Consider the following 72,089-nt stretch of genomic DNA (forward strand, 5'->3'; position numbering starts at 1 on the left):
GCTTCCATACCTCCTAGATCCAATTGTGGAGAGCGGTCAGCCGCTGCCAAAAACCATTGCACTGGCAGATTAAGGCACTTTCGGAAAACTTCAAAGCCTCATCAAGTGAGGCATGGACCACGTGGACAGTGGGAGTTGGGGCTTCACTCACTATATGGGCAAGAGCTTGCCCTCCAGAAGCGGGCGGAACTGAGCTAGCAGCTATTTTCGCGAAGCTGAGAGCCATATTTGCCCGTAAAACCCAGTGGCAGAGAAATAAGGCAGAAAATTAGATCCATATCTAGCAGCAGAGATTATGTCAAGCCGCAAAGATTATATCGAGCATCATTTTGACTATAAAAAAGGAATTTTTCCACTTTAGAGTTTAATCACTTGCCCATTTTACTAATTCTGCCATTTAATATAAGCATATGCACTTACATATCATATTACAATCTATAATTATGTTGAAAATTGTGCTTTTACCATCCTACATTTCTCAATGTGTGCGTTAGAGTTCGATGACTCAAATAGAGGGTTTTGTTTTTCTAATTACCGAAAAATCTCAGTATACCCATTTCCTACTCGTATCTGTTTCTAGATCTGCGTAAGCATGCGTTTTTAAGTAGATGGTTTGTGTGACTGAAAAATCTTAGTATACACCACGATTTTTATGCATATCACTATTTCCAGCATCTGACAAACGCTCCATACATCAAAACACGAAGGAAATTTTTTCATGCATATCACTATTTCCAGCATCTAACAAAAACACCATACATCAAAACACGAAGGAAAAAATCATGTCTTGAACATATATTAAAAAATAAAAATAAAAAAATTGACTATCCAGTCACAGCTTCAGCTAAGGCATGGGTATACTATATTATCCAAAATTTTAATGTTTGGCAGGATAAATAATCTCACTTCTTCCTCAGTGAAACACAAACTTCACAAACGTAGTTAAGGAGCTTCCTCAAACTCATTTACTTGGTTTATTTGTGCGCCCTCCAGTACTCGCTTTAATCATTGATTCGACCCCATCTTCGACCACAACCTCGTAAATCTGCAACATTGCTTGAATTTCCGAGATGCCTGCTCAACCTGCTTCGCAATTAGATTTACACAGCAGCTCAACAAATTTATGGAATTTCGTCTCAACTGACTACGACCTCTACAACAGCAGCTCAACAAATTTATTGAATTTCAACAGCAGCTCAACAAATTTATTGAATTTCCTCTCAACTGACTACGACCTTCATCCACGCTGCTCATGAAGCGTCTCATAAAATGAAGCGTCTCATAAAATTAAGTGTTATCGAATTTAAATGCACAACGGTCTTCCAATTCAAACGCACGTGTTGCGCATCTTAACACACGGTGGCTCTTCCACTTCAATTTCCGACAGGCTTATAAATTAAAAAATATTTATTACAGATCGTAACGCATAAAAGGAGAAGGCGCAACTGTCGATATTAGTCACAGAGGAAGCGTATTCCCAGCAAATTAAATCCTCACCATTGATTTAAAAAGTCGCAGCAAATTAAATCCTCGCCATTGATTTAAAAAGTCAACGATGGCTCATCCTCCCTGAAGTTGATATATAGATGTCTAACCTCACATTCAAACATCTCAGATTACAATAATACAAAACAAGCATAAAAACATTTCAGATTACAATAATATAAAAACATCTCAGATTACAATAATACAAAACAAGTATAGGATAATATCTTCATCACAAAGCTCATCATCCCAATATTTATAGAAAAAAATAAATTATCTCCGACACAAAATTCCCCTTACACCACTTAAACTAACTAGAACTGTGACACATCATCATCCAAAGTTCAATCCTACCTATCACAACCGAGTACAGATCATTTACACTTTATTATTTATTTCGAAGGTAAAAAAGGAGTGGAGCGACTACTTATTATAGGTCGATATAATTGTGAAGATCGTTTGCACCACGGTGAGGACCACTATGAGAATTGCGGCCGTCAATGCTAAAGCTGTCCATGGCAATGAAAAACGATCCTGCACGAGCTTTCCAATCTGGACCTTCATTTCGTTATTGTAGTGCGCATGAACCTTTTCTGCCAGTTTGTCGAAGACGTCTTCGCTTACGGGCACAGTGACTTCCTTACCTAGACCGTTGAAAAGGTCGGCAATCTCCTTGTCACTCCCGAGCCAGTTTGACATGACGCCCATTCTTCTCATCAATGCCACGTCTTGTTCCGTGTCGATCAAGTCGTTCATGAGAGCCACGTACGCAGTCACCCAATTGATTTCAACTGGCTTGCACATCTCATACGCAATCAAGTTACGGAATACTCTCTCTGTCCGATCGGTGATAGAGATAGGAGGAAGGAAAATCGTGGCGCTGTTCTTGTCAAAGTTAATCTGCTTGATGCAGCCTCCCTGAAGTGGTGAAAATTTGATCCCAGCATTTCTTAATTCTATTGCGTGAGGGATTCTTTCGGCGTCATACGGTGCTTTTCTTTTGCAGTGGAGCATGCTAATGCACTGGCTACTGCAACAACAGCCAATGGAGATGATACGCTCACCTTGATCTACACGCTCACCCTGACTGGAACTTGGGCGAGATGTAATGATGGTGTGCAAGAAACCCAAAAGATGATGATGACGACGACAGGACCATTGCTCTCTATCCAAATGCATATTGTCGAAAGGGATGGGCAAACGCGATATACCTTCCACCAGCAGATCGAAAAGCTCCTCCTCGACATGAACGGCCGAGTTGAGCTCCAATTGTAATAGCTTTAGGAGAACGACGAAAGGAATTTGATTTTCTAGCATGAAAATGTCGTGCACTATATCGCATGCAGCATGTTCGAGCTTACCGTTCCCAAAAATAGGGTCATAGCAGTTCTCCGGATTGGCTATGGAGTCTTCGTCCCCACCCAGAGCTCTTAATACTTTTAGAAGGAAGCAACCGTCCAAACATAGCATCCGAGCGAGGGTATCTCCATCGCAATCGATGTTTTCTTCATAGCTGTCCCTGATTTCATTCTCTAGCTGTAGTATCTAGGCCCTTGCACGATCAGCAAAATCCATATTGTTTGAACAATCGGGAGGTTCCTATTAGCATGGAAGCTGGTCATCATTTTAAGGAGGGCTCTTCCTATTAGCATGGAAGCTGGTCATCATTTTACGGAGGGCTCTTACTTTGTGATGGCCCATTGGAGAAAGCTCTCAACTTTCGCAATGATATGGACCCAAGGAAACTCTTTGAGGTACATATGCTTCCTTTTTTGTGTCTTTCAGGAACTTGGGAACTCTGAATATTGACACAACAGACGGCTCCCTGTTACGAAGATGGGGACGACGGGGATCCTCTTGAAAATAATCATTCCATTCCCTTTCACTGACCATCTTCTCAATTCTGTACAGTAAGGAAATTGTATCAATTGGCTCTGCTGCGACAACCCTCTATCATCACTCTTGGAATCACGTTCGGCATCTGGCTCGGCATAGTAGTGCGCTGCAGATCTAAAGTATATTAGCGAATAAAATTCACTATATAAATAAAATAAAAACATTATATTTTTTAAATATCGCTTCTGAGACCAATCCAACTTCCGCAACTCAACAAATTATATGATTATTTCAATTTGATGATATGTAATTTATTATTATATTATTATTGCAATTTGATCGTATGTAATTTATTATTTTTATAATAAAATATGCTTACGAGGAGGTTCACTGATTTTTGTTTTTGAAAAAATATATTTTTTAAAAATAGAAATAGGAAAACCAAAAAAAAATCTCTTTCTTGCATAGCAGTTTATTTGATTTTTTAACACAAAATAAGTTTAGTTATAGATCAGGAAAAAATAATAACGTGTTACTAGAAAAGAAAAATTAAATAGATCAAAGGAAAAGGTTGCTGATAAAGTATTATTAAAGAATTTTAAGCTTCTTTTGAGAGTAGATTTGTTAGAACATTATGCTTCATGTAACATTGAAGGGTCCAAAAATCATCAAATTGTTGTTTTAATTGTAGGATCTTCCTTTTCCACGATCCCAATTGAAGGATTCTAAGTTCCACATTTCCATTAAACCAATCCATTATTATTTTGGAATCACCAATCAATTTAAAAACCTAAGTTCCACATTTCCATTAAACTAGTGCACTATTATTTTGGAATCGCCAATCAATTTAAAAACCTTCACTTGCTTCCATAAAGTTAATGTTAAAGCACAACACAGAGCAATAACCTCAGCAACAAAGTTGGTACCATTTCCAATGCTCAACTTACATTTTAGAACCACATCATGAGGGAATAGAATGACAACACCAGCCCCACAATTCCCCCTTTGACAAACATCATCAAAGAAACCACATACATTTCCTTTAGATAGCACCAACTCCCTTATAATTCTTGTCTTCTTCAATTTCAAGGGCTTAACCTATTCCAGAAAAGCAACTATGGCATTATGTGCAATTACAATTGAGCATACAACATCATTTTGAAAAAGAACTTTGTTTCTCCCTAATCAAATGCCCCACATCACAAACCCTAGGAAAAATTTAAAAGAGGACAAACTAAATCTATAAAACCAAAGCCAAAGACTTTCTTCAATAGAGTTGCCAAACCACCAACTTCTGATTTTTAGGACTGGCAAAACCTCTTTCAAAGAGTCTTCACAAAAAGGAAAGAAACAAATAAAGGGTCACAAAAAGGAAAGAAACAAATAAATGGTCAATAGATTCTTTGTTCAACAACACAGAATCTAAGATCTTCCTATCTTTTTTTGCTAAAACATCCCAAGTGAGAATTTTCCTTTCAATGAGAAGTCATAACAAAAACAACATTTCAGGTGTCCTTGACCCTTCCAAACTAAATTAAACCATTATTTTGATTCACAGCTTCTATTTTGCTAGATCAAAGCTTTGTATCCCTAGTGTGGTGAAGTAACTTCACATTGCTTATATTTAGACCAAGAAAGGTTATCCTCTTCATCCCTACTTAAAAAGAAAAGCCTCCTTTTCCCAAACTCATAAAAAAAAAGAGTCCATTCACCTATAAAAGTTGGCAAGATTTGTAAATATTGAGCAGAAATCCAACACTTTCTACCCATATTTAGAATATAATAAACACCATGAAAATTTAGAAATTCAACCAAATATGCAGAAAACTTGTACCTACTATCACACTCAATCCACCAATCTCATCCTATTATCACTCAGGTTGTCCTTAAAGCTCCTTAAAGGATACGGCCGAGGTAACCACAAACCAATCTTTGGACTGCAGGTCCTAGCCTACCTGCAATCAGAGAGGGCTCTCTCTTTAGGATTTAGCTTTGTTTTGGGTTGATTTTAGGCTAGTTATGATTTTCTTGGGTTTTGTTTTTTGATTTTGGTGGGATGGAGGATTCTTTCAAACAGAGTTGGGATGCATAGTGTGAGAAGTTCAAACCATTGGGCATGGAGTCGTGGATTAGGCTTGCTGTTGCGTTTTCTTGGTCACAAGAGGAATACAGAGCATGATAGCTACACATAGAACAATATAAAGCTGGAATAAGGATGGAATGAAGGTCAGCGAATGAAAGGCAACTAAGTAGCTCTCATTATGCTAATAGAGGGAAGGTGAATGAACATTATATAGGAGCAATCAAGGATTCCTAAACAACATTCATATATGAAGGAACTAGTGTAAATATGAGCAAATCAGTATTCATATTTAGGACTAATTCAGAGGAAAACATAGATAAATCACAGAAATTGAGAACAGAATACAACTAAGTGAGCTCTGAACTATTATTTCTTTCTGCTATTTAGATAGTGAAACAATGATGGCATAAACAAATATAAACTGTAAACAGAGATAAGAAACACTTATTGGGCTATGTAGAAGCGTTAGGATTCCATAGTCACTCTTCAGACATTAAAACACAACAGTCAGTTCATCTCCCAAACATTCCAGCGATCTTTGATTATAGAGACTCTCAGAAAATACAATGCAAGTCTAGAGGAGGAAGTTATCGACCAACCAACCCTTCACATAAATACAGAGGGTTGTTTAAATAGAAAATATTTACAAACATCCCTTGAACAGGTGTCAAGGGAGAAAATATCTCAAAATATCTATCAAAACAGAGCCAAAAGAGATCTATGCAATAACTGCTTCTAATGCTAAGTTGTGCTGGAAATAAATGCACTAAAATATCTAAAACAGCTGCACATAAGGCAGCAGCCTCATCAAAATGGCTCTTTAGGGCTGCACAGGGTCCTGCAGCTTCAAAAATGGACTGAAAGAGTGCCTTGAGCCACGCGCTGTCCTCTGTGTGATAACTGCGCAATTAAGGAAGCAGCGCTGCTCCAAAAATATCACTGGGAACAATGTCTCTGCAATAACTCTGCCTTGAAAACCTTCATCTATGCCTTTAGGTGGCTTTAAGGCAACAAAAGAAGTGTTGGTGAACCTTAATGGCTGAATGATGCTTTGTTGACTTTGCTAGGCTTGCTTTGCTTTCATCTGCTTTGAAAAACTGGACTAATACTCTTTGCCGCATCCTGATACACTTTGGCACTGAATTTGGGCCTTTCCTCACCGATGATACTCTTTAAACTGTCCCATCGCCTCCTTCTGCCTTTTAATGCAAAAATAACTGCTGCTAATATCCTCCGTGGCCATTGGAATGCTATCGGCGCTCTCGCCGATCAAAACTAGCTTTAAACTTTAAAAAATGGTGCAAACAGGAGGAAAAAGTGTTGTCGACTTTGCCGAGGCCGAAACTGGCTATCTGAAGCAAAACTGGGCCTTGGAGCGATCTCAGAAAGCTTAGGGATGCATGAATTCCCTTATCGGGAGCCGGGCGCGGGCATATGTGAAAATATGAACAAATGCCGCCTTTTCTTTTACACAGAAAAAGACTAATTTCTATGTAAAATTCGTGAAAAACATAGGCGGGAGCGGCACTGTAGCGGAGATTAAATCCTGGCCGTTGGATCGCGCGAATGCAGATCCAATGGCTGGCGCTAACTCGCATCGGGGTGGACCATTGGTCCCAACACATAAAACCTCTGAAATGCCGCGGACCCGAAATGCTTATATGCCCTTTCTTTATGGAGATCAGGTCCGGCCCATCGACGATTTCATATCGGCGGATTTTAACAAAATCAATATGCGGACCCGAAATCCTTTAAAACTGCCCTTTAACATTTTTCGGCTCCGGGATATAGGAGCACACAGTGCGGACCCTTTCGGACCCGATATGCCTTTATGCCGCGCTTTATTACTTTTCGGCTCCGCTGGTCGGAGCCATATAGGAGTGATGTGATTAAATATGGGCCGTTGATCTCTGGGCCTGAATGGGCGGCTGAGATTAACTCGGCAATTCGCTATCGGCGGTGATCCAGGTGGATGTTGGTGGCCACCCACCTATCCCATTTGGACCCCCACAACTGTCTCTTTCAGTCTTTTCAGTTTTCTAAATTGTAGCACAGTTTACTATTTTTAGTAGTTTTTCGGGTCCAGAACTTCCGGAGCTGTTTTGAGGCCCTAAACGACGTTTTTTTGGGAATCTGGGGCAACATGGACCCATGTTGTCTCCCAAAGTGGTAGTACTCGGATAGATCTTTCTAACGAGCTATCGTACGCGTCAAACGGAGATCGTATGCCAAAGTTACAACCCCGGGAAATTGATGTACCAATTTACCCAAACGGGGCCCACAATTTGGCATTTCATCTTCTAGGGTTAGGTTTCGGGATGTGAAGGGTTTTCCATTGTTTCTCAACAATAAATAGGCCTTCGAGCCTCATTGTAACACAGTTCGGAAGAGTTCAGAGGCATGTAGCGACCACATCTCTTCTCAGAGATAAGCTACCATCGCCCTAGCTGCTTTATTACCATTTCTGGTTGTAAGCATATTTCAGTATTTTCCATTAATGAAATGAAGTATTATTTCCGCTGCATCTTTGTGTATATGGTTATCTCTGTAATTTATTGCGTTCCTGTCTAAATCAGGATCAGTGGTATCAGAGCGGTCTGCTTTTTCTCTGTTTTTCTTTGCATGTCCCCAACGAGGTCGGGATATAAGGATTTAGGGCTTGAACTGGTCGAACCTTTGCAAGACCAGCCTCGCAAATCCCGAAGGCCTCCCATGGCGGATGAAAAGAAATATGAGGGAGCAGGAGATCCTATCAAAATCTTGCTCAAAGAAGCCCTCGAGCGGCAAAGGAACGCGATGATGGACAGCTTTGCGCAGATCCTTCAGCGGCTACCCAGAGGCGACGCATCGACTTCCAACAGCTACTCTGGAAACGCCACACCGTTTAAGGTACAAGTTAATTTTGAAATCCCCATCTTCGAAGGTCAAATAGACGCAAATGCCGTAGATAAATGGTTAAATCTGCTAGATGGGTATTTTTCTGTTCACGAATTTTCAAATCGGGAAAAAATTGTTTTCGCTCTTCTCAAAGCAGCCCCCCACGTCAAGGACTAGTGGGAAACCTACTGCGAGCAGAAGGATGAAGGTACAGGCTCACTATTTTCAGCCGCACCCACTTGGAACGACTTTCGGGATGCCATCAAGGAGCAGTACTACACTGTCGGAAGCTATGAGGACAAATACATCAAATGGACCACACTGCGGCAGGGACGAGACCAAGATGTGCCGGAGTTCACAAACATTTTTCATACCCTTCGCACACAGTTGGGTATCAAAGATTCTGAGCTGCATCTGGTACTCAAATACCGTGGCTGCCTGCACAAGTACATCCAGGAAGAGATGGTGTTTTTGAATATCCCCTCACTCGGCACAGCATACCGATACGCTGTCAAAATCGAGCAAAAGTTCAAAGAGAAGAAGCGAGACTTTGGATCTGCAAATCCGAAGCCCAAAGGACAAAGCCAAGGCGGGGTGACCCAAGACAACCCGTCGAAGCCGCAAGAAAAGAACAATACCACGAAGCCGAAGAAGGACACAGGAAAGTGGTGTGAGTTCCACAAGAGTCCCACTCATAACACAAGTGAGTGTCGGACCAAGCAGTCGCTGGTGGCCGAGTTGAAGGCTTCCGAATCAGATGCATGTTCTGACCCTGAGCCAGAACCTGACAAGGGGAATGGTAAAGGGAAGCAGATCATTGATGCGGATCCCAGCGCCACTGTTGCCACTGCCAAGATCCAGAAGAATGAACCTGCAGATCCAGAAGAGGGGGAGCGTCTTTTCCACTCACAGATGTGGGTGAAGGGTTCGCCGCTACAATTCATTGTCGACAGTGGCAGCCAAAAGAACCTCATTTCAGCAGAGGTTGTGAAGTGGTTGGGCCTACCGATTACACCGCACCCGCAGCCCTACAGTATCGGGTGGCTTCACGAAGGACGAGATCTGAAAGTTCGCCAGTAGTGCCGCCTTCCATACAGCATCAAGCCCTTCACAGATGAGGTATTGTGTGATGTTACACCTCTGGATGTTTGTGATGTATTATTAGGCCAACCATACTTGTGGAGGCGACATGCTGTGTATGAGTCAAGGTCTCGTGCTGTCATTATTTCTTTAAATAATTCATTATACAGGATACCGGAGGTAGCCCCACCTACCGCCACCTCTTTGATCACTGCTAAGAAAGGCAGCAAGCTCATATCACAGACTAGGAAATTCATCTGTCTGGTTCACTCCCAAAGTAAGGTGAAGATAGTTGCTACATCCATGACCCCTGCAAAGGGTTCCTCCATGCAGCAGCAGCAACAAAGGGATATGGTCATGACAAAACACAGGAACGACTTCTCCTCACCCACATGGGTACCACACAAGTTTCAGGTGGGCAACAAAGTCTAGTTGCATCGACAGAAAGAACGCCTTACCAAAACCCATCAGAAGCTCATACCACTCCAACATGGTCCTTACAGCAGTACCAAGGCTATGGGGAACAATGCTTTGGAGCACGTCATTCCTCCATTCCTTCGCCTGCACCAAATGTTCAATGTGGACTATCGTCGACCATGCTTCCCACCATTTCTGGTCACACCAAAGATTGCAGGACAGCTCACCAGAGACCCAGCTCAGCAGAAGCTTCCTCATCTCAAGGAGGAACTCAACGCAATGGGGACCATTGCTTCCTAAGGGGGGAGGAATGATCCAGGTGGATGTTGGTGGCCACCCACCTATTCCATTTGGACCCCCACAACTGTCTCTTTCAGTCTTTTCAGTTTCCTAAATTGTAGCACAATTTATTATTTTTAGTAGTTTTTCGGGTCCAGAACTTCCGGAGTTGTTTTGAGGCCCTAAACGATGTTTTTTTGGGAATCTGGGACAACATGGGTCCATGGACCCATGTTGCCTCCCAAAGTGGTAGTACTCGGATAGATCTTTCTAACGAGCTATCGTACGCGTCAAACGGAGATCGTATGCCAAAGTTACGACCCCGGGAAATTGATGTACCAATTTACCCAAACGGGGCCCACAATTTGGTGTTTCATCTTCTAGGGTTAGGTTTCGGGATGTGAAGGGTTTTCCATTGTTTCTCAACAATAAATAGGCTTTCGAGCCTCATTGTAACACAGTTCGGAAGAGTTCAGAGGCATGTAGCGACCACATCTCTTCTCAGAGATAAGCTACCATCGCCCTAGCTGCTTTATTTCCATTTCTGGTTGTAAGCATATTTCAGTATTTTCCATTAATGTAATGAAGCATTATTTCCGCTGCATCTTTGTGTATATGGTTATCTCTGTAATTTATTGCGTTCCTGTCTAAATCCGGATCAGGCGGGGTCATGGGGTTGCCACATAGAAACACCGAAACCCATCGGACCCGATAAGTTATACAAGCCCTCTTCATTTTATTTCGGGTCCGACCCATCGGCAGGACCCAAATCGGCGGTTTTAACAGTGGAATGGGTCCGCGGACCCGATCTCCCTTAACACTGCATTTGATAACTCATCGGCTCCGCCAAATCGGAGCAGTATATGGGGCGATGCGAAGTGCGGGGCCGCGCGACAAGATCTGGACCATCAGATCTGGGGCCCAAAAATGGATGGCTGCAATTATATCGGGACTTCGGCAATCGGCGGGGCAGAAAGTTGACATATATGTGATCGCCGAACTGTGCGGACCCGATATACTATTACCGGTCCACTTTATGTGTTTTCGGGTCCGGCCCATCGGCGCTATGCCCCATGCCCTGAGACTTAGCCATTTTCGCTTATATATGCCACTGCCCCCTCCCGATAGCGATATCGCATTGGAGGGGGATCAAACAGAGCTTTATCTCATCGGAGCACGCTTTTTATGAAAAGGCAAGGCAAATGAATTCGGAGGGGTTATATATGATATTTTAAACATATGATTGCCCCCTTCTGATAGCGATATCGCATCGGAGGGGGTCCAAATGAAACTTTATTATATCGGACCCATGTTTTTGTGAACTGCTAAGCCTTTTGGGAAATCAGAAGGGTTCCTTTATAGTTTGGCATGGATTCTAAGGCATCGGAAGGGGTCCGATAGCCAAAAAAAGGGAGGATTTTATCCTTTTTTGAAGGTTTTTCATGGTTTTTGCATGGTTTTTGTATTCTTATGCCTTGGAAGGAGTCCAAAGGCACTTAGGGGGAAAGTGATGTGGTTTTGAGAGGGGTTTAGTGGCCAAAGAGGGTTTCATGCCTTATAAAGGCAAACCAAGGCCAAAGAGATGATTTTTATACATATGAAGGGAAACTATGCAAAGGAATGAGTCCTTATGCATTAGGAAGAAGGTTAGAGGGGTCAATGAGGGTTCTTGCTGAGTTTCAGATAAACTTAGCAATTCCCAAGGATGTATATGGTTATTTTTCAACCAAGGGGAGGGGATAAGTATATAGGGGAGTTATAGAGATAGTTTTAGTAGGGGAAGGGAAAAGAGATAGGGAGTTACATAATAAAGTTAGTAGTTAATATGATAATGATGAGAAAAAGCGCTAAGAATGAAGTCTTAGGCTATCAATGGGGGAAAACGACTGATAGAATAAGTGTGAACGTTCCTTTAGTAAAGCAGATCTTCACCAAGGCAGATGATATGGAGAATGATGAATCTAAGAGGTATCAAGCAGATCTTGACCTCTTTAGGGGAAGTTAGTGAGTGACTTGGGGACAGAGGAGGAAGGGGAAGTTAGACATGCCTCGCTTGAAGTCCTTCAAATGGAAAACTGCCTCAAACTTGTGATATGAATAGATATGACACTTGAAAATTTGACATGGATCACAAGTCATGATTCTGCAACCACAAAGCTACCTACACGGCCTATTCACCTAGCATTTTCTCTTCTTTTTGGTTTGGGTGCACTTGAACTAGCATACCCAGCTTTTTGTTCTTTTCTTCTTGCTGTCCTCCTATCTACAACTACACTTATTGCATCCAGGGGCTCAGATTAAGCTGTTGAGCACCCTTGTTTCTCTACCTATTTACAGATCTGCCAAGATTAATCTGTTTGGACAGATATTTATTCTCTATATTCTACAACAGGAAATTGAAACCTAGGGATGCCAAGATTAAGCTGTTTGGACCTCCCTTAGCCGAAAACTCATCAAAATGGATCAACTCATCAAAAATGGAACACATCAGTGGCATTTAGACTAGCACACTCTCATGGATACTTCTCTGGCCATCTGTAGCAAATATGGAGCATTGCAGCAAGCAAAGTATGACATATTTGGCATGTAAAAATGTTGATCATGAAATATGATTAACCTGCTGTAGCAGGAGGCTAACAGTGGCTCCACTTGGGGATGACTTTTCCTTGTGACAAGCCAAGAACAGCAGGTCAGAATGCCTTGATCCTCTGTAGTTGCTGTTAATTGAAAATTTCTTCTGTGCTAACTGCTGAATGACTAGAACTTTAACTTATGAATGCAGCACTCCTCCTTATCTGAAACACTATGAAAAATAAAGCATCGCCTGCTTTCTTCTGCGTGCTTGATATTGCATACACTTTTGCTTGAGAACTGCCTTGTGAAATAAACACAAAAAGGGAATAAAACTGGAGCTCTTTTTTTCTTGTCTTTGAAAGGGTGCTGAAGTAAACTGAAAATCCTCCTTTCTTTTTGATACTGTTGACTTGAAGACTACAAGCTGCAAACAGCTTCTCTTTAACATAAATCACTGTGATATGACAGCGCTGCTCTTGCTGTTTTGCTGAGATTACTGCAGAGACAGAGCTTAAAAATAGAGGACTTGCATTGGCTGTGTCTTCACAAACTTTGTTGCTGCTCCTCTAACAATTGGACTGTTCATGCAAAATAAAAACAAAAGTGCTGATATATACACATATCAATGTACAAAGAGATATTTACAAAGCTGCGTTATGTTCAACAAAAGGGATCATGATAATGCTTCAGCATACGGCCATTTACAGGGCCTTCTTCAGCAGTGTTGCCCTCTACAGATTTGAGGAAATATGTGTTATTTCCCTGAACAACAGAAATAACAAATGGCCCTCTCCACAGGAAATCAAATTTTGCGTGTTTTCCCTTGTCTTCTCTTCGTGAGTCCCACCTTAGAACTTTGTTTCCAACACAGAAATTCTCAGCCTTAGTCCTCTTATCAAACATCCTTTTGAGCTTCTCTTGCATAATTTCAGCTCTGTCATAGATTTGCTCTCTTGTCTGCTGCAAATGAATTGTTTGGTTTATCCTCCTTTGTATATCATTCGGCTCAGCTTGAATCTCTTGCAGCAGCTTGATAATAGGAATGCCCAGTGATGAAGGAAATCTGGCCTCCATGCCATATACTAGCTCATAAGGGCTCATCCCAATGGATTTCTTGGTTGACAATCTGTCTGCCCATAGGGCATTTGTGAGATTTTTATGCCAGTTCTTCTTGCTTTCTTCCAAGGTCTTCTTAATGATACTGATCAGGCTCTTATTAGATGACTCGGCTAAGCCATTACCTTAAGGGTAATAGGCTGTGGAATGGCCTAAAGTGATATGGAATTTATGGCAAAAATTGATCATCCTTTTGGATTTGAAAGCAGCGGCATTGTCAGTGATGATCTTCTCAGGGCAGCCAAATCTAGACAGGATATTGCACTCAAGGAATTGGATAATGGTGGTGTCATTGGCCTGCCTGCATGGAATGGCTTCAATCCACTTGGTGAAATAGTCGGTGTCAGTTCGAATCCACTTCTGCTGGCCTGAGGAAGAGGGATGGATTTCTCCAATGAAGTCAAGACCCCATTGTTGAAAAGGCTTTTCGGTTGAGATGGGCTTAAGAGGCAAGGGCAACAGCTTTCTTTTGCCCTCAAAGATTTGGCATTTGTGACATGAGATAGCGAACTTCTTTACATCTGCAAACAAAGAGGGCCAATAGAAACCAACCCTTAAAATTTTATCAGCATTGGACTTCCAATATAGATGTCCTCCACAGTCCCCTGCATGGAATTCTTTCATGACATTATTAGTTTCATTCATGGTCAAACAATTAAGCAATATGCCTTCATGATTCTTCCAAAATAAAGCACTATCTAAGACACAAAATTTCAAAGCCTTCATTTTTAAAAATCTTTTCTTAGTTCTGGACAATCCTGGGGGAGCAAACAGGTTTAACAATACAAAGCATATATCAGCATACCATGGGGATTGCAGAAAGGTGTCACTGATATGTGGAGTCGCCAGCTCCTATTCATTGTCCAGTTGGTTGATGTCTAAGGCTTGAAAGTTTGTTTCGGACATCAGTTTGGCTAAACCTTGCCCCTTTATTAGCTTGGTTGGTTTTATTTCTATGTCATACTCAAGAATGTTAGCAATCCACTTGCCTCTTTTGCCTTCTAACCCTTCTTGGGTTAATATGTCTTTTACAACAGCATTTGGGACATAGGCAATCATGTGTGAATATAAAATGTAAATTCTGAAGTCTTTGATTGCTTTAACAAGGGCATAGGCCTGCTTCTCCATGATTTGGTACTTCAGGGGTGCATCTCTTAAGGCTCAGCTGAAAAAAGCAATTGGCTTTTCATTTCCTTGGTCATCCTTTTGCAATAGGACAACAACTATGGTATTATCAGATGCAAATGAAAATATGATAAAGTCCCTATCAAATTGAGGACTTTTGAGGACTGGGGCTTGAGTTAAGGCAACTTTGATACTCTCAAATGCTTGCTTGGTTTCAAGAGACCATTTTACCTTGGCATCCTTCTTTAACATGTTGCTCAACAGTCTTGTCAGCTCGGCTAGATTTGGGATAAATCTCCTTAGGAAATTGATCTTTCCTAGGAATGCTTGCAGTTCTTTTATGTTTCTTGGATATGGGATTTGGAGAATGGCTTGGATCCTTTCCGGATCAATTCTAATCCCGTCTTTTGAAATGATATGTCCAAGTAGTTTGCCTTCTTCAAGGCCAAATAAAGACTTCTTGGGGTTCAAGGAAATGCCATATTTCCTACATGTTAGGAACACTTGTCTCAAATGTCTTAGGTGCTCTTGATCAGATTTGGAGAAAGGGGTAACATCATCAAGGTAGACAACTAGGAAATCATGGATTTCTTTGGCGAATGTAATGTCCATGGCCCTTTGAAAGGTGGCACCTGCGTTTTTTAGGCCGAAAGGCATTTTCACATATTTAAATGTTCCCCACGGTGTTGTAAAGGCTGTCTTGTCTTGATCATCTGGGTGAACCAGTATCTGATTAAAACCTGAAAAGCCATCTAGCAAAGAGATTCTAGTTGACCCCACTACTTTTTGTAGGATGTGGTCCATTTTGAGCAATGGGTAGTGGTCTTTAAGGGAGACTTGGTTTAAGTTTCTCAAATCTACACAAAGCCTAATCTCACCTGTTTTCTTTCTTGTGGGAACAAGATTGGATACCCATTCAGAAAATCTAATGGGTGCTATGATACCTACTTCAAACATTCTTTGCACTTCTGTCTCAATCAAAGGGAGAAGCACAGGATTGATTCTCCTCAGTTTCTGTTTGAAGGGCTTTTGATTTGGCTTTAAGGGAATGGTATGTTGAATAATTGAGGTGTCATAGGACTTCAAGTCCTCATAACTCCAAGCAAATACATCTTGGAATTCTTTGAACAGATCAACGTATTTGGGCTTATGATCGGGTGGCAAAGATTGAGATATTTTGATCATTTTGGGCTTCTCTGCTGTCCCAATGTTGTGTTCTTCTATGGCAGTGTTTATAGGCTGCATTTTTGGCTTTTTGGGCACATCATTTGCATCAAACATGTCTTCTAGTGGAGTGAGGCCAACCGGGAGAAAATTGTCCTTTAGATCAATGATTTTGGCCTCTGTTTTGGCTATTTCCTCCAAATGCATCTGTTTCAGCTCTTCTATGTTTTCTTCATCAAAGATGGTTGGCTGTAGCAATTTTCTAGCTGTTTCAGCTGTTACAGTTTGCTGGATTTGGTTTATTGCTTGCAGGGGATCATCCATGGCATCCATATCAATGTTTAGGCCTGAAAACTCATGCTGTAAGGTAAGAAAATTGTTGATTTGAGCATCATCCTCAAACACTTGCCAATCTTTAATGTTATTTGGGACAGCAGGCCTATGTTTTATTTCAGCAGTGAAATGGTGATTTGGCTCAAAGGGAAGCTTGCATGTACTAGCGAAAGTGGCTAGGCTGTGAGCATGAATGTTATGATTTCTTGAAATCTTGGCAAGCTTGGATTCAGTGAATGTATCAAGTATTGCAGTGGCAACAGTCCTATAAGCTCTTAGCCTTCTATCATTGGTAACAAAGTTGCCTTTCATTTGTTGGATTACTAGGTCTGAGTCATCTAGAATGGAAACTTTGGCAGCTCCTAAAGCTTTGAGCAGCTTAAGGCCTAAGAGGAGTGCCTCATACTCAGCCATGTTGTTGGTGCATTTGAAATTTAGCCTATAAGCATGACCCTCTGCATGGTTGTTATGTCTATTGTGAATCCATATTCCTGCCCCTGCTCCTAACTTGTTAACAGAGCCATCAAACTCTAAATACCATGTGATTTCTTGCTTGTGGTTAGTATTAAGAGTTTCAGTCATTCTAGGATTGGGCAGACCTAGGTTTTGTGCTTCATGTGGTTCTTATTGTATGCTGTTTGCACTGATTGTTTTCACAGTTTCCTGCGTATGGGCAACTGATTCTTGATTGATGTATGTTTCTTGTTCTAAAGGCAAAGGTCTCTCATTAGTTGGAGAACTTGTTTCATCATTAAACAAAATAAAAGAATCCATATCAGAATGGATTGAATAGATAGGGAAATTCTGGGGTTTTTCCTCACTACTTACCACATACTTCATTAGTGTTTCTCTATACAGTCTCTTTGGTTGCCCAAAGACTGAAATAGTGGCATATGAGAGGTCTAATTGGAGAGATCCTTGGAGTTTTCCCCCCCAAGATCTTGACAACAGCATGCCATACTTTGGTGGAATTTCAGCAACCACCACATCCATGAGGATTGTCTTGTTTGGGTATTGGACTAAGGAGAGACATAAGTATTTGATGAGGCCTAAACATTTGACTTGACTTGAGTCAAAGGAGAATAGATCTTTGTAGGGTCTTGTTACATCAAGGTTTAGCTTCTCCATTACAGCTTTGGGCATAAGGTTGTGTGAGGCACCTGAGTCAAACATTGCATTGTGTAAAACTTTATCATGTATGTGCAGACTGATATAAAAGGGGAGAACAACTCCATGTGCTGATTTGCCATCAACTTCTGGACCAAAAAGCAATTCAGGTGTATCATCTAAAATATTCACATCATCCCTATTCTTTGGCATTTGCAGTGATCTTTGGATTTGTTGCCTATACACATCATGCTTTGCAAGTTCAGATAAGGGGATGGAAATCTTAAGTTTGCTTATTTCTGCTTCTAAGTTGAATGGTTTCTCCAATGGAGTCTTTGTGTTGGCAATAGCAGATTTCCCCTTTTCAAGTGTATTTTCTGTGTTTTCCTCTTGATTATCAGTGTTATGGTGAGTGATTCCTTGCGGTATTTCTGTTTTGGGAAGGCTTTTAGGAGTGCTGTTCAAGTTCTCTTTCGAGGAAGAAGGTGGCAGAGGCTAATCAATAGAAAACTGTATGTTTGTTATGTCCTCTACAGTCACTTGGTGCGGGTTTGGGACAGTTATATCAGCTGTTTCTGTTATAATAGCCTTGCCTCTAATCTGGTTGGGCTGTTTTGTTTCCTTCTGTTTAATGGGCTCGGTTACATCAATTGTTCTAGTTCTCAGTTTATATTGTTTGTGTACTTGATAAACAACTGAATCATAACCTTGTTTGAAGTCAAAAGACTCACCTGACTGGGTCTGAAATTGATTAAAGTCATGCTCATCTTGGTCTTGTTGAGTTAGGAAAATTTGTTGCTCACCCTTCAAATCCACCAAGTTCATGTGAGTGTGTGTCCTCTATGGCATCACTAGATGTGGATGCTTTTGTATAATTTTCTTGGAAAGGAGGCCTTATATCACGGTCTGGGCTAGATCTACCAGCGTTTGAGTTCTGAGTGTTCCTGAAATTTGGGTTCCTTATGGTATTGGGCTGTTGCCCTTCCCATGATGATTTCCTCTCAACACTCTCTACTATGTCTCCCAGCCTGTGCATGCCATTGATAATAGCATCTAGCTTTTGATCTAAGGCTGAGGGCTCTTCCTTGAAGGTGGTTCTTCTCTCAGTTCTAGCTCTATTTCTTTTGGCAATTAAATTTGCCTCCACAGTGACAACCACATTTTGCATGTTCGCAAGGTTGTTAGGAGCTCTTTCTTTTAATTGGTAGGCCATATTTGGGTCGAATCCATCAGGTAATTTATATAAGGCAAGGTCAGGTGGGGGCCTTAAGTTTTGTGGGATAAAACGCTATTGAACCTTGCACAATAGTCCAAGGCTGTTTCTTGTGGACCTCTTTTGATTGTATCGTATTCAGCTAGTATGTGCAAGGGATCTTTCTTTTTCTCCCATCTGTTGATAAATGACTGGTATAAGGCTTCTGGGTCTGCTATGGAATTGGCTGGAAGTGCTCTAAACCAAGTCCTGACATCACCTGACAAGCTTTGGAAAAAAATCTTCATTCTCACACCATCATCGTCAATCTCATAGATTTCAAAGTAATCCTGCATTTTCTTTGTATGCTGAAGGGTTGTGCACGCACTTGTGCCATCAAAATATGTGATTTTAGTTTGGTAATCCTGAGGCATAGCCCCGGGATTTGCAGGTAATTGCAAAGGTGCATATCTGTTAGCCATATTCACAGAGATAAGAGGGACAATAGGAACAACTGGGATAATAGGAGTAGTAGTGGTAGTATGTGCAGTGAATGGAGGTGTGGAAGGAGTGCTTTGACAGGTGGATGAAGAACAAGGGGAACTAGGGGTTGAACGAAATAAAACTTTGACAGGGGTTGGGCCACAGTGTGGGTGAACTGCTTCAAGACTATTATTAGCAAAATCCTCTCTTCGCTCTAGCTTCCTGAGGTTCCTTGGGATTATATTGGGATTTTCAAAAGCTGCTCGGGGATGTGGGTCAGGATTTGACCTTGTATAACGTGAATTCTTTTTGGGAGCCAGCTTCTAGCTTGTTTTTCAGGGATTTTTCTAAGAATATAAGGGTTAGAAAGAAACTTTTGAAGGTCTGGTTCCTTCCCAGTGGAGCTTTCCACCTTGATTTGTGAAATTATCTAAGGATGGTCCCCAGCGGAGTCGCCATTATGTTATCACTCAGGCTGTCCTTAAAGCTCCTTAAAGGATACGGCCGAGGTAACCACAAACCAATCTTTGGACTACAGGTCCTAGCCTACCTGCAATCAGAGAGGGCTCTCTCTTTAGGATTTAGCTTTGTTTTGGGTTGATTTTAGGCTAGTTATGATTTTCTTGGGTTTTTATTTTTTATTTTGGTGGGATGGAGGATTCTTTCAAACAGAGTTGGGATGCTTAGTGTGAGAAGTTCAAACCATTGGGCATGGAGTCGTGGATTAGGCTTGCTGTTGCGTTTTCTTGGTCACAAGAGGAATATAGAGCAGGATAGCTACACATAGAACAATATAAAGCTGGAATAAGGATGGAATGAAGGTCAGTGAATGAAAGGCAACTAAGTAGCTCTCATTATGCTAACAGAGGGAAGGTGAATGAACATTATATAGGAGCAATCAAGGATTCCTAAACAACATTCATATATGAAGGAACTAGTGTAAATATGAGCAAATCAGTATTCATATTTAGGACTAATTCAGAGGAAAACATAGATAAATCACAGAAATTGAGAACATAATACAACTAAGTGAGCTCTGAACTATTCTTTCTTTCTGCTATTTAGATAGTGAAACAATGATGGCATAAACACATATAAACTGTAAACAGAGATAAGAAACACTTATTGGGCTATGTAGAAGCGTTAGGATTCCATAGTCACTCTTCAGACATTAAAACACAACAGTCAGTTCATCTCCCAAACATTCCAGCGATCTTTGATTATAGAGACTCTCAGAAAATACAATGCAAGTCTAGAGGAGGAAGTTATCGACCAACCAACCCTTTACATAAATACAGAGGGTTGTTTAAATAGAAAATATTTACAAACATCCCTTGAACAGGTGTCAAGGGAGAAAATATCTCAAAATATCTATCAAAACAGAGCCAAAAGAGATCTGTGCAATAACTGCTTCTAATGCTAAGTTGTGCTGGAAGTAAATGCAATAAAATATCTAAAACAGCTACACATAAGGCAGCAGCCTCATCAAAATTGCTCTTTAGGGCTGCACAGGGTCCTGTAGCTTCAAAAATGGACTGAAAGAGTGCCTTGAGCCACGCGCTGTCCTCTGTGTGATAACTGCGCAATTAAGGATTCAAGCAGCGCTGCTCCAAAAATATGACTCGGAACAATGTCTCTGCAATAACTCTGCCTTGAAAGCTTTCATATATGCCTTTAGGTGGCTTTAAGGCAACAAAAGAAGTGTTGGTGAGCCTTAATGGCTGAATGATGCTTTTTTGACTTTGCTGGGCTTGCTTTGATTTCATCTTCTTTGAAAAACTGGACTGATACTCTTTGCCGCATCCTGATACACTTTGGCACTAAATCTGGGCCTTTCCTCACCGATGATACTCTTTAAACTGTCCCATCGCCTCCTTCTGCCTTTTAATGCAAAAATAACTACTGATAATGTCCTCCGTGGCCATTGGAATGCTATCGGTGCTCTGGCTGATCAAAACTAGCTTTAAACTTTAAAAAATGGTGCAAACAGGAGGAAAAAGTGTTGCCGACTGTGCCGAGGCCGAAACTGGCTATCTGAAGCAAAACTGGGCCTTGGAGCGATCTCAGAAAGCTTAGGGATGCATGAATTCCCTTATCGGGAGCCGGGCGCGGGCATATATGTGAAAATATGAACAAATGCCGCCTTTTCTTTTACACAGAAAAAGACCAATTTCTATGTAAAATTCGTGAAAAACATAGGCGGGAGCGGCACTGTAGCGGAGATTAAATCCTAGCCGTTGGATCGCGCGAAGGCAGATCCAACGGCTGGCGCTAACTCGCATCGGGGTGGACCATTGGTCCCAACACATAAAACCTCTGAAATGCCGCGGACCCGAAATGCTTATATGCCCTTTCTTTATGGAGATCGGGTCCGGCCCATCGGCGATTTCATATTGGCGGATTTTAACAAAATCAATATGCGGACCTGAAATCCTTTAAAACTGCCCTTTAATATTTTTCGGGTCCGGGATATAGGAGCACACAGTGCGGATCCTTTCGGACCCGATATGCTTTTATGCCGCGCTTTATTACTTTTCGGCTCCGCTGGTCGGAGCCATATAGGAGTGATGTGATTAAATATGGGCCGTTGATCTCTGGGCCTGAATGGGCGGCTGAGATTAACTCGGCAATTCGCTATCGGCGGGGTCATGGGGTTGCCACATAGAAACGCCGAAACCCATCGGACTCGATAAGTTATACAGGCCCTCTTTATTTTATTTAGGGTCCGACCCATCGGCGGGACCCAAATCGACGGTTTTAACAGTGGAATGGGTCCGCGAACTCGATCTCCCTTAACACTGCATTTGATAACTCATCGGCTCCGCCAAATCGGAGCAGTATATGGGTCGATGTGAAGTGGGAGGCCGCGCGGCAAGATTTGGACCGTCAGATCTGGGGCCCAAAAATGGATGGCTGCGATTATATCGGGACTTTGGCAATCGGCGGGGCAGAGGGTTGACATATATGTGATCGCCGAACTACGCGGACCCGATATACTATTACCGGTCCACTTTATATGTTTTCGGGTCCGGCCCATCGGCGCTATGCCCCATGCCCTGAGACTTAGCCATTTTTGCTTATATATGCCACTGCCCCCTCCCGATAGCGATATCGCATCGGAAGGGGATCAAACAGATCTTTATCTCATCGGAGCACGCTTTTTATGAAAAGGCAAGGCAAATGAATTCGGAGGGGTTATATATGATGTTTTAAACATATGATTGCCCCCTCCCGATAGCGATATCGCATCAGAGGGGGTCCAAATGAAACTTTATTATATCGGACCCATGTTTTTGTGAACTGCCAAGCCTTTTGGGAAATCGGAAGGGTTCCTTTATAATTTGGCATAGATTCTAAGGCATCGGAAGGGGTCCGATAGCCAAAAAAGGGAGGATTTTATCCTTTTTTGAAGGTTTTTCATGGTTTTTGTATTCTTATGCCTTAGAAGGAGTCCAAAGGCACTTAGGGGGAAAGTGATGTGGTTTTGAGAGGGGTTTAGTGGCCAAAGAGGGTTTCATGCCTTATAAAGGCAAACCAAGGCCAAAGAGATGATTTTTATACATATGAAGGGAAACTATGCAAAGGAATGAGTCCTTATGCATTAGGAAGATGGTCAGAGGGGTCAATGAGGGTTCTTGCTGAGTTTCAGATAAACTTAGCAATTCCCAGGGATGTATATGGTTATTTTTCAACCAAGGGGAGGGGATAAGTATATAGGGGAGTTATAGAGATAGTTTTAGTAGGGGAAGGGAAAAGAGATAGGGAGTTACATAATAAAGTTAGTAGTTAATATGATAATGATGAGAAAAAGCGCTAAGAATGAAGTCTTAGGCTATCAATGGGGGAAAATGACTGATAGAAGAAGTGTGAACATTCCTTTAGTAAAGCAGATCTTCACCAAGGTAGATGATATGGAGAATGATGAATCTAAGAGGTATCAAGCAGATCTTGACCTCTTTAGGGGAAGTTAGTGAGTGACTTGGGGACAGAGGAGGAAGGGGAAGTTAGACATGCCTCGCTTGAAGTCCTTCAAATGGAAAACTGCCTCAAACTTGTGATATGAATAGATATGACACTTGAAAATCTGAAATGGATCACAAGTCATGATTCTGCAACCACAAAGCTACCTACCCGGCCTATTCACCTAGCATTTTCTCTTCTTTTTGGTTTGGGTGCACTTGAACTAGCATACCCAGCTTTTTGTTTTTTTCTTCTTACTATCCTCCTATCTACAACTACACTTATTGCATCCAGGGGCTCAAATTAAGCTGTTGAGCACCCTTGTTTCTCTACCTATTTCCAGATCTACCAAGATTAAGCTGTTTGGACAGATATTTATTCTCTATATTCTACAACAGAAAATTGAAACCTAGGGAGGCCAAGATTAAGCTGTTTGGACCTCCCTTAGCCGAAAACTCATCAAAATGGATCAACTCATAAAAAATGGAACACAGCAGTGGCATTTAGACTAGCACACTCTCATGGATACTTCTCTAGCCATCTGTAGCAAATATGGAGCATTGCAACAAGCAAAGTATGACATATTTGGCATGTAAAAATGTCGATCATGAAAGATGATTAACCTGCTGCAGCAGGAGGCTAACACATCCAATTAATACATTCTTACCATTACTAATTTTCTATGTGATCCATTTTTCCATAACCTATATCCCTCACATCACATTTCTTCTCCATATCATTAATCGGCCCCTAGTCTTAACCATACCTCAACAACTTATCCTTTAAGTATTTTAACATTACCTCAACAACTTATCCTTTAAGTATTTTAACATTATGATTGAGCTCCATAGTTTTTTTTTTTCAAAAACATCCACGATCCACATTGGAATGGCCAATCTTTCCCATTTCACAGAGAGACCTCTATTGAAATATTTTTGGGAATTTTCACTATAGTTAGCTAAAAAAAACTAGAACGCTTGGCTTAATTAAATATATATCGTTTGAAATATTTTTGGGAATTTTCACTATAGTTAGCTTAAAAAAACTAGAATGCTTGGCTTAATTAAATATATATCGTTTATTTTTATAAAAAATTGATTTATTATTTTTACAAATAAAATTACCAACTTAATAAAATCTAAATATATAATTTATTATCAAATTATACTATTAAATATTTGAATGATCAAATTATATAATTATTTATTTTTATAATAAAATAAATACAAAAAATAAAAATAAAAAATGATTAAAGGGCTTTTCCAAGTGTATTATATTAGATATCATTTTTTTTTGTAAATCATTCATCTATAACCATTTATTAAATGTATAAACATCATATTATGTTATAAATTTAACCTTTTATTATACATGATTTATTATTTTTGTAATATTTAATAAATTGATAAAAATATGATTTTATATTTATCATATTAACTTTATTAATTCATCAAGTGATAATAGATGATAAAATTATGTGATTCATTTGAAATTTGACTATATATAATTTATTACTTTTATAATCTATTTATTAATCATTATTACTATTAATTAAAGATTAAAAATAATTTTTTAATATTTAAATTTTATAAATTTATATTAGTATATAATTTTTAATAAACATAGTTTATTAGTGATTACGGATTTTTGGGTTTTATATTGTTAATGTAATTTTTTTGGATAAATCATAATAAACAAACAAAAAAAAAGAGAGCTTAACAAGTAGATGGTTAGAAATTAAATAAGAGTTAGATTCCAGCATTATCATATCATATTGACAGTCTATCTTTTTTTTTTAATATATAATAACATATAATAATAAATATTATATAATGATATGATTATCAATTTCCTTTTCTGGTTTAGTTTTTAAATATAATTTTACTCATTTATTTTTATTTTTATTAGTATTTTGATTTTATATTATTTAGTTAGTTATTTATTTGTAATTTTTTATACAATTAAATGTTTTTATTATATAATATCTTGAACATTTTAAATAAATATTCATTCTATTTTCTAACATTTAGTTTGGAAACATGATGCATCGTTGCTATTTATATCTAATCATACATCTGTTTTTTCATCTTCATTTTTAGAAAAAACCACATTAAATAGTTCGAGTCAACCAAAAACTAATGATATGGTTTATCCAAAAGATATTTACAATAAAAATATAATTTATAATATGTTAAATATTTCAAAAACTAATTTTTATTTAATTCCTTTTTATACACCATAATTAAATTCAAAATTATAATTATAAAATTTCTCATCTAAAATAATAATAAATGGTTAGGTAAAAAAAATTATTAATTAAATGCAATATATATATATATACCATTAAAGTATTAAAAAATAAAATATTATACGATGTTAGAAAAATTTCTACCGTGATAAATTATGCCACTATTTATGAAAAAATATAATGGCAATTTAATAATTTGATGAGGGGAGACATTTAAGATGTTAACCTGCGGAAAAGATGTTATGGGGATGCAAGTTTTTCCTTTCCTTCAATACACGTGTTGCTTCACCAACGGCCTTCCTCTTCCTGATAAGGTAAAAGATCCATATCTTCATAAAAAGATGCAAATATACAACATCCATATATTGAATAATTATTGCCTTACTCCATGAAAAGGTAAACCAACGGCCTTCATTTTTCAATAATTATAAAAAGATTTGTGGATTTTTCAATCGCCGAAAGTACAATGATTGAAGACTGAGTGCCGTACTGTCGAGCAAGGTAAACGTGGAGAGCTTGACCATCAGTGGAAATGGAAAAAATGTGGCATCGCTGGGTTGGAATTTTCACCCTAAATGACTCAGTTTTGCCAATTTTGATAATTATTTTAATCTGAAAAGCTGATAATTTTGGAAAATGTTTAATTATATTTGACTAGAAAAATAACCACCTAAACCTAGGCAACATCAACTAAAAGAATATTCAGAAACCATTATATCTATTTAATCTAATACTCATTCGGCCAATGCAGCCAATTCAGATTCTACTATTTCGATATTGATGACATAATTAGCCAGGAATTGCCAGCAACAAGTCCCTGCCTTTGTAGTAGCAAAGCATTTTCTCTTGGTTTAGTAACTGAATAATGAAAAATACACCATAGGAAGTGTACTAAAGATATAACTAATCTAAGTAAACTGACATAAATTAACAGAACCAGTGCATATGAAGTACAAATCTGGATGCTGAACTTGAAATAATTCTTCCCATCTATAATTCATCATGCAAAATAATACAACACCATTCTAATATTCACAGCTGAATAAAGACAATCACGAGGAGTCATCAGGTCAGTCCTTCCAAAAAAATATTCCCCCCATAATTACCAATGTTCCACCAACTTTCTGGTATGGAAGAATGCTGAAATAGAGGGACATGTGCAGGCACCCCCCAATTTTTAAAAACATGATTGGAAATGTTGGGATCCCCGATAGAGTAGAATGTTCAAACTTGAGACCCCTTAATATATGTGAAACATTGACAAATCACAAATATGAACAACGAAAGGCATGGCATAAATATTCACATCTACTTCAAGGTTTTGATTTTATTGTGTGAGAGAAAGTTGACTTTTTCTCAGGCCACTGAGCATAAATCATGGGGAGAACCTGTCCTCCACTAGTTTCACCATCCCAGAAATATCAGAAGCTTGAAAGACACACCCCTCAGCCAAAGTAACACATCCCCATGTAACACTGATAGTTACACCCAAGGCTAATGGTAGCAAAAAGGCCAAGGCTGTTTCATGTTGAAGTTTAATACAGGTGCTGCACGGAAAATACGTGCAAATATCCCATTGATTGCCAATTTGGTTTGCAGTACATGAAAGTTGGCTATTATTGGAACTGGAAGCTTACAATAGTTTAAACATTGAATCTTTTCCAGTTTACTTGATGTTTTCTGTTTAATTTGGCAACTAAGAATTTCCAGAAGATAATAAAAGTAAATATATTTGAGCAAGTTAATGAACCGATAAAAAGAGTTCAAGGCACAAAGATTGACATGGAGCTGGGAAGAGAGTTCCAAAGGAACTAAGCAACAACCCAATTTTGTCAAACCCATTTGAGATGAAGACCCCAAGTACACATGTACTTGGCATCCTGATACTGAAAAGCATTGCTAATGACTTCCATCAGATGTACGCAGGAGTGGTTATCATTTCAATGCATATTTCTAAGACAACTAAAAACCTGGCGCAACTCATCGAAGCATACAAGGATCAGACTAACATGGGGTTTAAAATTGAGGAGTTTGATGACAGAGGCACAATCATGGCACAGATTAGGCGCAAAATAGAGGCAATGGAAGACCACTCCACAGGCACCATGCCAGACTCAGATCATCCGTCAAAGTAGAAATTTTGTCCTAGTTGTAGAAAGGATCCCCTTTTAGAGAAACCAATCCTTACCTCCTAGCTTGATGCATCACTCTAGCAATTGAGACACGAAGACAAGATCAAACTCAGTCTTAAACTCAGTCTCTCTGTATTTTCCATGGACTCTGAACATGCTTGAAAGACCCATTCTCAGAGAAAAAAACATTGAAGTAAAAAATAAATACCTTTCAGTAACCAAAATCACATATCATCAGACGAAGAACGGGACTTCCATCCAAAAGTGTGTTCTCCAGCTTAAGATCACAGTGACAAACTTGCTGCACAGAACCCAAGTCGAAGTTCCTTACAGTGAGGTTATTTCAAAAGCACCAGAGGATTGACGGTCAAATCTTCCCAAAGCAGCATCCGAAAAGGATTTCACATGCAGCTTATCCACTTACCATAGAATGGCAGGACTTCACCGCTGATATGAGCTGCTGGAAGAAAAAACGAGGCTGCATAATTCTGGAAATCAGCAAGATTAAGATACAGAACGATGGAATTAAAAGAAAACAATTTATGATTTAATGTAATCTCACCTTCTTTAGGAAGTAGAATTTCAAGGATTACAACTTCCAGGGGATTTAGAACCTGAAGAAGCTTCAATACCATTTCAAAGAACCTTTGCATCCCCACTTGAGCCTCAAATAAGCCTTGCAATCTAATAATGCTATTATTGTGGGGGCTCAAGTGAAAGGGGGTAGAGGAAGATGCACAGTGAAGTGGATAAAGACAGTATTCGTAGCTCCTGTGGGTACGGTATAAGAAGAGGACACAGTGGAGAGGGTCAAATTGAAATTGGATAAGAGAGAATGGGTTCCCATTGCGCTTCAAAATGTAATCTCAGGCGGAATCTTTACAGTTTAAAGACGAAAAAAAAAAAAAAAACCCAGAAATTCCATGATGACAGCAGTTCCAAGCACGGTTGGAATTTAGAATTTTTTTTATATATCATATTTTTTTTTGAAGTTCTGGGTTTTTATGTTTCCCATTAATAAACATTATGTTTTCATAATAAATTATTTTTCAATAACAAAATTATGTTAAAAAAAATTGCATATTTATCATAAGTAAAAAAACAAAATGACCATGACACACAAATGACTTATAAAATCTTGAATCTTGGTTTCAAATTTCATGGAACACTAACAATAAAATATTAGGAACCTGAAATCAAATGTCCTTCACCGGGCATGTCATAGCATTTGTGTATATGAGATATGACTAAAAAAATCTTATGGGACATATAAGATGACCAACCCAGTAAAACTATTGAATGTTGTCAATAAAAACTCAAAAAACAGATTCATTAATATGGTTTAAGTTATGATTTACATAATTTGATAAATATTATTGGATTTAAAAATAAAATATATGTTTCACCATGTATATTTTAGCATTGTTTTGGATCATAAGATATATAGTAATATTAACAAGATTTAATGCATAGTATCTGAACCTTTTAAAAATTAAAAAACTAAACTTATAATAAATGGAAATTGTGGATCTCATAACATCATGTTATAGGATTATGTTATGATAACATCACAAAAGTTTCTATTTTTATAAACTTGATAAAAATAGTCTCATAACACTAACTCACACCAAAAACTTATCAATTCCATCATAGAAACACATTACTCACACAAAAAATTCATCAATTTCAAGCTAGAAACACATTAATCACACCAAATATTTGTCAATTCCAAGCTAGACGAAGAGACTTAAACAAATAGACTTAATGCATTGATGATTTTATCTCCCTGAAAGGAATAGGTCCAAAAATAACCATTGTTTTTAACAATTCTAAAACATAATGTCTCTTATACATAATTCATACCAAAAACTTGTTAATTCCAAGCTAGAAGAAGAGACTTATCTGTTGATATTTTTTCTCCCGGATGGAACAAGTCCAAAAATAACAATTATTATAAACCATTCTAAAACAAAAATAGTCTCTAACACATTTAACTCACACCAAAAACTTGTTAATTCCAAGCTAAAAGCACTTTACTCACACCAAAGACTTGTCAACTCCAAGTTAAAAACACATTACACATTACTCACACCAAAAAATTGTTAATTTCAAGCTAGAAGAAGAGACTTATTACATTGATATTTTGTCTCACTAGATGGAATAAGTTCATAAATAACAACTATTCTAAAACAGAAAGTCTCTAACACATAACTCACACCACAATCATGTCAATTCCATGTTAGAAACACATTACTCACACCAAAAACATGTCAATTCTAAGCTAGAAGAAGAAATTTATTGCATTGATATTTTACCTATCTGGAACGAATAAGTCCATCCTTTCACTCAAAAGTTTAGGCAGCCAAATTTCTAAAGGTTCTCTCTTTCCTTGTTGAGGAGCAGACCTCTAATAATATATGTTTGAGAGACATGAAGGTTATCCCTTTCCTTGTTGAGCAGCAAGCCTTCAATGATACTTATATGTGTGAAAGAAGGTTATCCCATTCCTTCTTGAGAAAGAGGTCTTCAATGACATACATGTGTGTTTGCGACTATGTCTAAACCGTGTCTCTAATGACATGAATTTTCAAAACTAAGAATACAACTCTTGAGGATACCCGATTGCCTGCAAACAACAAGCATGCATGAATTCCTACTGGGAATAGTAGATTTCCTCTTCACCATTTTTAACCCACATAGCATAAGTTAAAGCAATGAATGAGAAACAGTTGCAGCTGAAGCTCCCATCAAGAATCTGCACACAAAAATTAAGATCAAAACAGTCATAAACATACAAAAAAACAACAAAATGCTCTACATGTTAATAAATATGCATACGACACTACAACAACACAAAATACCACACACCCACTTCTTGAAATTCCAAATCCAAGCCATGAAACACTACAAAAATAACTTGAAGCTCACTCAAATGAATCAGAATAGGACGAATTGGAATACAAAACAAGCTTGAACCCAAACATAGTAAAAATCCCATACTCTTGGCCGTGGACACCAAAGCTACCACTGAGCAAGCCAAGTTCAGTACACGGAGAGAAACATTAGCAAGATCAAACCATATCTACATCTTATAGATTGTTGGCTTCCTCTCATAATCCCCATCAAGAATTCTAGAGTTAATCTCCATCAAGAATTCCATAATGGGAAACTAGAGGCCCACCCATGGCAATCGAATCCATCCCAAGCCCCATGCCCATTTTCCATCCTCGATCTGAATTTGTATCTATCTTTCCACCCACATCCCATTGTTGTTGCTCATCCTTCCTCCTCACACCAAAATACTCAACAGAAAATCCAAACCAAGGCAAACAAAACAGTGGAGGTCAGTAACAAAACTTTTTTCACACTGAATTTTTCTACAGATTGTAAATGGAAACATTGCAGAAAAAGTGGAGTGCACTTGATGAACATCGGAGACATACTTTAATAATTTTTGCATCAAATAACGAGGAGTCTCCTTTGAAAATATTATGACATCACATGTATATAGTTCTTTGGAACAAGTTGTCAACCCTTCTAACAGTTTTATTTTCTTCAATTTCTCATATCTTAACGTTGGTGCAAAAAAGGAATGATCCACTATCGAAATTTGGACTACTAAAATAATTGTTCTTTTTGCCCATACATGTGATTGCTATATCTGGAAAATTAATAGAACTTGTAAAAGCTTCATTCAACTGTCCAAATGTAAGACCACGCAACCATCTGAACCAACATAGTAATATTACAAGGAACAAGTGGATAACACATCGACTTTCCCTGAATAGATCCATTGGCAAATGAAATCCAAATCATAGGGAAGTTGTATTCCTAAATTGTATAAAGGAAAAAAATAAGCTCTCATTACGCACCTATAACTTGTTAATGTGCCTACAAATTTCTATAGAAAAATCTTTTGGATACATAGTACCAATAATTTTGGCTTCATTGTATTCTAGAGGGTAAGGGAATCAAACTTATATCTAGAGCATCATCCAGAAGGTATTAATAAAGTGGAAGAGGTGTACCAACGTCAATTTCTTTTTTCATCGCCACTTGTAGTCCTCCATGAAAATTCAAGACACATCACAAGATACATTCATGCAAAATCTTTAAACGTATTTAATTGCCAAAATACCCTCTAACAACTATTTTGCACAACAAAATACCCTATAACAACTATTTTGCACAACAAATTCCAACCTTGGTTCCAAGCCTTCGAGGGGGAGCGGGCCCAACAAACAAAGGTCGCATGTGGCAAGGACAGCAGGGCTTCAGGATAACCAGCCGCACTTCCCGGGCCATACATAGTGGAAATACCAGAGGCCGCATGTGGCAAGGACAACAGAACTTCACGACAACATTCCACTTGTCAGATTTTTTTGAGTGAGTTTGGAGTTTACGTGATATAGCTATAAAGGGTGATACATACATGCCAGGGATATTTTGGCCTCAATTAACTAACAGATCCATTTTCGGGCAGTTGTACAGCTCTCCTGATTTCTTAGCTAGGCAATAACCCCATTGAAGAAGTCACGGTCAATGTTGAAACCCTTACGGCAGAGACCATGCAAAACATGAGGCTAAAGAAGGAAAGGACAAGCTTTTGTGGATTGCCGAGTATTCATGGTGACACAGTAGGGCTTCCAGATTAGATTCCTCTACTGTCTAGGTCTCACGGGTCAGAACTTCAAGTGGGTTATAACAACTCTCTTGTTGATGTTGAGAGCAAGAACAGGGCAGAAAGTAGTGCTTTTTGTGGAGCTGACTTGAGACATGACATACACTTGGATTGTAAACAAAATGAGCAAAGTACGACTGTTGCAGGGTATCAAGAAAGGAGTTTGACGAGTGTTGTTTCCTCACCAGAATCAATCATTCAAATCGCTGCAAGAGGTTGCCTTTTTTCTCTTGCCAGTTCTCAATGTAACTTTACTAATATGAATGGAAATTACCAATACCAGCCCACGGTTTAAAAATGTTTGCATTGGCCGGTTGAATGTGCAGTGGCAAGTAGCATTTGGGAGCCCACAAAATGGAGAAATATGAATTGGAAACATGTTATGAATGGAGTTTCAACACAGTTACCGGTAAGTGTATTTGTGGTCATTGTATTCAGGGGTTACAACATTTTTCTCTAGGGCCGTTCTAATTTAGGGCCGTCAATCTAGAATTTCTTGGTGATATTAAATACAGTTACCGTTAAAGTGTTTTTGTGGTCATTGTATTCAGGGGTTACAACATTTTTCTCTAGGGCCGTTCAAATTTAGGGCCGTCAATCTAGAATTTCTTGGTGATATTAAATATAAGAGTTCTCGGAGGATGTTTGGATCCACCTTCTTTGACACACGGGAAGGTTGAAGAGTTAAAAAGGAACCTGATCCGAGTGTGAAAAGTAAACTAAAAATCTAATGAAGTTGGGTACTAGCACAATCATATTACCAATGTGGTTGATAAATGCCGATAGTTCTATATGAAACATATATACAATGGCATTTTCCAATGTGGTTGACATAGGCCGATAAGGTTATATCAACCACATTAATAATTATTATGGGTATTTTTTTAAACACCAACTAATTAGGATTATTAATAACTATATAAATATTAACAACAAAATTATTTATATATATTATTTTATGAATATTATATTAATAATATAAACTCCTAATAATATTAGATTATCATTATATTATTAAAAAATTATAATAATATAATTATTATTATATTATTATTATAACAATAATATAAAATTATTAAAATAATAATAACAATTATATTGTCTTATTAATATAATAATAAAATATGATGCAGTCTAAAATGATTTCTGAAAGTCACTGATAATGAAAATCATTCAATCATGGAAAGTAGGACTTCTCTCGAACTGGTAAGAGCTAGGGTTTACATAAATAAATCAAGTGTTGGACGCCATGGAGGGGCATAAGGGGGGGAGCACCACTCCCTCCTACAGTCAGGTAGTCTCCAGCCACGACAAGAAATCGCTGGAGGTTGAAAAAGGTTTTTCAGGAGGAGGGAAACTGGACAACGAAGACACACAGGAGCAGAATAATAGGAGGGAGGAAGACAAAAGAGAAAAAGGAGAAGAGAACAAGAATCATAAAGTAGATAGCAAAAAAAAAAAATGGTCCATGTAAGCCTAAGATCGCTATCATACCTAGAGTGGTGTTAAGTGATCCAGCGTTGCAGGCGCACATGGATCATATGACGACTTACGCAATCATTTGTAAATTCATGGGGTTATGGCCAACGGAGAAGGCACTACAGGCATCGATTAAGTATAACTGGAAACCTAAAGGGGATATAGACCTACACCTTGGATCAAAGGGTTTTGTCACTATGGTATTCACTAACATTGAGGATAAAGACAGGGTGTTTAAAGGAGGGCCCTACTTCTATGCAACTGTAGGCCTCTATATGCGGCCTTGGATGATGAATTTTGTCCCGGAGCACGAGACTTTCACTTCGGTCCCGGTTTGGGTACGACTCTACTCCTTACCTCTAGATTACTGGCAACCAAAATCATTATTAGCAATAGGAAATAAACTAGGGCGTTTTGTTAAAATATCTTAGGCAACTAGAAGGGGAAAGTACACTTCCTTTGCATGGATATGTGTGGAGATGGATCTCTCTGGAGCTCTACCGGATGAAGTGATCCTGGAAGTTTTTTATGAAGAATGGGTACAAGTAGTGGATTATGAACATGTTCCTTTCAGATGCCGCAAATGCCATGAACATGGGCATCTATTCAGGGACTACCCTCTCAACAATACAGAGAGCAGAAGTAAAGTTACAGTAGGGAAAGAAACTGATAGCTTTCACAAGGTGGGAAATAGAGGTAAAGGAGGGAAAAAGTTACCAAAAAAAAACCACAATGAGGAAAAGCAGTCAAGCCATAGCAGGTACAAGATTCTAGGAGAAGAAGAGGAGTTAGCAAAGGAAAATAAGGCCATGGAGGACAACCCAGGGGAGGAGGAAAAAGAAGAAATATAGAGGAGATACAGGAGGTCAACCAACAAAAGAAGACTATGATGAGCAACATGGAACTTGAAATGGACCAAGAAATGACCCCGAGTGAGGTGGAAACGGAGGATCATGAACTGCAGGATATTCTCAAAAGAGAACATCTAGATCTAGAAAAATTCCTGAAATAGGGTACCACGAAAGGTATGGATTCATTACCTCAAGAGGAGTTTAATAGAGTGCAGCAGCTGTTTCTGTGGAGAACTCAGGCAAAAGGGTTGGGAGGTAAAAGAAGCCTCGAGAGACAGGACAACGAAGGGGTGAAAACCTTAAAAACCACATCAGGACTCGCTCCCAGAAACCTAGGAAGGAAAAGGGGTAGAAAGAAACAAAACGAGTTACTGATAGAATGTGGAAAACTGATGATAGATTCAGGTAAGATGAAAGATCTAACCAGCTACTCTTTTACAAATCTTTCTTAATGAAGCTTACATCTTGGAATATTAGAGGTCTAGGAAGTAAAAGGAAGCAAAGGAATCTTAATAATAGAATGAAAGAAGAAACTCCATATATGATTTTCATCCAGGAAACTAAATGTTCAATTCAAAAAATAAGAGAAATACACAGCAAATGGCTTAATAGATATGAATTTCTAGAAGTCAAAGCAGACAAAACAGTAGGAGGTATTCTCACACTTTGGAACCCTCAAAGACTAGAAATAGTGGATGTTGAAGCATCTAGGAATTATTTATCAGTGGTTATTCAGCCTTTGGGAGACAGGAAAATTTATTTAATCACAAACGTTTATGGTCCATAGAAGCCTGGTGACAAACCCAGACTACTTACTTCTCTAGAGGATCTAAGAGATAGACATTCAGGAATACCATGGATTCTAGGAGGGGACTTCAACGTGATAAAATCCCTGTCAGGAAAAAAGGGTGGGACCATAACACTAGGGAGAGACTCTATAGCATTTCAGAATTTTATAAACATCATGAAGTTAGTTGACACAGATACACGTAATGGCATCTTTACCTGCAACAACAAAAGAGGAGGAGAGTCTCAAGTATCCACAAAGCTAGATAGATTCTTTATCTCAGAGGACCTTATGCTCACAGGCCTTGATATGACAGTAAGGATTCTCCCCTTTTGGTGGACCGGACCATTGGCCTATTCAACTTGAGGCGACCGGCATAGGAACCCCAAAAAATAGACCTTTTCGGTTTGAAAATATCTGGCTCACCCATCCAGACTTTATTAGCAACATTGAAAAATGGTGGAAAGAAGATTTGCAGATCCAGGGGACAAGAATGTTTCTATTACACAAGAGATTGAAGCATATCAAACTCAAGCTCAAAGATTGGAACAAGAATGAGTTTGGCAATATTTTTGAAGCTAAAAGAGTAGTTGAAAGGAAAATGCAGGAAATTAATCAAACCCTAATCATCGATGGCTTTGAGGAGGAAAGAAATCAGCAAGCTAACAAACACCAACAGGAATGGGAGGACTTATGCAAACAAGAGGAAATATTTTGGAGACAAAAATCAAGAGTACAATGGCCAAAAGAAGGGGATAGAAACACAAAGTTTTTCCATAGATCTACAATGGAGCACAGGTCTCACAATAGGATCTCAACGATCAAGGATTCCAGAGGACACCATCTCAATACCCACAAAGAAATAGAATATGTGTTGGTTCAACATTTTCAAGGCATAGCAGAGGAACCCCTCTTAGATAGATCACAATTTATCAGGGAATTAACAAAGCACATTCCTAAGCTAGTAACTAGAGAAGATAACTATAATCTTAACAGGCCGGTGAATGAAAAGGAGGTCAGTGAAATCATCAAAGAAATGCAGAATGGTAAAGCGCCAGGCCCGGATGGTTTCAATGTAGATTTCTTTAAAGCATGTTGGAGTATTGTTAAGCATGACATACTGAATGTGGTGGAGGACTCCAGGAAGAATAGAACAATATTGCAGGCACTCAATACATCCTTCATCTCCTTGATTCCTAAACAGGACAATGCTATGACACCAGACAGATTCGGACCTATAGGTTTATGCAATGTGGTGTATAAGATAATTTCCAAAATAATTGCCAACAGACTTAAACCCCTTCTTCCTACTCTGGTTTCTGTGGAGCAAATAGGATATGTGGAGGGCAGAAAAATTCTCAATAATATCATTCAAGCTCATGAGGTGGTTCACTCATTGTTAAGTAAAAGGCAGGCAGGAATGATTATGCAATTGGACATAGAAAAGGCTTATGATAAGTTAAATTGGACCTACATCAGGAAGGTCCTTCTAGCTTATGGATTTGACCACAACTGGGTAATATGGGTAATGGCCCTGGTGACTACCTTCAAGAGGCCTCAGGTAGGGAGATCCTCTCTCCCCCTTTCTCTTTATTCTTATGATGGAAGGACTAGGCCGAGCCATCAAGTCCGCTAAAGAAGCAGGTAAGATCCAGGGTCTCAAACTATCCGGGAACAGACAGGCTTTAACCCATCAACAATTTGTAGATGACACCATGCTACAGGGCATCCCCACGGTCAAGGAAGCACTAGCTTACAAAAAAATCCTGCATGACTTTGCTATAGCGGCGGGTATAGAGGTAAGCCTCTCTAAATCAAAGATTTTATTTTTCAATACTAACATTGCTATTCAGTGAAACATTTCTAGAATTCTGGGCTTTCAAAGAGATATACTACCATCCAAATATTTGGGAGTACCGCTCATAGACAAACCTTTGAACAAGACAATTTGGGAGCCTGTGATTAATAAGCTGCAGGACAAGACTCGAAAGTGGACAAACAGAGCTTTGAACTTGGTAGGCAGAATGATGCTCACAAAAGCGGTCCTTCAATTAGTTCCCATCTTCATGTTTTCAGCCCTTCCAGCTCCAAAAGGAGTTATGCAACAATGCAAAAATATCCAAAGAAATTTTCTTTGGGACAAGGGGGAAGAAAAGAAGAAATGGGCCTTGGTAGCCTGGGAAAAGATATGTAAACCTAAAACACATGGAGGTTTAGGACTCAATGATCCTGAAGTGCTAAACAAAGTTCTGGGGCCAAAATTATGGTGGAGATGGATGAAAGATTCATATGCTCCTTGGGCACAAATTTGGAACCAGAAATATGCAAGTAATTGGCAAGACAAGGACCATATAAGAATGTCTGGAATCATAAAATGCTCCCACATCTGGAACAAAGCTTGGGATAACAGAGGCATAGTTCAGAAAAATTGCTTCTGGAAAATTAGAGCTGGAGACCTTGCTTGGTTTTGGGAGGATAAATGGCAACAAGAACATAAGATGTTAAGAGAAGACTTTGCAGATCTCTAGCATGATATTGACACCAAAGGGTTACTTCGTGTAAATGAATTTTGGGATCAAACAAATAGCGGAGGAAAATGGAGAACTTGGAGGGAAATGAATTACAGGGATAATGGCCCCTTGAAAGCACATGTTGATGCTCTAACAATCATCCTGGATCAAAAAAAGATCCTGATTTCAGCTGATTCAGACCAATTAAGATGGGGAAATAACAATGAAGGCACCTTTAACCTTAAAGAGGCAAAATGCATAGCCCTTGAGCTTGATTCTACAGAACCGGATGGGGTTTGGAAGAACCAAGGATGGATGAAAACAAAATTGTTCATGTGGCTTGTGCATCATAAGAAAATTCTAACCTAGGAGAACATCTGGAAAAGGGGTGTTTCTGGCCCATCCAGATGCCAGCTATGTGATTCACAAGAGGAAACTATGGAGCACCTTCTCAACCTCTGCATATTTACTTCCACGTTGTGGGATGGGATTGCCTCAATATTCAGACAAACAGATAGGGATAGAGGCAGCATAATCAGTACCCTAAGGAATTAGAGGAGAAAATTCTCTGAGTATGAAACGGTAAACAAAGCTTGGGCTTTAGCTCCTAGCTTCCTAATTTGGGACGTTTGGAAGGAACGTAACAATAGAATTTTCAAAGATAAAAAGAGTTCCTCCCAGAGTATCATGGAACAAATTTTAAAAAAGCGTAAGGATACAGTTGGAACTTTAATGAAAACACCCCCTAAGAACCTCCCTTCAAATGTGATGTGCAAATATTACTTCAATCAGGTATGCAGGGGCTTATTCCTCAGGGAAATAACAGATTGGTAGAGCGATCAGTCATTGAAAAATATTTCTGGCATCCTCCCCCTCAGGGCTATATGAAGTGTAATATAGATGGGGCCTTAAAAGGAAATTCGGGCAGGGCTGGTTATGGAGGAGTGATAAGGGATGAGGAGGGTTGTATAAAATACATTTTTCATTGTAACTTAGGAAGAGCCACAAACAATATGGCGGAGTTAATGGCCCTAGAGCAATGTTTAGAAATCCTGAAGAACGAAAATTTTTAGAACATCATAATTGAAGCAGACTCAGAGTTGATTATCAATTCGGTCAAGAGAATCTGTTGTGGTTCGGACCCAGAAAAAGTCTCAAGAAATTGGAGGCTTCTTCAGAACATGAGAACCTTAATATTCACGCATGTTCGCAGGACTGTTAATAAATTGGCAGATATACTGGCCAATAAAGGTGCTCTCTATGCTAAGAGCAGCAATGAGTATAGATGGCAAGAGGTTCCCCAGGGCAGATTGAGAGTTGATTGTCTCAACCAAGCGAAATTGGACTGAGAAATCTATCAGAACAGGGGATGCTAGCTGATGGCAGAAATTGGGTTTGAGAAGAGATGTTATCGCAAGAAAGAAAGAGAATCAAAGGCGGGTATTCCTCCTGCTCCTCTTCAAATATGTCATCCCTATCAACCATTGGATCAAACAGTTGGGAATCAACGGCTGAGATTCAAGATGCATGTTGGTGGGTCCTGTTAGCTCTGCTACATATTTCAGCGTTTGGAGGACCAAATATCAGCTCGACCGTGTGTTTTTGCACAAAAGGGGCTCGCAGTAGTCTGTTTCCTTCTTTCCTCGCATTTTCCTCATACTCTCTTAGTCCTCGCTATCTTTGTTTTCCTCTAAAGCCTGGTCAAACCCGCTTTCCCTCAGGTCCCTAGGCGCAAAGTTTCGATCCATGAGACCGTGACCACGCACTTTTCCTAAGCCCTTTTTTCCCTCATCGCAGCTTGCCGCAGGTCTTTCATAAGCCATGTCTTAACAATCACTGATTTCCGATCACTGATTTCCGCTTCGGACGCAATATGACTTTAAATGGTGGTTAATTCTTTTATCGGGTCCGCGGCCTAATCGCTTATCGCAATATCGCATTATCGCAGATCGGGGTGATCAAAGGGGTTAGGCCTTCACATTTTGCGATATGCGATTGCGATCGCATCGCATCACTGCATCGCAATTTAACATCGGTGCAGACAATATGCATTGCGATAGTGATATAGCAATGCAATGTGGACCCTCGATCGCGCGCGCGGATCGACGGCCCACATCGCATCGCTGTATCGCATCGGTGAAACCAAAGGGAGCCTTGATGCCTTGCGATGCAATAAGACTCAGACCCGATATCGTTCACTGCTCCTGTTTACAAACTTTAAAGTCCACAAGTCTGCCTTCGATAGTGTATTTGCCTTTTAACTCAGTCTTTCTGCCTTCTGCGTTTCTCGACAGTGTTTTCCTTCATCCGCCGTCTATCCACGCGATCCAACGGCTGAGATTTGTTCCCATTTCTGGCCATCCATCCACCTCGTAGTCTCAGCGTCCAGAGACTGCCCTGTGCATTTCCACGCAGTTATTCTTCAATTGCTGCCTTCAATTCACAGTATGGCCGAGAAGGAAACAGGACACCGCCGATCAGTTCAGAGCATTCAATGGCTATGGTTTCATTTGTATTTCACGCCACCTGCCCAAGCAGGACCGCAGAGCACCAGATAGGGTCAAATCCATTTAAACACATCCAGATTTGTTTCAGAGGCCCATTTCTAAATATAAATGCGGTTGGTGACCATTTATGGGCTCCTCCATGCATGGGTAGCAGAGATATTTTGTATTGTAACACTATATATACACAGAACTCAGATGTAATCGATTGAGGAGTGTTAGATGAAGAGAACCCTGTTGTAAGGTTCAACTTCTGGAGACTGTAACTACTTTGTAACCTGCAGCGTCTGGTCTTCATTTCCAGCTAATACAAGCTTCTTTTACTGTTTATTGCTCACTTTCCACTTCTCTTTCTTGTTCCAGGCTGTGCTTGTTTGCATTGGTTCTATTGCTATGAATGTTTAGCATCAGAGGGGCTGTCATCCCACCTCTGTGTTAGGATTTGACATGTATTATAGAACATGTGTGCAGGTTTCTGTTGTTTAATGCATAGAGAGCTGTCATCTTGTCTGTGCATTAGAAACTAGATTTACAGACCTCTTAACTGGTTGCAGCCGGCCATCACAGGGTCCTATGCATCTGCTGGTGTGGTCAGTCTTCTCCATTATCACCTTATCCTCAAACTGTGAGTAATAGGTGGTTAAAAGCCTTGTAGTCTGGGGGTGTTCACCCATGTCTGGGGTCAATCATAGTAGAAGTGGTTATCTGGCTTGAATATGCAGCATTTGTTCCATTCATCCACCATTTATCCAGCTATATTTCGTTGAATTTGTAATGTTCCCGAGCATCACCGATATGCAACCTATGTGAGTTTCTTGGGGTGATAACATTAAATGGCGCCGTTGCCGGGGAGAAGAGAATCGAAGCTCAGCTTCCCTGGGAGATGACACAGCTTCAACCTTTGATGAGAGACAAGGTTTGAGCACAGTTTTTGGTTGTAATCATCTGTCTGGCGACTCCACTGGAGGAAGGCCATCCTTTGGCGACTCCACATTGAAGTTCTAGCGCAGCTACTGAAGCATGCATGAAGATATCTTCAGAATATCAGCTGAACCATTGCCCGATCTTGAGAATATCGTCCAGTAAAAGAAAACTTTGCAGACGGGAGCATCAGGATCAGGTAAGCCTTAAAGAATTTTATGTGTCTCTGTTAGTGAAGTTCACCTTCGGAGATTCATACAACTCTCATTTATTCATTTCCCTTTCGGACCTCAGTTGAAAGAAGCTCCATGCTGTCCATTATATTCCTCTGTTTCTGCCATTCCATTCATTGATTCATTCTACTCAGTCCACCAGTATCTTTTTACCTTACCTCAGTCATGGCAAGCCAGCAAGCTCTTACAAAGATAGAAAGAATAGTTGTTGCTAGGTATGGGCCCTTAGTTTTGCCTACCCCTTTGAATGCCATGCCTGTAGGAGATTATATGGAATATATGCCTAAGTTTACTGGTGCAGAAGAAGTATCAGCTGAAGAGCACCTCGAATCTTTCTATTGTTATGCTGATAACCTAGATATCAATGAAGAGGATGTATGGATGAGGGTTTTTGTCCAAAGCCTAGATGGGGAGGCTAGAAAATGGTTTAAAGAATTACCCCCTAGGTCTATTGCAGATATTGGGGCCCTAGATGATGTATTTTTAAAGCACTGGGGAAGTAATAAAGATCTGCTCTATTATCATACTGAATTTGGGGACTTGCAGAGAGAAGATGGTGAACTACTATCTGATTTCAATATCAGATTCAATCAAATGTATAGCAGAATACCAGCTGAAATAAAACCTACCCCTTCTTCTGCCATGCTCACATATGCCAATGCCTTCGGTTCTCAGTTCTGCCTGTTGTTAAGAGAAAGGAGATGTGCTTCTCTAGCTGATATGCAAGATGCAACATTTGAAGTTGAATCGAACATTCTAGCTGCAGAGAGACTTGAAGATGAGGTGAATCCTCATCATCCTCAGAGCCTGAGATTGATAAATTAGCTAGTATGATCGAGTTTTTGACCTCTGAAGTTTCCAGATTAAAAGTTGAGCAGCGTTTTGAAGAAGCAGGAGCTCATTGTTCCAGTTCTTTTCCAACTCCAGATCCATGTAGACGAACACATGAGCATGTGCAAATTTTGCAGAGAAACAGAGTTACAAATGAAGATGAAGGGGTAAGGCCCCTTTTACAGAATATAGTCATGCAAGAAGAGATGTTTGAAGAGGAGGAGGTCCATGTTTTAGAAGGTTCCCCCTTCTTAACGCGAGCTGCTTATGAAGAAGCACTATCCAGAGCCACTGTCTGTCAGTTTGTTGTACTTACAGAACAACAAGCTTATCAGTGGAAGCAGTCAGTAGCAGGTCCCTTCCTCCAAGAATCTGAGCCCGAAGCCAGCTTGACTTCCCATGACTATGCAGATCTGCCAATTTTACAACCTGCTTTGGTCCCCACCCCAGTAATCAAGGAGGGAGAAGAATGTCCCCCATCATCTTTTGTTTCCTTGTCTGCTCAAAAGGAAAGCCCTCATTGCTGCCCCTTAAACACTGAGGCAGAACATAATTCAGTGCTCAAGGATGAGACTGATCACCTCAGTTTTGATGTTTTAATAGCTTCTCAGATGGCCTCCACACAGATTGAAGAGGCAGCTTATTAGTTAACAGAGGAAGAAAATGCGCAGTCATGGGACTCCTCCTCTGATGAGGATTGTTCTATGAAAGATGCTGGAGCAGATGATGTCTTTGTGTCCCATGCACAAGAATGCTCTGGTTCACCATTCATATTAGTTGTGCAGACCAAAGATAACACAGACAAGTATACACCAGAAACGAGTATTCAGCCGGTATACAGAGGCTCCCACTGTTATAGACATTTTTGTGCCTTACAGCTCTAAGCATGAAATGTCCATAAACCAAGGGCTCCTAAGTCCCTAAAAGTGTTGTTCCAACCCCTAAAGGAACAAGGTCAACAAATTATAGCTTCTCCCAGAAGTTCTCCACCAGAAACTGCTCAGAATAAGTCAAATCAGGATCATTTCAGCTGCTCCACTAGCCAAGTGCGTTGCATAGCACCTAAATCCACTAGCTAGGTGCGTTGTAACACACCTAAATGCACTACCAGGGTGCGTTGAGCGGGAAATGACAAATGGCAGTGTCATTCCGCGAGGTGGAGAGACAATGGAAGCTTCCAGAATCTTCTCCAATGACACTTGCCTCACTGAATTTGACCAGGGATGAGTAAGAGGCTTTCAGTCTCCAAGTGGAAGCAAGAACTAACAGAGAGAAGCCACTAATCAAATCATGAGTTGACTCATCCTCCTTGCATACATCTATATATGGATCCCTCATCCCAGAGATCCAGGGGCTCGAATGTTGCACATTGCAAGGAATTGTTGTTGGTTTTGAGATACATATCAGAGAATTGGGTGATCTATGCTTTGTTGGGGGTGAAGAAGGGACTTCTTTGCTGGGAGGTTGATGCTGGGTCAGGAATCATTGGTTGTAACTCCTCCTGGATCTTCTTGTATATCAATAAAAACTATTTGAGTTTCTTCTCCATGCTTTTGTATCATTGATGCTTGTTACATTTGTATGGTTAACTTAAATCTGATCCTAAGTTATTTATGAATATAAACCCATGTCTTTGTATAATTTCCTTCTTCTGTGATCTTATAGGTACTTGGTGAAGCTGGGCAAGTAAGGGAGCAGGTAGCTGGAAGCTGTGAAATAGAAGAGAGATTGGATCGAAGGACTAGCGCAAGACACAGGTTGGTTCATCCTATTCCTCTTCGTTTATAGTTCATAAAGAAGAATACAAAAGTAGTTTTCTCTGTTTGTTTCTAAGGTAGCTGTCACACCTTAGTGGGATAGAGTAGTTCTAAATAGACACTTTTCCCGATAACAAAATGGCGACTCCATTGGGGATCGTGTCTAATTAGTTTGTTTGTGTTTCTCTTGTTGTTTATTTCATAAACTTATAAGTAGCAATCGAACTGCATTTGCCATTAACAAATGCAAAGTAGACATTTGCTGCTTCAATCCATTCACTGGATCTGTTTATGATTTGAACAGCTGATTCATAGACTAACTGATTGCCCTTGTGATAGCTCTTAGACCCCCCTTAGATCTATCTCTGATTGTGCATTACTGATTGCTTTTACTCGGCCAAAAACCATAGATTAAACTGCAAACTGTGACCCAGAACCGGGATAGAATTCTCGTTTCTGCCCCAGCGCAGGCACTGTGAAGAGGTTCTGCATTTCAACACACTTCCCGAGAGGGCTACCTGCACTGCAATGCAGTTTCTCTGTGTAACAGGTGCGCTGATCAGCCTAGCCTTGTGCAGTTGAGGTTCTTTGCTTCATTCTTTCCAGTCTTGTCTCTGATTTTTGCAGCCTGTGATCAGTATATGACTCTTTCAAACCCCTTTTCCTTACTGGTATTCTGCCTCAGTTGTACAAAATAACTGTAGATGTTTTTATGTGTTTGTTGAGTCGTTTACAGTTTTCCATTGCAAAAGTATAATAGTCGTATTGTCGTCCTTTGATTTAGATCTGTCGCAAGTGTCGATTTTGATCATAGGATAAAGTTTATTTGTTGTTGATGGTCGATTATGCTTTTACTTTTGCCTTTGGTTTGAATTTGTGACTTTCTAGTGTCGAAACGAGTATTTATTTCAAAATCATAAAGTGTCGTAATCATCTCTACCTTTTGATTTCGAAAAGAAGCTTGTTTGTGTTTGTCGCTTGAAAGCAAATTCAGATTTGTACATCAACTTTCTTTTTAGCATCAATATTAAGAAAGTGAAAAACAAATACATGCATGTGCATTTGCATATTGACAGTCTATTTGGCTTGATTTAGGAAAGTGCATTTACAGTGTGCTCTTTGCTCTTTGCGAAAAGATTGTGTCTTTCTTTTCCCCTAGTAGCTAGGATTTTCATTGCTGAAAAGAGATAAAAGTTTGTTTATCATCTTTAGATTGCATTTTAGGAATTACATCTACATCTTGTGGTGAACCCGAAAGGCAAAATTCATAAGAAAGATCAACTTAAAATAAATTCAATGAACCTAACAACGCTTTGGAACTTAACGCACAACATTTAGAGGTCTAGGCTAGAGACGTATTCCGGCGTCGTAAAGCCTGGTAACTGTTGTCCTCACTGATGGTTGGGTGATTCCTCCGCTTTGAGACGATACGTGCCAGTACAGACTTGTGCTCCCACGTACCATCGAGTATATATTGGGAGACCCCTATAGGCTTAAAACCTTTATCCATAGGAAGCCGTGTCGGCCGCCCTACTGATCGCAATGCACCGAACACAGCATTCGGGAAGATTGACTGCCGTACCGTAAAAAGTATTCTGCAGTTTTGCGATTGGTTTGGTACTTCCTCTACCTAGACCTCCAGAGCAGTCCCTTTTGTTCCTTTTTAGACTCCTTAACGGAAAAGGTCCATCTGAGCACTTGTTACTTCAGGCTCATTAAAAATCGAAGGAGACTAGAGTCATCTTTTGTTTTTTATCGACTCTTAAAAACTGAAAAAACAAGTTGTGTCAAAGCGTGTTAAAATTTATTTTAAACGGAATATTCATACCCCTTTCCTACGTTGATCTTGGGTTGAGAAAATGGAGCCTACCAACCAAGGAATTCCCCATGGTGGAAATCCTAGTCCCTTCTCCTCTTAGGGAGATGTTGGTGCGCCCCATATGGCCACATTGTCGCTTCCAGGACTGACAATTGGTTTTCCTGTATGGCTCTTCTCAACCTCTGTCGTTCAAAACACCACTATTCCTGAACAATCGAATAAGCAATTAGACGAGTCCAGAGTTGTCCACCAGCCTTCTACTTCCTCTAATTCTTCCTCTCCTCCTTCCTCTTCGCTTGATGGAGCTGGTAAAGCTAAAAGCCAAGTTCCTAAGGAGAAGAAGGAAAAGAAGAAGAAAGAGAAAAAGAAGAAGGAGCCAAAGGCGAATGGGGGAAAACGAGTGTCGTCTAACGAAAATCCACACACTGCACCGACCAAGCCTAAATCGCCATGTGTCATTTGCAAAGGAGACCACTTTCACAGAGATTGTCCTTGCATCCCCCGGATACTAAGGGACTGGTCTCCTCATTTGCACAACCCGGTGTCATCAACCTCTGGTGATCATGTTGAAAGCACACCGTCAACTAGTGAAAGTGAAGCCCCAGGACAAAAAGGGAAAGCTAGATTTCCTTGTAAACTGTGCGAAGGCAATCATGTCGTCCACCGTTGTCCCTTATTAGACGAAGCTAAAAGAGTTTTGGATGATCGTCTGGTTTCACCGTTACGACTTCCTCCTGGATATAAAAAACTCTTGCCGAGTCTGTCACTAGTTGAGAATCCAGCTGGCCCGCTCAGGTGGTCGGCTGAAGCACCTATCATTGAAGATAAACCATATGGATCCATACCAGACGAAAGTCAAAAGGTCAAGGCGGCAGTTGACTTGGTCTTGCCTTCAGAGGTTTCATCTTCAGATGATACAATCACTGAAGAGAACAAGGATGACACCGTCCAAATTCTCTTCATAAACACAGACTCCGACGAACATGGGGGCAATCTACCCGTTCCTTTACCGTAGGAAGGAAGTTCATCAGAGCCATACCCGGCCGTCTATTCGGTCCCACCTCCAAGAAACCTAGTTGTCTCCTTCGACTGGAATCAACGTGGCAGACCCCGTTTACCAGCAAGCATACCATTCCGAATTATCGTCCAAATATATAGAATGGTTATGGCTGGTACCATCATAGATGAGGGGGCTTCTGTGAGTATCCTTTCCTCAACTGCTTGGAAAGCGCTTGGTTCGCCATCGCTTTTGCCTGAGATGAGAAATCCGACAGGCTTTGATAAAGGAACCAGTCGACCTTTAGGGATCCTTCCCGATGTGCCCATAACATTGAGAAGGAAGACAGTTCGCATGAACGTAATGGTAGTTCAAGGACCCTTGGATTATAACCTACTCCTTGGACGAGACTATATTTATTGCATGGGAGCCATTGTCTCCTCACTCTTTAGAGTAATGTGTTTTCCGCACGAAGGAAGAGTGGTCAAGCTCGTGGACCAACTTTCATTTCTCGGATCACGCATAGCAAATAGTCATATACCGTCCCTAAATGGTATTTTCACGCAAGAAATGTCTCAATCCCCAGTCCGTCCTCCCGATGAGCGCGAGTAATTCGGAGGGATATGACTGAAACCCAGGGGGCATGCGTCCTGGTCTGCTTCGGCAGGAAAACTTCGGGTATAGAATAGGTTTCCGCGGGAGAATATGCCTAGTCTGTACCCCCGTCCGTGATTGGAAGAGGGGGTTATTCTAGTACAGGATTCTCTTGTCAAAGTTATGTAAGTTAGCGAGCGCCGCCACTCACCTTTGTTTATCTCGGTAGACATCGCTGAAGAAGTGTTTTGTTTGCGCCGCGAATAGAACAATCTTTGGGTAACCTATAAGAGGTAGTACCCTTCCTGATAAAACGAATGTTTTGTCAGCTCGAATAGAGGGTGACCTTGAAATTCTGTTTTATACCTGGGGGCATGCAAACCTTTTGGAGTGCAAGCGATGGGCGACTATTTATTTTTTAAATTTTTAGGACCTCTAACCATTTAAACTTGTAGGATTAGTCGTCACCTAACTTGCATAAAGAAAGGATGTGGGGCAAAACTCTAAAAGTTGCCGTTTTTATATGAGACATTCTTATCATATGACTGGATTAATCGAGCAGTGTTACCGCAAGGTTCAAGCTCTTTAAAAAATAAACCCGCACCGAGCAAATGTTTCCACCCGCGTTTAAGCTCGTTAAAAAATGAACTATCCCCTGGTAAATAACCACCGTGAATGTAGTATTTTAGCCATTAAAGCCTTGGTCGTGTTTGCACCGTCACCTCCACTTTTTCATTGGCCGATCATTTACCTCCATTTGATTGTTTATCCATTTTGAGGAACAGCTGCGAAGAGTGATTTCACTAGCCATCCTTGTGACACTGTCGTGATTGGAAAATTCCAAACCTTACCTGGAATCAACTGCGACCCATTTTATCACTCGTTCCTCAAAAGACGAGTCTTCTTTAAGCTCTTTTCAACTGACTCGTAAAATATGAAAAGATTGCCGAGTTTTGGCCTTCTAGCTCGTTAAAGCGACAGGAAGTGCTATCCCTCCTCTAGATTTTAATCTTTTTGGACCTGAGGGATTATTGCACAAAAAGATCGAGCGCTTGTTTTGTTCGGCTCGTTAAAGCTATCGAAAATTCATCCCTTCTGTATTGTTTTATAATTTTTCGGACTTAAGGGATTAGATGACGAAAAAGGAATTTTGGAGTTACCTTTACGTACCTTTTCAGACTCTCTAAAAATGAAAAGGACTGAGTTATCTTTGTCGTTAGACTCGTTAAAAAGATTAATAGCGACAAACTTGTCTTTAGACGAGAATGAGTTTCACTATCGCTAGGCTCGTTAAAATATAGTGATGGGTTTGCTCGAAGGGAAAATTATAGAACAAGCATATGTTATCCTCCTCAAGCTTGACAAAAATAAAGAGGTACTGGTCAGCAATGACTGGGGAAAAATTGGGAAGAAAACTCAAAGAATCTTTATTGGTAGCAAGTCGCTCTTGAACATGACACTTCCACTCCGTGCCCGAGTCGGGTTGGGTTGTTTCATTCACCGGTCACATCGCCATGGTCTCGCCATACCATCCACATTTGGGGTTAATGCTACCAATCCATCACATAAGTGTCGCCGACATGTTCAAGAGAAGTCATCCAGAAAGGCCACATGTGTCCCGCCCACTACCATACATTATACTCCATTCTTTCATGCCCGCCACCCTGAACCATATATCATCAGATCGTTTTCACCTCCATCAAAATCATTTGCTCCGTTTCGTGTCATTAATGTGGGATTCATTAAGGCCCTCCTGTGATGGATCACTTCTTGTCGACATCAGCTCATTATCCAAGAAGTTGATCTAGGAACACCCCATTCAGTACTTTGAAGCTTGCATGCCTCAATGGCAAGTTTCTCACTTCTGGCGACAGGTTTACATCAATGACCTTCGACCGAAAGATTTTGCGTGGTGTTCGACGCCAAGTCCTTTATTCACACCACGTGAATTGTACTGTAGTACCTTGAGGATCATTATCATTATCGGTGATTCCTCTCGCGCTTGTTAACAGTTTACATCATTGACTGGTAATCAAGCGATGTCTTTCCATGTTCGACTTCAAAACATTTTTCACATGGATCGACTTGTACTTCGAGTGAAGATCGGACGAGATTGAAGACCCCGGATCTAGTTTCATCCATCCGGGCTGCGATATATATTCAGGAAAATAAAGACATTGAAATGTACAGCATTACAGCACAGATAATCATCCTACCAAAAGGATGATGACTCTATCAGAATCATCAGTCTACCATCAGACGATTGTCTGTCCTATGTACATGAAAATGAATTTATAAAGCTGAGCATGGGAATGCCCACCTCAGCTAGATCATGAAAACAATATGAAGATAATGTATTGTATTGTATCTTATTACAGGTCTCCTTCCAGCATTGAAAGAACTTCGGATCCTCCTAATAAAGCATTTCACCCGATAAACGACCTCATACTTTAGGGGGCAACTGTTATAGACATTTTTGTGCCTTACAGCTCTAAGCATGAAATGTCCATAAACCAAGGGCTCCTAAGTCCCTAAAAGTGTTGTTCCAACCCCTAAAGGAACAAGGTCAACAAATTACAGCTTCTCCCAGAAGTTCTCCACCAGAAACTGCTCAGAATAAGTCAAATCAGGATCATTTCAGTTGCTCCACTAGCCAAGTGCGTTGCATAGCACCTAAATCCACTAGCCAGGTGTGTTGCAATGCACCTAAATGCACTACCAGGGTGCGTTGAGCGGGAAATGACAAATGGCAGTGTCATTCCGCGAGGTGGAGAGACAATGGAAGCTTCCAGAATCTTCTCCAATGACACTTGCCTCACTGAATTCGACCAGGGATGAGTAAGAGGCTTTCAGTCTCCAAGTGGAAGCAAGAGCTGACAGAGAGGAGCCACTAATCAAATCATGAGCTGACTCATCCTCCTTGCATACATCTATATATGGATCCCTCATCCCAGAGATCCAGGGGCTGGAATGTTGCACATTGTAAGGAATTGCTGTTGGTTTTGAGATACATATCAGAGAATTGGGTGATATATGCTTTGTTGGGGGTGAAGAAGGGACTTCTTTGCTGGGAGGTTGATGCTGGGTCAGGAATCATCGGTTGTAACTCCTCCTGGATCTTCTTGTATATCAATAAAAACTATTTGAGTTTCTTCTCCATGCTTTTGTATCATTGATGCTTGTTACATTTGTATGGTTAACTTAAATCTGATCCTAAGTTATTTATGAATATAAACCCATGTCTTTGTATAGTTTCCTTCTTCTGTGATCTTACAGGTACTTGGTGAAGCTGGGCAAGTAAGGGAGCAGGTAGCTGGAAGCTGTGAAAGAGAAGAGAGATTGGATCGAAGGACTAGCGCAAGACACAGGTTGGTTCATCCTATTCCTCTTCGTTTATAGTTCATAAAGAAGAAAACAAAAGTAGTTTTCTCTGTTTGTTTCTAAGGTAGCTGTCACACCTTAGTGGGATAGAGTAGTTCTAAATAGACACTTTTCCCGATAACACCCACAAAGAACATCCAAGGAGGGAAATACTCAGAAAGGGAATGAAATTTGATCCCTATCTACCTATCAAGCTCAAATGTCCTAAACTGTTTGAGGTGGGGGATCAAATAAATCCTGTCCTGCTGATCTATGATGAACCGGGCTGAGAGCAGGAGAAACAATTTTGGTGGCCCAGCAAATGGGCAAATTTTGAAGTTTACATTTTTAGGCTTTAATGTTTGTAACTAAGTTCTTTTACAGTTTTAGGTTGTATGCTTAGTTGACTCCATGCCCAATGGACACTAGGCAAATTTTTTTTAAGCTTGTTTTGTATGAAGGCATTGGTCTGCAGTTCTTGAGACCTCACAGGGAGGATCTCATCCCCAGAAGGAGCCAGTGTTAGCTCTGCTACATATTTCAGCGTTTGGAGGACCAAATATCAGCTCGGCCGTGTGTTTTTGCACAAAAGGGGCTCGCGGCAGTCTGTTTCCTTCTTCCCCCGCATTTTCCTCATACTCTCTTAGTCCTCGCTATCTCTGTTTTCCTCTAAAGCCTGGTCAAACCCGCTTTCCCTCAGGTCCCCGGGCGCAAAGTTTTGATCCATGAGACCGTGATCACACACTTTTCCTAAGCCCTTTTTTCCCTCATCGCAGCTTGTCACAGGTCTTTCATAAGCCATGTCTTAACAATCGCTAATTTCCGATCACAGATTTCCCCTTCAGACGCGATATGACTTTAGATGGTGGCTAATTCTTTTATCGGGTCCGCAGCCTAATCGCGTATCGCAGATCGGGGTGATCAAAGGGGTTAGGCCTTCACATTTTGTGATATGCGATTGCGATCGCATCACATCGCAATTTAACATCGGCGCAGACAGTATGCATTGCGATAGCGATATAGCGATGCAATGTGGACCGTCGATCGCGCGTGCGGATCGACGGCCCACATCGCATCGTTGTATCGCATCGGTGAAACCAAAGGGAGCCTTGATGCCTTGCGATGCGATAAGACCCGGACCCGATATCATTCACTGCTCCTGTTTATAAACTTTCAAGTCCACAAGTCCGCCTCCGATAGTGTATTTGCCTTTTAACTCAGTCTTTCTGCCTTCTGTGTTTCCCGACAGTGTTTTCCTTCATCCGCCATCTATCCACGCGATCCAACGGCAGAGATTTGTTTCCCCTTTCTGGCCATCCATCTGCCTCGCAGTCTCCGCGTCCAGTGCTTGCCCTGTGCATTTCCACATAGTTATTCTTCAACCGCTGCCTTCAATTCACAGTATGGCCGAGAAGGAAACAGGACACCGCCGATCAGTTCAGAGCATTCAATGGTTATGGTTTCATTTGTATTTCACGCCACCTACCCAAGCAGGACTGCAGAGCACTAGAGAGGGTCAAAACCATTTAAACACAGCCAGATTTGTATCAGAGGCCCATTTCTAAATATAAATGCGGTTGGTGACCATTTATGGGCTCCTCCATGCATCGGTAGCAGAGATATTTTGTATTGTAACACTATATATACTCAGAACTCAGATGTAATCGATTGAGGAGTGTTAGATGAAGAGAACCCTGTTGTAAGGTTCAACTTCTGGAGACTGTAACTACTTTCTAACCTGCAACGTCTAGTCTTCATTTCCAGCTAATACAAGCTTCTTTTGCTATTTATTGCTCACTTTCCACTTCTCTTTCTTGTTCTAGGCTGTGCCTGTTTGCATTGGTTCTATCGCTGTGAATGTTTAGCATCAGAGGGGTTGTCATCCCACCTCTGTGTTAGGATTTGACATGTATTATAGAACATGTGTGCAGGTTTCTGTTGTTTAATGCATAGAGAGTTGTCATCCTGTCTGTCCATTAGAAACTAGATTTACAGACCTCTTAACTGGTTGCAGCCGGCCATCACAGGGTCCTATGCATCTGCTGGTGTGGTCAGTCTTCTCCATTATCACCTTATCCTCAAACTGTGAGGAATAGGTGGTTAAAAGCCTTGTAGTCTGGGGGTGTTCACCCATGTCGGGGGTCAATCATAGTAGAAGTGGTTATCTGGCTTGAATATGCAGCATTTGTTCCATTCATCCACCATTTATCCAACTATATTTGGTTGAATTTGTAATGTTCCCGAGCATCACCGATATGCAACCTAGGTGAGTTTCTTGGGGTGATAACAGGTCTGGGGTAGATTCTTGGCTTACTCAGCAAACCCGAAACAGATCATGTCAACCACTTGTTGTTTTTTACCGCCCTCAAGGCAGTTTTCGGCTCATCAGGTGCCCTCAACTCCGAAAGTGGTTTCCTAAAAAGAGCCTGATGCCACTCATCACGCAACACGTGGCTCTAGCAGGAGAGAGAATACTGCCTGCATTGGACGGGTATTCTCACGACTTCTTTTCCTCTCGATATTCTTTGCAACCGTTGGATCGTGCAGTGGTGGATCAACGGCCCAGGTTCACTCAGCATGTTGATGGGTTTGAGTTAGAATTTTGGTTTCCTTAGTGGGCCTGATTTTTGTATTTTGTGGGCCTTTCTCCTTTTTAAATACACGACAATGTTGGTGGGTTCGGGGTAGATTCTTGGCTTACTCAGCGGGCCGAAGCAGATTATGTACACTGCTTGTTTTTCTTTACCACCCTCAAGGCAGTTTTCGGATCATCGGGTGCCCTCAACTCCGGAAGTGGTTTCCTAGAAAAGAGCTCAATGCCACTCATCACGCAACACGAGGCTCTAGTAGGAGAGAGAATACCGCCCACATCGGACGGGTATTCTCACGGCTTCTTTTCCTCTCGATATGCATTGCAACAATTGGATCTTGCTAAGGTTGATCAACGGCCCAGGTTCACTAAGCATGTTGGTGGGTCCGGGTCTGATTTTTGGTTTCTTTAGTGGGCCCGATTAGTAGGAGACATGTACTTTTGTATCTTTTAGTTTGTCGCTTATTGCATCTTGGTGATCGGGTCGAGTGGGTCAGTAGTCTCTTGACTCAAGTTGTGATCACTTGGCTCTTTTCCCAAGGCACCTAGAGATAGCCATATTCCTGGCCTTTTCCATCCCAGAATTTTGTATTTTATGTAATTTTTATACAGATAAATGAAAAGAAGGTTCGACTCTTGCTTAAGCAAAAAAAATATATAATAATAAAATATATTTATTATTATATTATTATAATAATAATATTATATTATATAATAATAATAATAATAATAATTCATAATAATAATATCTTATTATAATAATAATAATAATATAATAATAATAATAATAATTTTTTTTTTTTTTTTTTGTAGGCTAAGGTATGATTCATTAATATAAAAATTGCGAAACTATGTACAGATAAATTCCGTCACACCTGCCCCGAAGGGAAACCAGGCAAAATTCAAAAAACAGTCATGTCCAGGTGAGTATATGAACAGATTGTCTAAGCAGGAAAGAAAATAGTACGGTTCAGCCATGTCAGACTAAGAAAAAACTGCGAGACAATGCATACAGAACTAAAATAAAACAGCCCGCGAGGAGAACAAAACTAACAAAAAGAGTGGTTTATAAGAACCGTCAGACGCTACTGCTTCGTATCTTCTGGCTGGAGATCCGGATCCACCTTTGCAATGCCAGCGGCGTGAATGAGCTGAGTTAACTTATCAAGCTTCCTGTCCTGCATCATAAGAGTAATCTGGAGGTTCTTCAGTTCTTTTTGCAGATTGGCTTGGGCAATGTCCGCCATCTCTGCTGCTACCTGTTCCATAGACTTTGCAAGCAGACGCTTGAGACCCCAATAAACATGAAGAGATTGCTTATACAGTGACATCCTCCCCCTGGTGTGGCCAGGGTCAGGGAGATAATGCTCCCAATCCCCCATCTCCGGATCCGATTGCTCCTGCAGGGCCTCCTCCTCGAGATGGTCTACAATCCGCCGAATTTTTGGATGAGTGTCCTGTAGATAGGCACGCTCAGCTTCAGCCAATTTACGACGCATATCCCTCTTTCCTCGCCCCCTTCCCGGAACCCCTGCACTGTCGCCTTCCTCGCGGGCAGGACCTCGACCACGGCCATGTCCTCGGCCCCTCCGGCCTCTTCTGCGACCGCGACCACTACGAACCACTTCGTCGTCAACATCCGCAGGCCTGCTATCATCATCGTCTATACCTTCATCACCACCTATGGACCCAGAACGCCGTATCCACTTGCCCACCTTGCCGCCCGAGGGCAGGCGTCGGGATGCAGCTCCAGAATTCTCGCCTGCGTGGTCAGCCAAATCAGCCGAATCATCAGAGAGGTCTACAGGGATATAGCGCAAACCTTCATCCTCGGCCTGGTTCCCCTGCTCCCCCAGAGGCGTCCCTTGACTGCGCGTTCGTCGGCCCTCAGAGCGAAGTGCAGCCATACTTGCAGAGAAAGCAATACAGAAATTCCTCAGGAAATATAGTCGAGACGTTGAGCAACCAAGTGTTATATAAGCGCGGCGAAAGAAACCGGTTGCATGGAGGCTGATACCTGTCCACCACCCTCCGTCGTCATGGTAAGTAATGTCTTTATTACACGTCGCGGGATGAGAACTGTGATATGATGAGCAGTGTGTCCTCTCGATGCCACCACATACCCACCACTGTACCCACACTACCGTCAACCTTGAGAAGGGCAATTCCGCGCATGTCGTCAATAAATTAATCTGCCATATGGGTAGGTTTCCAGATTCGTACCTAATCCCACCGCAGAGATATTTATGATGCCGTTCCTCGCGTGCCGTGATCATTATATGGCGAATGATAGATGATCCTTTCACCCCCCATGGCCTCATCATTATCCTGGTGGAGGATGGCTGCCAGCTCAACCCAACATGGATCCTGATGGAGCGAGCCCCAACTACCATCCAACACCCGAGCTGAATCAGCAGTAGCCCAATTGGCCAGATAATCTGCCGCGCGATTACCACGACGTAAGACATGGGTAAGTGTTATGTAATCTACCCTTGTTATAGACAATTTTGTGCCTTACAGCAACAGGCATGAATTGTCAATAATCCAAGGGATCCAAAGTCCCTAAACATGATGTTCCTACCCCTAGAGGAACAAGGTCAGCAAACCAACAGCTCTCAGATCAGTTCTCCACCTGAAAACACTCAAAAACAAGCAATCCTGAAATCAAAGCAGGTGCTCCACTAGGCTTCTGCGCTGAAACTCAACTCCTCCATGGTGTACCTGCGTTGCAAAGCAAGTGGAACAAAGGCCACCTGCGCTGAGCGAGATGGGACAAGTGGCACACTGAGTCATTGCTCTGGAATCTTCCAAAAATGACACTTGGATCAGGGATTTCGCCTTGTGATGAGTCAGAGGCTCTGTTTCTCCAAGTGGAAGCAAGGTTCTCCAAGTGGACTCAAGAACTGAAGATCAACTGAAGAGAGAGAGGACACAAGGCAGCTACACATCAGTTGCAAGCTGACTCATCCTTTCTCAATTCATCTATATATTGAGCTCTCTCCTATGAGCTCAGGAGGCTGGAATTTTGTGCAAAGTAATGCTATGCTGTTGGTTTCACTATAGAGCTATTGGGTGATTGCTTGAAGGAGGTGAAGAGGAGAAATTCTTTCTGCTGGGAGGTGTTGCTGGATTGGGGCCTTCAATGGTTGTAACCTTCTCAGAACTTTACTTTTTCATTAATAAAAGCTATTGAGGTTCTTCTATATGCACTTGTTTCAATAATGTATTGTGATAATTGTATATTTGATTTATGCTAATCCTTGAATCAGTTATGATTGCATGCTTCTTGTAGTTTCCTTCTTTGTTATTTTGCAGGATCTCATTGTAGCTGGGCCAGCAAAAGAGCAAGGAGCTGGGAGCAAGTAGGAAAAGAGAAGAGTTTGGATTCGACATTAAGCGCAAGGCAACGGTTAGTGCATTTCCTCATTCTCTCTTGCTTTCATAAAGAAGTAAACCTTAAGTAGTTTTCTTTACAGTTGTTGCTGAGGTACTATCACCCTTAGAGTGGGATAGGGTCATCGGAATCGGATACTTTTCCCTACAACAAACTGGCGACTCCGCTGGGGATCGTATCTGTTTGATTGTTTGTAGTATTTTGCTATTCATTTCGTGAACAAAAGAGTACCAAATCGAAAAGCTTTTGACTATATCAAAAGCGAAGTAGAGGGCAGCTACTCTAGCTCATTTCTGAGCATGTTCATGATTTGAAGAGCTGATCTACAAGGATCCTTGTAAGCTCTTAGTGATAGCTTTTCATCCTCCTAATCATCCCTTTGTGTGTGCTTGACTGATTGCTTCTGATTTGAGCAAAAACTGTGCATTTTTGAGAAAATTGTGACCCGGAAACTGAGAAAACGCAACTTTCGTTTTCCAAAGCAGGTAGTACACAGGCTACCTGCTTTGCAACTCTGGTCCCGAAGGGGCTACCTGCGCTGAGAGCCAGACTGGCTGTGCAGCACCTGCGTTGGCCCAATTTTGCCTAGTGCATTTGGGGTTTCCTCCCTTTTTCTTGCCTGTTTTCACTATAGGTTTTGCAGCCAGTTAACAGTCTTGCACCTGTTCTGAAACCAACCTTACTTGCCATTATTCTGCCTCTGTTATATAACGAAATTGTACTTGTTCTTTTGTATTTCTTACATCATTTACAATTTCCCATAACGAAAGTAAACTAGTCTTACTTTGGCCTCTTAGATCTGAACCTGTGTTAGGCATCTTGCTGGTCTAAAGAGTTAGCTTGTTTGCTGTCCATAGCTGATTAGTCTTTTTACTTTCGTCATTATGGTTTGATTTCATGTATTTCCAGTGATTAAACAAGTAAATCTTAAGGTGTCTTTTGATTTTGGACTAGCTTGTTTACTTTCGCTTTAAATCGAAATCAAAGTTATATAACAACTTTCTTTTTTGTAATACATCAACATTAAGAAAGGGAAAAGAAAATACATGCATTGTGAATTTTGCATTTGACTGTTTGCATGACGATTTAGGAAAAATTGAATTAGTGTGTGCTCTATGATCTGTGTGAAAAGATTTTCCTTTCTTTCCCTCAGTAGTTAAGATTTTCAAAGTTGAAAGATTGAAAAGTTTGCTTCTCATCTTAGACTGCATTGAGGAATTTGTTACATACATCTCGTGGTGATCCTTAAAGGCAAACTTCTAAACAAGATCAACATTAAAATAAATTCAATTTACATAACAACGCTTTGTAACATAATGCAAACACATAGAGGTCTAGGTAGAGACGTGTTCCGGCGTCGTTAAACATAGTGACTGTCGATCTCTACGAAGGTGGGTGATTCCTCCTGAGAGTCGGTGGCACTAATACAGACTTGTGCTCCCACGTATCGTCGCGTATATATTGGGAGACCCCTATAGGAACAAAGCCTTTATCCATAGGAAGCCGTGTCGACCGCCCTACTGATCGCGATGCAGTGAACACAGCATTCACGAAGATCGACCACCCGTACCGTAAAACGTATTCTGTGGTTTCGCGAAAAGTTTGGCACACCCTCTACCTAGAACTCCAGAGAAGTTTCTTTTGGCCTTTTTTCAAACTCTATAACTGAAAAAGTCCATCCGATCATTTGTCACTTCGGGCTCGTTAAAACATCGAAGGAGACTAGAGTCATCTTTAGCTTTTTCTCGACTCTTAAAACATGAAAAAGCAAAGTTGTGTCTAAAGCGTCGTTAATAAAATTTATTTTAATCGGAACATAATCACCTGTTATTCCCACGTTGATCTTTCAGTTGAAAAGTATGGAGCCCACCAACCAAGGAAGTCACCTTGGCGGAAATCCCAATCCCTTCTCCTCTTGGGGAGATGTTGGTGCGCCGCATATGGCCACATTGTCACTTCCAGGATTGACAATTGGCCTACCTGTATGGCTCTTTTCAACTAATGTAGTTCAGAGCGCCACTAATCCTGAGCAGTCGAATCAACAGTCAGACCAGTCTAGAGCTACCCACCAGCCTTCCACTTCTTACAATTCTTCCTCTGATCCTTCATCTTCGCGAGGTAGAGCCGGCAAAAGTCAGCCTCCCATGGAGAAGAAGGAAAAGAAGAAGAGAGAAAAGAAGCAGAAGGGGCCTATGGCGAAGGCGACTGGGGGCAAGCAAAGGACATCTGACAAAAATCCACACACTGTACCGACCGGGCCTAAATCGCCATGTGTCATTTGCAAAGGGACCCACTTCCATCGTGATTGTCCTTGTATTCCCCGGATACTAAGGGACTGGTCCCCCAGGTTGCACAATCCGGTAGCATCAACCTCTGGTAGTCATGTTGATTGCAGTCCGTCAACTAGCGAGAGTGAAGGACGAAAAGGGAGACCAAGATCACCCTGTATGTTGTGTGAAGGCGATCACGCCATCCACCGATGTCCATTTTTAGATGAGGCGAAGAGAGTTTTGGAAGATCGTCCGGTATCACCGTTACGACTTCCTCCTGGATACCAAAAACTCGTGCCTAATCCCTCGATAGTTGAAAATCCAGCTGGCCCGCTCAAGTGGTCAGCTGAAGTGTCAGTCATTGAGAATGAACCTGCTGAATCCAGACTAGACGAAAGTCCAAAGGTCGAAACGGCAGTTGACCCGGTTCTTCCTTCAGAGGTTTCATCCTCAAATGACTCCGTCATTGAAGACCCATCTTCAAATGACACCCTCGCTGAAGAGGATAAGGATGACACCGTCCATATTCTTTTCATCAACACAGACTCTGATGAGCACCAGGGCAATGCGCCCATTCCTTTATCGCAGGAAGGAACATCGTCAGGGTCGTATCCGGCCGTGTATTCGGTCCCACCACCAAGCAACCTAGTTGTATCCTTTGATTGGAATCAACTAGGCAGACCCCGGTTACCAGCCAGTATCCCATTCAGAATCATCGTCCAAATCTACAGAATGGTGATGGCTAGAACTGTCATTGATGAAGGGGCATCTGTGAGTATCCTTTCCTCTATTGCTTGGAAAGCACTGGGTTCCCCGGCGCTCTTACCTGAGATGAGAAATCTATCAGGTTTTGATAAAGGAACCAGTCACCCGTTAGGGATTCTCCCCAATGTTCCCATTACATTGAAAGGGAAGATAGTTCATATGAACGTCATGGTCGTCCAGGGACCCTTGGTGTATAACTTACTCCTTGGACGAGACTATATATATTGCATGGAGGCGATAGTGTCCTCACTCTTTAGAGTTATGTGTTTTCCGCACGAAGGAAGAATGGTCAAGCTCGTAGACCAACTTTCATTTCCAGGATCACGCATCGCAAATAGTCAAATACCATCCCTTAACGGTTTATTCACTCAAGGAATGCCTCCACCCCCGGTTCTACTTCCCGATGAATGCGAGTGATTCGGAAGAAAGAACTGGGACCCAGGGGGCATGCACCCTGGCCTGCCTTGGGCAGAGGAGACCTTGGGTATAAAGTTAATTTCCGCAGAAGAACAGGACTAGTCCGTACCCCGTCCGAAGGAAGGAAGAGAGGGTTGTTCTAGGATAAAGTTCTTTTGTCAAAGTTATGTGAGCGAAATAATCGGCTCCCTTTGTCTAGAAATTAGGCTCTCCTTTGGGAGGAGATCCATTTGTGGCGGCAAGTAGCCACCATCTTTGAAGTCAAGCCTCACCCATTAAAAATATGTTTTGAAGGATAAGTAGGGGCAGTCTCCAAAGAAAGAGATGAAATTGCTGCAACAAGTAGTCACCATCCTTAGCAACCTAGTAATAGACATCGCCGGAAAAAGAGTTTAGTTTGCGGCAGCGAACAAAACCATTTTTCGGATAATAAGTAAGAGGCAAACCTCCCTCCGTAACGCCAATGTTTTATCTATTGCGATCTTGCAAAAATCAAAAAGTGAACTGATGGGAAGACAAGTACCGTCGGCACCGAAAAATAATGAGAAGACAAGTATCGTTAAAAATATAGCAAGACGACAAGTAGAAAAACAGAGGTGGGACAGAAGAGGGGTAGCCTTGAAATTATAGTTTATACCTGGGGGCATGCAAACCTTTTGGAGTGCAAGCACAGGACGACTATTTATTTTTAAAATTTTTAGGTCCTCCCTTTAAACCTGTAGGTCTAACCCGTTAAACTCGTAGGATTAGCCGTTTCCAGCTTGCATGAAGAAAGGATGTGGGGCAAAAGTTAAAACTTGCCAAATAGGAGCATAGCTTCGTGAGATAAAGCTCCTTAAAAAATAGCTATCTCACCTGAGGCGTTTCTTGTATTATGACTGGTATAATCGAGCAGTTTTAGCAATGTTCATGCTCGTTAAAAAATAAACGCAAGATCCGAGCAGTTTTAGCACATAGTTCATGCTCGTTAAAAAATAAACATAAGTTGTGAGCAATCTTCCCCTAGAGTTCAAGCTCACCCAAAAAAAAATGAACCGGTAAATAACCTTGAGAAATGTAACCTTTGACTGCCATATTAAAGCCCTTGGTCGTGTTCTTGCAGTCTCACCTCCATCCGTTCATTTGGCCAATCGTTCATCTCCATATGTTTGTTTACCCATTTTGAGGAACAGCTGCGAAGAGTGATTTCACTAAGCCATCCTTGTGACACTGCCGTGATTGGAATATTCCAACCTGTACCTGGAATCTGCTGCTGCCCTGTTCATCACTCGTTCCTCAAAAGACGAGTCTTCTTTGAGCTCTTTTCACTGACTCGTAAAATATGAAAAGTTTGCCGAGTTTTGGCCTTCCAGCTCGTTAAAGCGACCGGAAAGCTATCCCTCCTCTAGATTTTAATCTTTTTGGACCTGAGGGATTATTGCACAAAAAGTCCGAGCGCTTGTTTTGTTCGGCTCGTTAAAGCGATCGAAAACTCATCCCTTCTGTATTGTTTTATACTTTTTCGGACTTAAGGGATTAGATGACGAAAAAGGAATTTTGGAGTTGACTTTATGTACCTTTTCAGACTCTCTAAAAATGAAAAGGACCGAGTTATCCTTGTCGTTAGACTCGTTAAATTCATTAAATAGCGACAAACTTGTCTTTAGACGAGAACGAGTTTCCCTATCGCTAGGCTCGTTAAAACATAGCGATGGGCTTGCCCGAAGGGCAGGTTATAGAACAAGCATATGTTATCCTCCTCAAGCTTGATAAAAATAAAGAGGTACTGGTTAGCAATGACTGGGGAAAAATCGGGAGAACCTCACAGCTTTAATGGTAGCAAGTCGCTCTTGAACATGACACTTTGTCCTCTGTACCACATCGAGTTGGGTTGTTTCATTCACCGGTCTCATCACCATGGTCCTCGCCACACCATCCACATTTGGGGTAATGCTACCAATCCATCACATCAGTGTCGTTATATGTTCAAGAGATGTTGTTCTGCAAAGAGTCAACCGTGTCCCATCCACTGCCATACATTGTCCTTCATCCATTTCATGACCGCCACCCTGAATCATACATCACAGTTTGTTTTCACCTCATCACAATCACTAGCTCCGTTCCATGTCACTGATGTGGGATTCATTAAGGCCCTCCTTTGACGGATCGCTCCTTGTCGACATCAGCTCATTATCCAAGGAGTTGATCTAGGAACAACCCCTTCAGTACTTTGAAGCTTGCATGCCTCAATGGCAAGTTTCTCACTTCCGGCGACAGGTATACATCAATGACCTTCGACCAGAAGATTTTGCATGGTGGTCGACGCCAAGTCCTTTATTCCCACCATGTGAATTGTACTGTCGTACCTTGAGGGTCATCATCCTTATCGGTGATTCCTCTCGCGCTTGTTAACGGTTTACATCATTGACCGGTAATCAAGTGATGTCTTTCCATGTTCGACTTCAAGAAATTCTCACACGGATCGACTTGTACATCGAGTGAAGATCGGAAGAGATTGAAGACCCCGGATCTAGTTTCATCCATCCGGGCTGCGATATATATTCAGGATATAAAGACATTTGATATGTACATCATTACAGCAGATGATCATCCTTCTCAAAGGATGATAATTTCAGCAGAGAATTATCAGTCTATCATCAGACGATCGTCTGTGCTATGTACCAAAATGTATTTATAAAGCCGAGCATGGGAATGCCCGCCTCAGCTAGATCATGAAAAAGTATGAAAAATAATGTATTGTATTGTATCTTATTATAGGACACTTCTCAGCAGATTGAATGAACTTCGGATCCTCCTAATAAAGCATTTCACCCAATAAACGACCTCATACTTTAGGGGGCATCTGTTATAGACAATTTTGTGCCTTACAGCAACAGGCATGAATTGTCAATAATCCAAGGGATCCAAAGTCCCTAAACATGATGTTCCTACCCCTAGAGGAACAAGGTCAGCAAACCAACAGCTCTCAGATCAGTTCTCCACCTGAAAACACTCAAAAACAAGCAATCCTGAAATCAAAGCAGGTGCTCCACTAGGCTTCTGCGCTGAAACTCGACTCCTCCATGGTGTACCTGCGTTGCAAAGCAAGTGGAACAAAGGCCACCTGCGCTGAGCGAGATGGGACAAGTGGCACACTGAGTCATTGCTCTGGAATCTTCCAAAAATGACACTTGGATCAGGGATTTCGCCTTGTGATGAGTCAGAGGCTCTGTTTCTCCAAGTGGAAGCAAGGTTCTCCAAGTGGACTCAAGAACTGAAGATCAACTGAAGAGAGAGAGGACACAAGGCAGCCACACATCAGTTGCAAGCTGACTCATCCTTTCTCAATTCATCTATATATTGAGCTCTCTCCTATGAGCTCAGGAGGCTGGAATTTTGTGCAAAGTAATGCTATGTTGTTGGTTTCACTATAGAGCTATTGGGTGATTGCTTGAAGGAGGTGAAGAGGAGAAATTCTTTCTGCTGGGAGGTGTTGCTGGATTGGGGCCTTCAATGGTTGTTACCTTCTCAGAACTTTACTTCTTCATTAATAAAATCTATTGAGGTTCTTCTATATGCACTTGTTTCAATAATGTATTGTGATAATTGTATATTTGGTTTATGCTAATCCTTGAATCAGTTATGATTGCATGCTTCTTGTAGTTTCCTTCTTTGTTATTTTGCAGGATCTCATTGTAGCTGGGCCAGCAAAAGAGCAAGGAGCTGGGAGCAAGCAGGAAAAGAGAAGAGTTTGGATTCGACATTAAGTGCAAGGCAACGGTTAGTGCATTTCCTCATTCTCTCTTGCTTTCATAAAGAAGTAAACCTTAAGTAGTTTTCTTTACAGTTGTTGCTGAGGTACTATCACCCTTAGAGTGGGATAGGGTCATCCGAATCGGATACTTTTCCCTACAACAACCCTTCTCACCTGTTCCTCAATATCCTGAACAATAGCAGCAACCCGCCAGCTCTTGGCAACTTGATCCCATTGTTTTCCCCTCTGCAGTTTCCTCAGCATTTCGATAACGATTTGGGAATCACCTTCGACAACCAGATTATGATATCCATTCCTCACTGCAATGCAAAGGCCATGGTAGACCCCCCAGAGCTCGGCCTCGTTATTAGACATCTCCCCTCCCCATTCTGCATATGCCCAACGCGCTCTCCCGCGACTATCACGGAAAATCCCACCCCAGCCCGCCTCCCCTGGATTGCCCTTGGAGGCACCGTCGAAGGACAACTTAATTTGCTGCTCATCGGGAAGGCGAAAGAAGTTGGGGCTCTGCAATCTCGGTCGACGGAGCCGATCAGTGTTAGGGTAGAGCATCGTAGAATCAATGCCCAATTTGAGTAAGATTCGCTGCTCAGCCATATTTAGTTGCCAATCCTCCTCTGCCCATGATTCAGAGAGGACAGTTTCCTTCAGCGACCTACAGATCACCTCCCATATGCCAGCCTCGCAGCAGCTGCGTCCCTGAAAAATTCGGCGATTACGTTCCTTCCACACCTCCCAAATGACAAAACCCAACGATAAACTCCATAACCTCCGGACAAGTTTACTGTGAAAATGTCCCACTCCCCATTGCATAATGGTACCCCTGAGACTGTTGGGGTCTCTATGCAAGTAACCAAAAAGACTCCGAATTTCCTCCCACAGGCTTTGAATATACAAACAGCGATTCAGCAAATGCTCTTGCGTCTCAAATTCCTTATGACATAGAGAACAGCAGGAAGGACCGTTCATACCTCGTTTCTGGAGATTATCCCACGTTAAGATCCTGCCACGGCACACCAACCATGCGAAAATTGTCACCTTGGGCCACCATTTAGCTTGCCAGAGTTTTTGCCAAGGTGTTGGGTCGACCATGGCATCATCCTTTGTTATCCAGTAGTATGCCTCCTTTACCGTAAACATACCTTGCGATGCTTTCCCCCAGCGAAGGAGATCATTGCCTGGACATATCCTAATTTTCTGCGTATCTAATTCCCTGATATAAATTTGTTGGATGTCCTGATTGATGCGCACATTCCAGTCTGGAGGGCTCTTCCATGCACGCCATACTTCATTTGGCCCTGCCGGGCGCCAATAATCCTGAACACATTCAAGGCCCGCCTGATGTGCACCAGCCTGTAAGGCATGCAGAGTAGGGTGACTCTCCAGCTTGGCCCGTTGCTGCCAAGCATCCTGCCAGAAACGCGCTAAATTTCCACCACGAACTTCCCAGAATGCGAAGTCCCGAACCAAATTTTTGTTATGTCGGGCAAGCTCCCAAATGTGCGATCCACGTGGAGTGTCTTCAACGCAATGTATCGCAATTTTTTTATTATCACATTTTTTATTTTATATATATTTTGTATTTTTAAGGGTTAGATCAATTGATTTAGGGTTAAATAATAATAATAATATAATAGCTATTATATTAATAATAATAATCACAATTATATTGAATTATTTTTATAATAATAATATTATATCATAATAACAACCATGATCTAATAATAATTAGAAATGTGATAAATAATAACAACGATATTTTTATATTTTTATATATTTATGATTATTATATTAATATTATTATAATAATATAAACTTGTAATAATATTAATTAATAATAATAATAATAATTATTATTATTATTATTATCTTATTCTTAGGTTTTATTAATTCAACCATGTTTATCCCTTGGGTTTATTATATTTATCTTAGGGTTTGTATACATTGGATTTATAATATTAGTCCCTTTTATTTATTATTATCCAAGGGATTATGAACCAACGGGAATAATATTAAACAAAAGGGACTAATATTATAAACCCAAGGAACTAATAAACCCAACCGTTTAATATTATAAACCCAAGGAATTAGTGAACCCAATAGATAAATATTAAAAACCTAAGGGATCAAGAAGCACAAGGAATTGATATTACAAACACAAGAGATTAATAAAGATGACCATGATTGATATTATAAACCCAAGTTAATAATAAACCCAAAGGATTAATACTAAAACCCCAAGGGATTATGAACCCAAAGAAATAATATTAAACCCAAGGGACTAATATTATAAACCCAAGATTGGTAAACCCTAATATAAATACTAGAAAGACTAAAATAAACATGGTTTATTTTCATGGTGAGACTATTTTTGTCACAATGTGACATTCAACCATGGTTGACCATGGTTGGTTATGATTGACAATGGTTGACCATGATTGATATTATAAACCTAAGGGAATAATAAACCCAAGGGATTGATATTATAAACCTAAAGGAATAATAAAACTAAGGGATTAATACTAAAACCCCAAGGGATTATGAACCCAAGGGAATAATATTAAACCCATGGGACTAATATTATAAACCCAACATTGTTAAACCCAAATATTAACACTACAAACACTAAAATAAACATGGTTTATTTTGATGGTGAGACAATCGTTGTCACAATGCGACATTCAAACATGGTTGACCATGGTTTGCTATGATTGATAATGGTTGACCATGATTGATATTCTAAACCCAAAGGAATAATAAAACGAAGGGATTAATACTAAAACCCCAAGGGATTATGAACCGAAGGGAATAATATTAAACCCATGGGACTAATATTATAAACCCAACATTGGTAAACCCAAATATAAATACTACAAACACTAAAATAAACATAGTTTATTTTGATGGTGAGACAATCCTTGTCACAATGCGACATTCAAACATGGTTGACCATGTTTGACTACAATTTATATTATAAACCTAAGGGAATAAAAAACCCAAGGGATTGATATTATAAACCCAAGGGATTAATACTAAAACCCCAAGGGATTATGAACCCAAGGGAATAATATTAAGCCCAAGGGACTAATATTATAAACCCAACATTCGTAAACCCAAATATAAATATTACAAACACTAAAATAAACATGGTTTATTTTCATGGTGAGACAATCTTTGTCAAAATGCGACATTCAACCATGGGACTAATATTATAAACCCAAAATAGGTAAACCCAAATATAAATACTACAAACACTAAAATAAACATGGTTTATTTTGATGGTGAGACAATTCTTGTCACAATGCGACATTCAACCATGGTTGACCATGTTTGGCTATGATTGACAATGGTTTACCATGATTGATATTATAAACCAAAGGGAATAATAAACCCAAGGGATTGATATTATAAACCAAAATGAATAATAAACCCAAGGGATTAATACTAAAACCCAAGGGATTATGAACCCAAGGGAATAATATTAAACCCAAGGGACTAATATTATAAACCCAACATTCGTAAAACCAAATATAAATATTACAAAGTCTAAAATAAACATGATTTATTTTCATGGTGAGACAATCCTTGTCACAATGTGACATTCAACCACGGTTGACCATGGTTGACCATGATTGATATTATAAACCTAAGGGAATAATAAACCCAAGGGATTGATATTAAAACCCAAATGAATAATAAACCCAAGGGATTAATACTAAAACCCCAAGGGATTATGAACCCAAGGGAATAATATTAAACCCAAGGGACTAATATTATAGACCCAACATTCGTAAACCCAAATGTAAATATTACAAAGACCAAAATAAACATGATTTATTTTCATGGTGAGACAATATTTGTCAAAATGGGACATTCAACCATGGGACTAATATGGTAAACCCAAATATAAATATTACAAACACTAAAATAAACATGGTTTATTTTCATGGTGAGACAATCTTTGTCAAAATGTGACATTCAACCATGGGACTAATATTATAAACCCAACATTGGTAAACCCAAATATGAATACTACAAACACTAAAATAAACATGATTTATTTTGATGGTGAGACAATCCTTGTCACAATGTGACATTCAACCATGGTTGACCATGATTGATATTATAAACCTAAGGGAATAATAAACCCAAGGGATTGATATTATAAACCCAAATGAATAATAAACCCAAGGGATTAATACTAAAACCCCAAGGGATTGTGAACCCAAGGGAATAATATTAAACCCAAGGGAATAATATTAGACCCAAGGGACTAATATTATAAACCCAACATTCGTAAACCCAAATATAAATATTACAAAGACTAAAATAAACATGATTTATTTTCATGGTGAGACAATCCTTGTCACATTGTGACTTTCAACCATGGTTGACCATGGTTGGCTATGATTGACAATCATTGACCATGATTGATATTATAAACCTAAGGGAATAATAAACCCAAGGGATTGATATTATAAACCCAAAGGAATAATAAAACAAAGGGATTGATACTAAAACCCCAAGGGATTATGAACCAAAGGGAATAATATTAAATGCATGGGACTAATATTATAAACCCAACATTGATAAACCCCAATATAAATACTACAAACACTAAAATAAACATGGTTTATTTTGATGGTGAGGCAATCCTTTTCACAACGCAACATTCAAACATGGTTGACCATGGTTGGCTATGATTGACAATGGTTGACCATGATTGACATTATAAACCTAAGGGAATAACAAACCCAAGTTATTTACATTATAAACCCAAATGAATAATAAACCCAAGATATTAATACTAAAACCCCAAGGGATTATGAACCCAAGGGAATAGTATTAAGCCCAAGAGACTAATATTATAAACCCAACATTTGTAAACCCAAATATAAATATTACAAAGACTAAAATAAACATGATTTATTCATGGTGAGACAATCCTCGTGACAATGTGACATTCAAACATGGTTGATCATGATTGATATTATAAACTAAGGGAATAATAAACCTAAGGGATTGATATTATAAGCCCAAATGAATAATAAACCCAAGGGATTAATAGTAAAACCCCAATGGATTATGAACCCAAGGGAAGAATATTAAACCCAAGGGACTAATATTATAAATCCAACATGCGTAAACCCAAATATAAATATTACAAACACTAAAATAAACATGATTTATTTTCATGGTGAGACAATCCTTGTCACAATGTGACATTCAAGCATGGTTGACCATGGTTGGCTATGATTGGCAATGGTTTACCATGATCGATATTATAAACCTAGGGGAATAAACCGAAGGGATTAATATGAGAAACCCAAAGGAATAATAAAACGAACGGACTAATACTAAAACCCAAGGGATTTTGAACCCAAGGGAATAATATTAAATACAAGGGACTAATATTATAAACCCAACGTATATAAACCCTAAGACAAATATTATAAACATTAAAATAAACATGATCGACCATCATTGATTTTTATATTGAGACAATCCTTATCACAATTCCATGTTGGACCATGGTCGATATCATAATAAACCATGTTTGACTCGAGAATAATAAACCCAAGCGATTGATATTATAAACCCAAGGGATTAATACTAAAACCCCAAGGGATTATGAACCAAAGGGAATACTATTAAACAAAAGGGACCAATAATATAAACCCAAGGGAATAATAAACCCAAAGGAATAATAAACCCAAGGGATTATTATTTATTTTCATGGTGAGACAATCTTTGTCACAATGTGGCATTCAAGCAAGGTTGACCATGGTTGGCTATGATTGGCAATGGTTTACCATGATCGGTATTATAAACCTAAGGGAATAAACCGAAGGGATTAATATGACAAACCCAAAGGAATAATAAAATGAACGTATTAATACTAAAACCCAAGGGATTATGAACCCAAGGGAATAATATTAAATCCAAGGGACTAATATTATAAACCCAATGTATATAAACCCTAAGACAAATATTATAAACATTAAAATAAACATGATCGACCATCATTGATTTTCATATTGAGACAATCCTTATCACAATTCCATGTTGGACCATGGTTGAAATTATAATAAATAATGTTTGACTCGAGAATAATAAACCCAAGCGATTGATATTATAAACCCAAGGGATTAATACTAAAACCCCAAGGGATTATGAACCTAAGGGAATACTATTAAACAAAAGGGACTAATAATATAAACCCAAGGGATTGATATAATAAACCCAAAGGATTGATATAATAAACCCAAAGGAATAATAAACCCAAGGGATTAACACTAAAACCTCAAGGAATTATGAACCCAAGGAATTATTAATATCAAAAATTTGAAGAACAAAGAAACCTAAGAATTTGATATTATAAATAGAAGGAATTAATAAACCCAAGGGAAAAATATTAGAAACCAAAGGGATAAAAAATGGCAAGGGATCAATATTAAAAACAAAAGGGATTAATAGGAATTAATTTTTTAAACCCAATGGATTGATCAACCCACGTGACTATGAATATTATAAACCTAAGGGATCAATAAACCCTAGGGATTGTTAATATTATGAAAGCAACACATTAATAAATTGAAGGGATAAACATTATAAATGTAAGGGATTAATATTAAACCTTAAGACTATTATTTAAACCTTAATATTGGGGATTAATAAACTTGTTGACACCTAATCATAGGGATTGGGTGAACAACTGTAATTAGTGTAAATAAATAATAGAGAAAATGAAGAGTCATCGGGAGATGAACTGAACAATCACTCCCTCTTACATATAATAATGAACAATATGAATGAATAATATGATTACATTTGAGGAGTTACCTCCTGGCCTGACATGGTATCGGAGCCAACGCCATTTTTTTCTTCCCTTTCTGCTTTGTAACTCCTCTCTTGCAACTGCTGCCCCTCTCTGGCAATTGCTGCAGATGTTCGGCTGGTTATGTGAGGCAGCTGCTCCACAAGCACAGTTGAGGTATCACTCTCTTGGTTTCATAGTGTTAAACATGGGTGTGATGAATGAAATTCTCTTATGACTGTGTATCAACGTTCTGGACCCTAATCGGGTATTTTTATCTGTTCATACATTTTATTTATAAATCACAGTCAATTACTGTTAAGCATTAATACTGAGTTTAAGCTCTAAACCTTTTCTTAAGAGTCTTTTGAATTAAGCACGTGGGTAGTATTCGGCAAGTGGTAAGCGGTATCTCGCGCACCCTAAAGGCTGGAAATGGTATTCCTAAATTTCACGTGATTAACCTTAGCGGGCGACACGTAGCATGAGAAAACCACTTTTCTCGCGCGCTCTCGATTTGTTATGCATCGTGCAAGATTTCACGCAAGATTACACGATAGCCGTTGGATCAAGCAGGATTGATCGACGGTGGATATTGGCCAAGCTAGTTGGCGAGCGAGTGATGTGATAGCTGTTTGATTAGTTGGGTCAGATCTAACGGTAATCGTGTAGGAAGATGCATGTGAGTTAATTTAAATTGTGGACACGATGTGGTTATTAAAAAAAGTTTAAGGTTCAGAGTGATCAGATCGTCCGTTGAATGGGTGATCAGACACATTTCACTTTCGAAAGCGTGTGCAGGTTAATGTTAGAAATGGAAGTGATAAGGTTATGAAATGGGGTTTTAATTCCTTTTGGTTCCATTATGAGATTGCGCGATAGTCGTTCGATTGCATGGGTCACATCGACATCGGAGATCATCTTAGTTAGTTGGTGAGTGGACGACGTGATATCCATTGGATCTAGAGAAGTGAGATCAACGGTGCAGATTGAAGCGGTTGATAAAAGGAGAAGTCAACGAGGGACCAAAAGTGATTGGTCAGATAAGCGGGACCCTCAAGGGAAAAATCCATGTACAAAACTGAATTTAAGCGCAGTTGATTGGTTACAAAGTTAACCAGTAGTCGAATTACAGACTACCACCTCATTTTCATCAATCTCCTACGTCCTTTCTAAAATGCACTCATTGATATCTATTATGGGAGTGGTTCTCACCAGGAAGGAGAACTATCCTGAATGGTCATGGAAAATAAAAAACACTCTCATT

At 40.2% G+C, this 72,089-nt stretch overlaps 1 protein-coding gene across 1 annotated transcript; it reads right to left on the reverse strand.

Moving 5' to 3' along the window:
* Nucleotides 1-1,753: 1,753 nt before the first annotated feature.
* Nucleotides 1,754-28,250, reverse strand: LOC149197104 (putative UPF0481 protein At3g02645). The gene is made up of 5 exons (XM_089408563.1): nt 28,054-28,250; nt 27,700-27,979; nt 3,204-3,487; nt 3,072-3,142; nt 1,754-3,030 (listed from the first exon to the last, which is right to left on the reverse strand). The coding sequence occupies exons 3-5, from the start codon at nt 3,376-3,378 to the stop codon at nt 1,909-1,911; spliced, it is 1,368 nt and encodes a 455-aa protein (XP_089264689.1). The 5' UTR covers nt 3,379-3,487; nt 27,700-27,979; nt 28,054-28,250; the 3' UTR covers nt 1,754-1,908.
* Nucleotides 28,251-72,089: the final 43,839 nt, after the last annotated feature.

Source organism: Pinus tabuliformis, chromosome 2_2, assembly GCF_031772625.1.
Source record: "Pinus tabuliformis cultivar Carrire ecotype Pingquan chromosome 2_2, CPIR1, whole genome shotgun sequence".
Classification (NCBI taxonomy): Eukaryota; Viridiplantae; Streptophyta; class Pinopsida; order Pinales; family Pinaceae; genus Pinus; species Pinus tabuliformis.

Bases quoted from the DNA above. Each gene is read 5' to 3' on its own strand.
- LOC149197104 (XM_089408563.1), bottom strand. From the start codon at position 3,378: ATGGTCAGTGAAAGGGAATGGAATGATTATTTTCAAGAGGATCCCCGT. The intron at 3,143-3,203 runs GTTGAGAGCTTT...AATGATGACCAG, and splicing joins GGGTCCATATCATTGCGAAA to CTTCCATGCTAATAGGAAGA. The intron at 3,031-3,071 runs GTTCAAACAATA...GCAAGGGCCTAG, and splicing joins CTAATAGGAACCTCCCGATT to ATACTACAGCTAGAGAATGA.